This window comes from Pipistrellus kuhlii, unplaced genomic scaffold (genome assembly GCF_014108245.1).
Source record: "Pipistrellus kuhlii isolate mPipKuh1 unplaced genomic scaffold, mPipKuh1.p scaffold_m20_p_11, whole genome shotgun sequence".
Lineage (NCBI taxonomy): Eukaryota > Metazoa > Chordata > Mammalia > Chiroptera > Vespertilionidae > Pipistrellus > Pipistrellus kuhlii.
This window is the reverse complement of record NW_023425416.1, coordinates 18,722,266-18,793,234: the sequence shown is the minus strand read 5'-3', so window position 1 is coordinate 18,793,234 and position 70,969 is coordinate 18,722,266. Positions and strand designations below refer to the sequence as shown.

The window sequence follows — 70,969 nt, the reverse complement described above, 5'->3', positions numbered from 1 at the left end:
ATGGCACACTGGTGTCCCACAAGAACTTTTAAAACATGCGATACGTGACTATTTAGTCAGGGGCATGACCTCTTTCCCCTTAGACTGTCAAATTAAAAAATGACAACAGCCAACACAACAATAGCCATCCGGTGTGAACAAATCAAAATTATACTTTTTTGTTGTTGTTAGAACAGCAAAAAATAATTACTTTTTTTTTGGTGTACCGCAGAATTTTAGTACTTAGTGTATGTGTATGAACATACGCCCTAACCGGTTTGGTTCAGTGGATGGAGTGTTGGCTTGTAGACTGAAAGGTCCCAGGTTTGATTCCGGTCAAGGGCATGTACCTTGGTTGCAGGCACATCCCCAGTAGGGGAAGTGCAAGAGGCAGCTGATCGATGATTCTCTCTCATCAATGTTTCTAACTCTCTATCCCTCTCTCTTCCTCTCTGTAAAAAAAAAAAAATCTATCTATATATCTATATATATATATATATGTATGTATATGTGTGTATATATACATGTATATATATGTATATATATAATCATTATATATATTATATATACAATACATATATAATATATAATTATAATATATATGTGTATATATAATCATTATATATAATCATTACACACACGCACACACACACACACACACATATATATATATATATGTGTGTGTGTGTGTGTGTGCGTGTGTGTATATATATATCAATATATATATAATCAAGAGTCTGAAATGCTTTGTGGACCCTGACGTGCATTCCACAGGCGTTCCTTGTCCTTGTAATGGCACAGAGTTAAGTCAGTCTTCTCAGTCTGCAGCCCAAAAGATGATATTTTATTAAGCAAAAGGACACCCAGGTCACCATCTTGGAAACTTCAAGTATCCTATTTAAATGAAATGCCCTGGTTATTGATGACCCACTGTTCAAACCTAAGACCTGCCTGTAATCTCATTTTTAAAACACTTGTTCAGAAGCTGTTTCCTCTTTCTCATTTTGCTTTTAATAACCTGTCACTTTTCTTAAAATAATGGCCCATGTCACTGTGTTGAAGTACATAATTCAAAGGAAAAAAGAAAACAACAGGGAATTATAATTTCTTGTTTTTCCAGAAACAAAATAGAAACACCTGCTACTACTCCACTGACTTTCAGATGTGAAACAGAAGAAACTTCAGGTAATAATTTATTTTTATAGATTTTTTTAAAGCATTCTTTCAGTTTGACCAGTGTGGTCCCTGGTTGAGTGTTGACCTATGAACCAAGAGGTCCCAATTTGATTCCCAGTCAGGGCACATGCCCAGGTTGCAGGCTCAGTCCTCAGAAGGCAGCTGACCAGTGATTTTCTCTCATCATTGATGTTTCTAGCTCTTTCTTCCTCTCCCTTCCTCTCTGAAATCAATAGAAATATGTTTGTGTGTGTGTGTTTTTTAAAGAATTGATTTAAATGGATAAAGTATAACAAAATTTGCCACATTAACCATTTTAAGTGTTTAATTCAGTGACATGAAGCATCCATGCTGTTGTGCAACCGTCACCACCATCCACCTCCAGACTGGAACTGTTCCCATTGAACACTCCCCCACCCCCACCTCTATTCTACTTTCTGTCTCTGAATTTGACAACTGTAGGTACCTCTAATCAATGGAAACACATGGTATTTGTCTTTTTGTGTCTGGCTTACTTGCTTAGCTTATATTTTCCAAGGTACATCCATGTTGTAGGTGTTTTGAGCTGAATTGTGTACCTCCTAAGGAAACTCCTAAATTCCTATGTTGAAATCCTGACCCCCTAGGACCTCAGAATACAACTGTATTTGGAGGTCAGGGTTGTATGAGATGATTAAGTTAAATTGAGGTCATCAGAGTGGGCACTAATCTAATATGACCACTGTCTTTATAAGAATAGGAAGTTTGATGAACCCGGTTTGGCTCAGTGGTAGAGCATCAGTCTGAGGACTGAAAGGTCCCGAATTCAATTCCTGTCAAGGGCACATATCTTGGTTGCGGGCACATCCCCGGTAGGGGGTGTGCAAGAGGCAGCTGGTCAATGTTCTCTCTCATCGACGTTTCTAGCTTTCTATCTCTCTCCCTTCCTCTCTGTAGAAAATCAATAAAATATATTAAAAAAAAAAAAAAAGAATAGGAAGTTTGGACACACACACGTATAGTGGGGAGACCATGGCAAGACACAGGGAAAAGATGACCATCTACAAGCCAAGGAGAGGGGATTGTTGATCCTCTCCACTCAGTCCTCAGAAAGAACCAGCCCTGCAGACACCTTTCCCGGACATCCAGCCTCCAGAACTGGAGAAAATAACATTTCTGTTGGGTAAGCCACCCAGGCTGTGGTACTTCCTTATAAAAGCATGAGCAAACAGCATGTATCAGAGAGAAGGTTCTTCCTTTTTATGGCTAAGAGAGATTCCATTGTATGCATGTTCACCCATTCATCTACTGTTGGACACTTGGGTTATTTTCACCTTCTGCTGTTGTACATAAGGCTGCTTTGAATATCGGTGTAAAAGTATCTGCTGGAGTCTGAGCATTTGTTTCTCTTGGGAATATGCTCAGAGGATACCCTGATGAATCCTCTGCTCATTCTATGCTTAACATTTTGAGAAATTGCTAAGCTGTTCTCCTCAGTGGCTGCTCCATTTTATATCTCCACCAGCAAAGCACAGAGGTTCCAGTTTCTCCACATCACTGCCAACACCGGTTACTTTACTTTTTATCATGTTGTGTTTGCTTTTCAAAAGGAGTCCCACCTCCGGGATGGCAGAGTCGGCTCCTAACAGGCTGATCCATCCTCACAGAGCAACTGTAAACACTGGATAAATAACAAAAACAAAACAAATAAACAAACAAAAACAACAGTGCCCAAAGGCTCTGGATAGTGCACTAAAGTGAGCAGATTTGGAAAGGGGCCAAAACTTCAAAGTAGGGACCAACATGGAGTATTTCCCAGTTTTTATGGCTTTAGCCTGAGGGCAGGGAGCAGGTACAGTGAAGCGAACAGTTGCTAAAACTCCAGTAGCAATTTCACCATCTTTCTGTTCAGGGAACAGGAGCTTCGTCCTCTGGGGCTTCTGTGACCCCTGGGAAGCAGAGGGTGGAGTCCTGGACAGGAGAAAGCTGCAGAAGGGGAAGTCCCAACTTTTTTGTGTTCTTCCAAATGCCTCCGGCCGAGCACTGAAAACACATGTGCAGGTCAGATGTGAGCAGCTTCCAGCGAAGGCTAAACAAAACCAGTTGTGTTTTTATATATTTGCAGTAAACAATTGAAAAATGGACATTTTTAGAAATTACAGTATCATCTATAATTTAGGGATAAATGTAACCAGAGATATCCAAGATGTAGACATGGAAGACATCTGCAATAAGAGAAATGAAAGCAGACCTAGGTCAGTGGTCGACAAACTCATTAGTCAACAGAACCAAATATCAACAGTACAACGATTGAAATTTCTTTTGAGAGCCAAATTTTTTTGACTTAAACTTCTTCTAACGCCACTTCTTCAAAATAGACTCACCCAGGCCGTGGTATTTTGTGGAAGAGCCACACTCAAGGGGCCAAAGAGCTGCATGTAGCTCTTGAGCTGAAGTTTGACAACCACAGACCTAGGTAAATGGAGTGATACACCATAATCATAGATCAGAAGACTCAAAATTGTTGAGATGAAAATTCGCCTCAAATTGATGTATAAATTCAACACAATCCCAATCAAAGTCCCAGCAGGCACTTTTGTAGAAATTGAGGAGTTGTTTCTAAAGTTTGTATGCAAATGCAAATGACTTCTTTATGTGAAAATGACAAATGCAAATGAATCAACCAAAACAATGTTGGAAAAGAACAAAATTGGAAGACTTACCCTACCTGATCTCAACACTTACTATAAATCGTAGTCATCACAGTGCTGTCGGTTTGCAGAGGATAGACATATAGAATCAGTGGAAAAGAAGAGAGTCCAAAAGAGACTAATGTACATAGGGTCAAATGATTTTCAACCAAGATGCCCCAATGGGGAAAGTATAGTCTTTGCATTCTGTTGGCCAAAGCAGGTCACAAGGCTAGTCCAGATCCAAGGAATAGGGAAATAGACCCAACTTTGATGGGAGGAGCAGCCAAGTCTCGTTGCTAGGGGTGTGGATTGAGACAGGGAGATATGAAGGACTGGATTCATTTTGGAACCTACCACCCCAGGGAACCTGAGTGAGCCTCTGGGACCACTCATCAGACAACTTTGTCCACCGAGGTCTCAGCTCAAAGGCCACCTCCTTTGAGAAGCCATCTCACATGGCTCTAACCCAGCGTAACTCACAATTACTATTTACCACACTGGCCTGTTTGGCTCCTTCATAGCTCTTCCATAATCTTGTTCATTCATTTCTTCGTTGTCTATCTTTCCATTTCAGAGGGCTTTGAAAACAAGCGAAAAGAAACGAGACTGGGGAGGCAGCCAGAAGCCAGGCTGTGAATAGGGGGAATACGCTCGTAAGCTGAGACATTCAGTCGTAGAGGAACAGGATCATAGTTTTGAGCAAGGGGGGAGCCTGACAGAACCTATCCTTTCTAAGGAGATCCCTGGGACCAGGGCCTGGTGTAGAATTCCTTGGGAGGTGGGTGAAGGGAGAACTGGAGGGGGTGAGAGCAGGGACAGTGAGTGGCCTGGTGAAGGGCCAGTGGTGATGGGGAGGCAGGTCCCTCAAGACTGCTGGGCCAGGCCTTCTGATTTCTCAACAGAGTGCGGCCATATAGATGTTCTATGTGGAATGTCAACAATTTTTAACAAACAAGTTTAAACTAATAAAAATGCTTAAGCTATGTTGGGGGTGGGCTGTGGCCTGGGCCCCATTGGACGGCCTCTCTGCCAAACATAACATAGTTATGATTTCACAGGCATAACTCTAGCTTAACTTGAACGCCTGGAATCCAAGTTATTGCTCTGAATGGCTTGTGTGTGCAACCCAAGATACAGCACCCAGGAGACAGGGTCAGAAGGTGTGAGGGGAGGAGCAGGAGGGAACTGTGAGCTCTGGGGTGGGGGACCGGGGCTGAGGGGGTGGGGGAAGGGAAGAGGGTTGGGGGTGATGGAGGCCAGCCCACTTTCTTCACTGGGAGGAACCTGGGTTCCGATATAGGAAGAGGAGGAGGAGGAGGAGGAAAAAGAGAAAGAGGAGGAGGAGAGGAATGAGGAGGAGGAACGCAGCTCTGTACTCATTTCCTCCTCTGCAAAATGGGATCATCAGGGCCTAGTTCTCAGAGCTGGCAGATGGAGAAAGCAGGAGCATGCCATTAGGTGGGTGATGATGACCTTGAACCACACAGTCCTGCAGCCTTTGCCTAAACAAGGTCACTCAGCATCCACAGCCACTCTGAGAGGTGTCATTGTTTCCTTTGCTGATGGGGACACTGAAGTTCAATACCTTGTCCAAGTCTATGAGGTGGGAAAGCGAAGAACAGGATCCAGGCCAGGCTTCGGCATCCCTGGTCCTGCCCGCTGTGCTCTGCTCCCTCTTGTGGAAGTCCTGGCACGTAGTAGGCCACACTTGGGGGAGGGTGTGTGTGTGAAGAGTGGGGGGGGGGGGGGGGGAGCGCACGGAGGCAGAAGGAGTGAGAGCTTTTATTAAGGTTATCCTGGGAAGGAGTGGGTGAGGCAGGGAAGCGACTGGGGGGTTTAGGAGTGAAGAGTTTGAATAATTGGGGGCTGGGGGTTCTGGGCTATAGGATGGCCTGTGGTTGTCCAATACCTGCTGGTCCCTGGGCATACTTACGGCAGGAGGTAAGAGGGAGCTGCAGGAGTCTAATGGGAGGAGCTGGGGTGTGGACTCAGCCTGGTTGTTTGCAGACAGGTCGCTTGCCCTCTCAGAGAGTTGGCCAGCCCTGGGAGAAGGCCAGGTGCTGGAGCATCTGGAGCACAGACAGTAATAACATGGAGTTCACACAGGGACACAGTCCCATGGGGAGCAGATGTGGTTCTGCCCTCGGGAGGTTTACAGGCAGGATGGGGGACCAGCATGCAGGCAGCGAGCAGCCAACAGTTCAGGTCCTTCTCCTCTTCACTCCGTATCACACTCCATCAGTCACATGCACTGAGGCCTGCTGTGTGCCAGGTGCAGCCCAGACGCTGGGGCCAACCATGGACAGGCCTGGCTTGAGGCGCTTACACTCTAGGGGGAGACAATACGTAAACGAGAAATAAGCAGGTGCTCCTACTGGGGTACGTTGTACCAAGGAAATGAGGGTAGGGATTATTAAAGAATAGCAAATATCTACATTGGTCTCTGCTGTTTCCTGCAACAGAGCTCCCCAAACTCTTATGAATGGGACACTGGGAGCATCTTTTGTTCTCCTGAGGTGACAATCATTAATAATTATTACTTGTTTCAATGCTTCCACCATTCTTCTTTCAAAGTTTTTTATTGGGATGTAATTGATGTGTAGGTAAGTTTGGTACCATTACCTACAGCAGTACCATCACCATGGTAGCATTAGCTGGCACTGCCATGTCACGTCGTGACCATTTCCCTTCTGCCTGAGAACAATGATCAGAGCAGCGTCTCCTGCATCTACTGTTCTCAGTGGCCTTTATCGCCAAATAACCCATGTGCCAAAGAGGCTGTTGGTTCTACATTCTTCATTTCTTCAGGCTTAAATTCTTAAGCCACCTTTCATTTTTTTTCCCTGGAATGTAAAGCTCTTTCTAATTAAAGTATCGCTGACATACAACATTATGTGAGTTTTAGGTGCACAACACAGTGATCTCACATTTATGTACCTTACAAAGTGATCACTGCACTAAGTCTAAGAACCATCTGTCACCATACAAAGCTATTACAATACTAGAGGTCTGGTGCATGAATTCGTGCACAAGTGGGGTCCCTTGGCCTGGCTGGTGATTGGGGCCAATCAGGACTGTCTCCTGCCCTGATTGGGTCCCAGGGCTGATTGCAATAGGCCAGCTGTGGGGAGGGGATGCGGGAAGTTGACTGTCTGCTGGAGGTTGGCCAACTGCAGGAGGTTAACCAACCACAGGAGGGTGGCTGTGGGAGTGCACTGACCACCAAGGGGCAGCTCCTGCATTGAGCATCTGCCCCCTGGGGGTCAGTGTGCATCATAGTGAGCGGTTGACTGTTCATTATGTCATTAGGTTGCTTAGGCTTTTATAGATTTCTAGAGGCCCGTTGTGCACAGAGGTGTGTGTCCCATAGCCCAGTCTGTACCCTCTCCAATCTGGGACATCCCTCTCACAATCCAGGAAAGCTGGCTCCCAACTGCTTGCCTGCCTGCCTTCCTGACTGCTCCCTAACCACTCCCCTGCTAGCCAGATTGATGCCTACTTGCTCTCCTGCCAGCCTGTTTGCCCCTAACTGCCCTCTCCTGCAGGCCTGGTCCCCCCAACTGCCCTTCCCTGCAGGCCCAGTCACCCTCAACTTCCCTCCTTTGCAAGCCTGGTTCCTCCCAACTGCCCTCCCCTGCTGGCCATCTTGTGTCCACATGGGGGTGGCCATCTTGTATGTTGGAGTGATTTTTGCATATCAATCTTTTATTAGATCAGATTGACTGTATTCTCTATGCTGTACTTTACATCCTCGTGACTTATTCATGTTATAAGTTTGTATTTCTTAATCTCTATTCTTCCACCGCCCAACCCCACTGGCAATTACCAGTTTGTTCTCTGTATCTATGAGTCTGTTTTGTTTGTTCATTTGTTTAGTTTTTAGATTCCACATTTAAGTGAAATGGTACAGAATTTGCCTTTCTCTGACTTTTTCAGTTAGCCTAATACCTTCTGGGCCCATCCATGTTGTTGCAAATGGCAAGTTTCATTCTATTTTGTGGCTGAGTAATATTCCATTGCACCACATCCATTCCTCCCATAGCATGGCTATTATAAATAATGCTGCAATGAACATAGGGGTGCGTATATTTTTTCCATTAGTGGTTTTGTTTTCCGTGGATAAATGCCCAGAACTGAAATTGCTGCATTGTATGGTGGTCATATTTGTAATCTTTTACTGAGCTTCCATACTGTTTTCCATAGTGGCTGCACCAATTTGCAGTCCCACCAACAGTTCTCAAGGCTGCTCTTTGCTGCGCATCCTCTCTAACACTTGTTACTTCTTTTCTTGGATGATAGCCATCCTGACAGGTGTGAGGCAATACCTCAGGGTGGTTTTCTTGTGCATTTCCCTAGTGATTAACGATGTTCAGCATCTTTTTAAGGGTCTGTTCACTGTCTGTGTCTTCTTTGGAGAAATGTCTGTGTTGGTCTTCTGCTCATTTTTAATTGGATGATTTGATTTTTGATGCCAAGTTTTATATTTTACATATTTGGGATATTAAGCCCTTATCAGATATATCATTTGCAAATGTTTTCATCCATTCAGTAAATTACCTTTTCATTTTGTTGATGGCGTCCTTTACTCTGCAAATGTTTTTTGGTTGAATGTAGTCCCATTTATTTATTTTTATTTTGTTGCCCTTGTCTGATGTCAAAGGGTTTATTGCCTGTGTTTTCTTCTAGGAGTTTTTTGGTTTCAAGTCTTATGTTTGAGTCTTTAATCCATTTTGAGTTTATTTTTTTTTTATATGGTGCAAGAGAGTGGTGCATTTTATATTTTTGCATGTAGCTGTGCAATTTTTCCAACATTATTATTATTATTATAATATTTAATCCACACCCAAGGATATGTTTACTGATTTTAGAGAGAAAAGAAGAGAGGGAAGGAGGGAAAAAGAGTGAGAGAGAGATCAGTCAGTTTCCTCCTGTACACACTTTGAATGGGGATGGAACCTGCAATTGAGGTATGTGTCCAGATCTGAAATTGAACCTGCAAATTTTTGGTGTCCGGGATGATGCTCCACCCAACCGAGCCACCCAGCTGGGGCTTCCCAACATCATTAAAGACTCTTCCCTGTTGTACATTCTTGCCTCCTTTGTCATAAATTTAACTGGTTATAAAGGCGGGGGTTTACTTCTGGGCTCTTTATTCTGCTTTTGTGCCAGTACCATGCCATTTTAGTTATTTGAAATCAGGGAGAGTGAGGTCTCGAACTTCAATTTCATTTACCTCTGCTCTGGTCTTTATTACTTCCTTCTTTGTGATAACTTTGGGCTCTGCTCCCTCTTTTCCCAGTTGCTTTAGGTCTAAGGTTAGATTACATGAGCTTTTCTTGTTTCCTGAGGGCCTCTGTTGACATAAACTCCCACATAGAAGGGCCTCTGATGGTTGAATAGACTTTGTAATGGTGCTTCTAGTTTCACTTGGTCAAGGTGTTTCTTGATGTCCAGCATGTTGTTCAGCCTCTACGTGTTATTCTTTCCAGTTTTCTTCTTATAGCTGATTTCTCGTTTCATGCCATTGTGGCCAGAAAAGATGCTTGATGGATTAATCTTCTTAAATTTACTGACTTGCTTTGTGGCCCAACATGAGGTCTAGCCTGGAGAATGCTCATGTGCACTTGAAAAGAATGTGTGACCTACTGTTCGGGAATGGAATGTTCTGTACACATTCAAGTCCATCTAGTCTGACTGTCATTTGAAGCCAATGTATTCTTGTTGATCTTGTCTGGAGGATCTCTCCATGGGGTGTTCAAGTCCCCTACTGTTATAGGATTGCTGTCCATCTCTGCCTGTATGTCTGTTAATATTTGATTTATGTATGTAAGGGCTCCAATGTTGGATGCACAGGTGGTTACAAGTGTTAGAGCCTCCTGTTGGATTGATCCCTCTATCGTTATGTCATGCTAGAGGCCCAGTGCACAAATTGGTGCACAGGTGGATCCATCAGGCCTGCCCTGATCGCCAGCCCTGCCCCCAATCAGGGTGGGGGGTGATAGGAGGCAGGACCAGCTGTGGGGAGCAGCCATTGGTGGTTGGCCACCTCTCTCCCTACTCAAACTCATGGTTAAAGGGACAATTTTCATATTAGGCTTTTATTATTAGGATCCTTGTGTCTTGTTACAATCTTTATTTTAAAGTCTATTTGGTCTAACTATTGCTGCCCCAGCTTTTCTTTCAGTTCTTGCATGAAATATCTCTTTCCATCCATCGCCTTTCAGTCTGTGTGTGTTTTTAGATATGAAGTGTGTCTCGTCAGCAGCATATGTATGTATCTTGTTTTTTTTTTTTTTTTTATCTATTCAGATACCATATGTCTTTTGAATGGAGCACTTAGGCTATTTACATTGAAAATAATTGTTGATAGGCATATACTATTTCCAGTTTAATTGTTTTCATATTAGCTTTATAAGTGGTTGATCTACTAACCTTCACTATATGTTTGTCTTTTCTAGTGAGAGATTCTTTTCTTTCACATATTTTCTTATTTCTAGTTTTCATCTTTTCTGCTTAAAGAATTCCCTTTAGTCCATAACATCCACTTAAGTAACAACTTTGTAGGGGCTGGAGGAAGAAACTCTAGCACATTAAATGCATTCTAAGATGAATCCTCACTTTAGGAATGCAATGTTTTCCTTTAATGTGTCTTTTGAGGGAACTGCAGAAATGAGATAGTTAACTTCTGTCTCCATATCTACACACTCACAGACAGCATTACTGGAAAGACACACATTTTTAAAATACTGTTTTATAAGTCACAGTTTGTATAAATAGAGACCACCTCCCCCATCCCCTCTAGTTTGTCTAATCAGCTAAGATAGGGGTTAGCAAACTATGGCCCACAGGCCAGATCAGGCCCAGCTCCTGATATTGTAAATAAAGTTTTATTCAAACCCAGCCATGCTTCTCTGTTTACTATTGTCTGTGGCTGCTTTTTGCTACAGCAGCAGAGCTGAGTAGTTGCAACAGAGGCCACATGGCCTGCAAAGCCTAAAATCGCTGTTCTCCGGCTCCTCACAGGGAAAGTTTGCTAGTCCTGGTAGAGGTTATTGGGGGATGCAATCTGGCCACCTGCAGACTGTCATAGCCTACAGGCACGTTTTGCTGATGTTGTAAAAAGAGAAGTAACAGCAGGCATAGGGGCAGCGTGGTCCCTGCAGTTGGCACCTGGCCTGCTTCGTCCCTTTACCTCACTGCCTGAGTCCTGTGGGCAGGGGACCCCATCCCCCGTTAGGGGACCAGGAAGGGTGTTGGCTGTATCTTGAGCTTGCTGTGTGGCCCCGGTAAAACCACTCTATTCTCCGGCCTCCATTTCCCCACTTCTCAGGCAAGGGGTTCAACAACCTGGCCCCTTACAGGCGGTGGTCCTGCTACTCCAAGTGTGGCCCTCAGGGCCCCCAGGCTTGGATGCCAAAGCTCCTCGGAAATTCAGCCTCTCAGGCCCAGCCCACACCTGCTGCACCGGAACCCCCATGTTAACGAGCTCCCCAGGGAACTCCCACACACGCTGCTTCTGAGACGCATTTCTCGGGAATGTCCCTTTCCTGGTGTGAGGTTAGCAGCAGACCACTTTCCAAGTTGGTTTCTGAGTGGCCTTTACACCTGGGGGGACTCAGACAAGATAGAAACTGTATGATCTTATTAGTAGAACGTCTCCCAGCCTTCTCGCAGGTTCTCTCTTAAGACTGGGTGGGACCTGTTGTGTGTGTGACAGTAGGAATACAGGACAGGCAATGCCTGGCTTTGAAATGGCAGTCAGACCAAGAAGAAGTATTGTAGGGTGGAAAGAAATGTTCCTTCCCCACTTTCTAAGTTCTTCTGGCTGGACTAATAATCAGTTCACAAGAGATGGATCATCAGGAGAAAGTGACCAACTCATTACATGTGTGCACACGGGGTTCCCCAGGAATGTGAGACCTGAGGACACGCTGAGCATTGAGGCTTACATGCCATTCTGGACTAAGGAGAGGGAGGCAGAGGTCTGGGACTTCAAAGAGAAAGTCGGTAGTTGACAGGCAGCTGAGGAAAGCAAACACGTGCTTGGCCACAGAGGGGACACTGAGGGAGGGTAAGGTGCATGGCCCTCCCAGTCTGCCACACGAGTTCACATATGCCAGAGAGAATATGCCGAGTTTCCTCCCTGAAATGGATTTTTCTATCTGAGTTCCTTTAGGCAGGTAAAGTAGAAGGTAAAAAGCAACCCCTCGTGAGCTTGTTGGGCTTTCTTTCTGCTTAAAGTAATCTGTATGCCAGGGGTAGCACATTCACCGTGTGTGTGTGTGTGTGTGTGTGCATGTGTGTGTATAAATGTGTGTGTGCACATGTGTGTATTTGTCAAGAGGCTGAAATGTTCTCTGTGGGCAGGTCATATTTGAGCATTTATTAGAAGTTTTGAGTGACTAGGAAAGGTAGTTTGCTGATGGACTTAAAGCCGGGGCTTAGGGAACACTCATGTGCCAGGAGCTGTTCCAAACCTTTAAACATGCACAAATCCTCAGAACAACCCTGTGAGGCAAATGTTACTACTCTCCCCATGTTATAACGAAGAAGCCTGGGAACAAAGCCACGTGTCTTCTCTAAGGCGGCACAGAAGCGTCAGGATGAGAACGGAGACATTTGGCTCCAAGGCCCACGCTGTCCGTGACAGCACTGCCCTGCGAGGCACGTGGGGCCTATTTGGCGAGTGACTGGGAGAGATAAGATGGCTCAAGTTATTTGCAAAGAGGCTGGGACTGTCTCAGGAAGGAGCACAAGCTGGGATTCTGCTTGGGGCATAGTAGGTGCTGAGTAAATGCATGCGGAATGAATGAGTAAAAGGATGAACTAGTTAGTGAGCAAGTTTCCAGTTGTCTGACATAGTATAGTCTGGTCAAGGGCAAACTTGTCACAGAGTCAGTTAAAACTGAGCATTTGGAGGAATCACCCAGGGCTTCCTGGAGGAGGTGGCAGAAGGATGGCCTTTCAGATGGGAACAAACGCCAAAAGCCCATTGTTTGCAAACTCCTGTCCAGGCAATCACAGACGCCTCTCCTGCAGAGGGGGACCACACAGGCGATGCACCGAGCTGACAGACACCTTCCTGTCTGGCCGGGACTTTGGCGGGAGCATGTTCTTCCATCTACTCTGGCACCATGTGGTCCCTGGTGCTGGCCAAGGATGCCCACCTGTCTGCTCCCACTGCCCCTCCCCGTACCAGCGGAAGGTGAACGCCACAGTGCTCCCTTTCAACCGAAGCACAGGCCATTCCCTTGTAGGGCCAAGGCTGGCCACCTTTTGCCGCAATATTTCATAATTTATATATTTGATTAAGTAGCGGAACCCAAGCCAGCAGCCTGCATAATCTTAGCCTATTGGGATCATTTGCTGCTTGTGTCACTCTTCTATTTTAAAACTTTCCATATTTGCACGCGTGGAAGTACATCCCTTCCATTTATTACATTTTTCCCATAAAAACAGTTTAGTAAGTCTCCATCACCATCCATAAAATTAAGCAGAGGAGGCCACCAAAAGACCTTGTAGACATTTCCTTTAGGGAATACCATTTTATTTAGGCCGCCTTTAAAAACATTAGCCTTTCCTTGCCAGTAATTAAAAAAATATATATCAAGACAAATACGATTTTTAGTGGCACGATAATTACCATATTTTTCGGACTATAAGACGCTCCGGACCATAAGACGCACCAGTTTTTAGAGAAGGGAAATGAAGAAAAAAAGATTCTGAAACAAATAGTGTCCTAAAATATTTTATGTGCATTAAAACCCAACATCACAGTCATAAACACATGTAATCAACCCTGTAAAGTAAACAGCAGCATTCAGAACCATTTTAGAGCCGGGCAAGCACACAGAGACCACACAGAGCCGGGCAAGTAAAAAAACTTTTTTTTTAAAAAGTATATGTGTAGGCTATATTTGGACCATAAGACGCAGGGACTTTTTCCCCCCACTTATGGTCCGAAAAATACGGTACTTCAGGAGGAGCTTTGTGACTTGGCTTCCATCCTTGCTCTTTGCTCCGCCCTTCCCGGCCTCCCAGGTGCCTCCATTCCCCAATCCTGGGAGTCTTAGTCCCGTAGGTTCCGTGGGTTCGTTTTCTTCCAGTTTCTCTGACCACCACTTTCCTGTGCATTGTACCAATCATCCCTCTCTTCAGAGACCTGAGCCAGCTCCGCTTTGCCTAGAAGACTTCTCTTTGCTACCTCCAGCTCTCACAAGCCTGCTTTCCACAAGGGGCTTGTTTCATCCAATTCGGGAGTGACTGCCTTTTTCGAATCCTTTCTCCTCCCCATCAAGTCAGCTGGTTGGCACCATGATCAAGGCCAATCTCAGTACCCTGGCCATCTAGGTGCAGTGATTGGTCAAAAGAAAGGCACGTGACCCACATTGGGCCAACCAGGGTCGTTCCCTGAAAGCCCCAGGAGGAGAGACTTCCCGCTAATTGGGGTCACTGGCTCCCGGGGCCAAAGGGATCCTCCCTGCTGTGGAGGCCTCGTCTCCTGCCACCTGGGTGAACTGCCAGAGGGTGGAGCCGCCGTGGAGGAAAACAGAGGGGAGAGCTGGAGAAAGGAATGAACTTCATCATTTGAACCGCTGGATCTAGTTGTTCCTGAAGTTAGCCATTCTCTTGAACTTTCTGACCAGAAAGTAGATTCTAGAATATGGATTCCCTCTAATTGGGGCACAGGGGCGGGGGGGGGGGGGGGGAGGAATGGGAGGGGGTAAGTGTTAAACTGGTTTGAATTGGATTTCCTTCACAAGAGAGGCCTGGATAACAGTTCTTCTGTTTGCAGTCCAAATCCCTTCTGTTGTTTAAGAGCCAACCTTGTCCCAGACTCAGAACAGAAGAACATTTTATGCCGGAGCCTGCATGCTTTATCATCACAGAATAGAGGACTCAAACAAAGAAATCATTCTGCTTCACACGAGGAGAATCTGACTGGATGCAAACAGCAGCTGCGATCAAAGGGCGAGCCTCTTATCTTCCTCCCTCGGCGGCGGCCACGCCAGCACTGGCTTGTCAATGGCTGAGACGTGTCAGCCGCCAGCACAGATGCCCTCGCAGTCCTGTCTTTCATGTAACATTCTCCTGTTCGAAGCCAAACATTTGGAGCCGAAGTCTGATAACGCAGTGAGTCAGTGCTCATGGCACTGTCGTCTGCATCACCATGGGACAGACTTGATTAAAAACCCAAATCAATCACGGAGTAGCATGGCCTCAGAAATGTGTGAGTCACACGAGCTGAAACGTGACACTTCTTGGGGACCAGTCGCATTGTCTTTGGCTACAATGACCAAGACCCCCACTGATGGGGAACCATCTGATACAGAAGTTTGTCAGACAAAGTGGAAGTCGATCACCCTGCATTAAAGAATAAAGAAATAATTCTCGTGTAAGAAGCCTAGAGCCGAGGTTACTGGCTAGAGGACATGACCAGGCACCTACGCTCTGTTTCACTCTCAGCCCCATAATCCTGTGACTGGCTTGGTTCCTGTGTCTCCTCACAGTTCTAAGGCGGCACCAGGAGTTTCAATCCAACAGCCCCGGCTTCAGATGAGGGAACTCCCAGATTCCAACGCGGGGCTAAAGAAAATACAACATGAGCAGGGCATTTCTCTCTCTTCCTTCCTTCCTTCCTTCCTTCCTTCCTTCCTTCCTTCCTTCCTTCCTTCCTTCCTTTCTTTCTTTCTTTCTTTCTTTCTTTCTTTCTTTCTTTCTTTCTTTCTTCCTTTTCTTTCTTTCTTTCTTTCTTTCTTTTTTTTTAAATGAATTTTCCATCTGACTTTATTTTCCAATACACTTCCTTTAAAAAAAACAAAAAAAACAAACAAACCACAATACACTTTCTGTGGGGGTGACAGATATCAGTATTAGGAAATCCAATTATACAAAAAGTACTACATCTAGTTTGGAGTAGATATATTTATTTATTTTTGGTAACACACATTAAGTGGCACTAATTGCACAGTAACTATAAGGTAACGAACACGGAGCCACAGAACTGTGACGTGGCCACAGCTGCATGAACTTGGCCTCTCTGGCTGAGCGCGTTTTAAAAAAAACTGGATGCCCGCTCCAGAGGCCCCACAGCGCATCTGCTCAGGAGGAAAGCTCTGAAGTGGCAGCTCACCGGAGTACCTTGCAGCTGACAGATGACAGGCAAGGCATGTCGGTTAGGAAGCAGTGACAGCCTAACTCACAAGGGTTACCGTTTCTCCTTCTAGAAAGAAGCAAAGAAGTTAAGGAATTCCTTGAATCAGTGCCTGGTGTGTCAGGTGGGCGTGCAGAGGAGGGCTGTTAGAGAGCTGTCAGGGACAGGCGGGCTGGATCCTCACTAATCATGGTTGGCTTCTAAATGCTGGTGGCAAGGTGACTTGTGATTTGCAATCTCCGTTGAGATATAGGTAACGGAAAAGGCCAGGAGTCACACAGAGGACTAAAGAGCAGCACTTCCAAACGAACTGCGGGAAGCTGTGCCTGCAAGCCGCTCACAAAAGAAGGCACCCGAACCTTTTCTTCCCACGCCTGGCTTGCAGAGCGGCCCTCGTGGCCATCTCGAAAACCTCCCGCACGCCGTCCTTGGTCTTGGCCGAGCACTCCACGTAAGCAAAAGCGCCGATCCTGTGCGCCATCTCCCTGCCTTCCTCCGGCCTCACCGGCTCCTGCTTCATCCTGGCCAGCTCCCGCCGCGCGCGCTTGTCGGTGCGGATGTCCTTCTTGTTCCCTACCAGGACGATGGGCACCTTGGGGCAGAAGTGCTTGACCTCCGGGGCCCACTTCTCCTGGATGTTCTCCAGGCTGTCGCGGCTGTCGGCGGAGAAGCACATGAGGATGACGTCCGTGTCCGGGTAGGAGAGGGGCCGCAGGCGGTCGTAGTCCTCCTGGCCGGCCGTGTCCCACAGCGCCAGCGCCACCCGCCGCCCGTCCACCTCCACGTCCGCCACGTAGTTCTCGAACACCATGGGGATGTACACGTCCGGGAACAGGTCCTTGCTGAAGACGAGCAGCAGGCAAGTCTTGCCGCAGGCTCCATCGCCCACGATCACCAGCTTCTTCTGGATGGCGGCCATGGCTTACCAAAGGGCTGCCGGGCCCGCGCGCGGTGGGGGGCACGAGTTCTGCAAAGGGCCGTGACCTTCTCAGAGGAAGGGAGATGCTCTGACTCCGGCCTCTCTGCACCGATGACCCCGGTCCACTTGGGTCTAGGGCGAGCGGCTAAGGGGGCAGCGGGCTAACGGACTGGCGGGAGGTGGGCAGGGAGCGTGAGCGCGTGCACGGGGGTGGGGGGCGCAGGGCAGGCGGGGAGCAACGTGCGCGCCCCCGAGTGTCTGTGTCCCTCGGACTCCTAGCCGGGCGTTTCTTATGGAGACAGAATGTAAATTTGTATTTAAAGAATGGCGGGGCCCTGGCCAGCGTGGCTCAGTGGATAGAGCATTGATCGACCTGTGGGCTGCAAGGTCTTGGGTTTGATTCCGGTCAAGGGCACATGCCTGGGTTGCGGGGCTCGATCCCCAGTAGGAGGTGTGCAGGAGGCAGCCGATCATGGTTCTCTCTCCTCATGGATGTTTCTCTCCCTCTCTTAAGTCAATACATTGAAAAGAAAGAACGAGCTGAGGCCGGTTTGACTCAGTGGATAGAGCATCAGCCTGTGGACTGAAGGGTCCGGGTTCGGTTCGGTTTAGGGCATGTGCCTTGGTTGCGGGCATGTCCCCAGTAGGGGGTGTGCACGAGGCAGCTGATTGATGATTCTCTCTCACACCGATGATCCTCTCTGTCCCTCTCCCTTCCTCTCTGTAAAAAAAAAAATCAATAAAAAATAACAAAAAAGAATAATAGGGCCCTGGCCAGCGTGGCTCAGTAGATAGAGCATCGATCGATCTGCAGACTGCAAGGTTGCGGGTTTGATTCCGGTCAAGGGCACATGCCTGGGTTGTGGGGCTCCATCCCCAGTAGGAGGTGTGCAGGAGGCAGCTGATCATGGTTCTCTCTCATCATGGATGTTTCTATCTCTCTCCCTCTCTTAAATCGATAAAAATGTATTGAAAAGAAAGAACGAGCTATTGTCTGTTATATAAAAAAAAGAAAAAAGAAAAAAGAAGGATGGGGACATGCCAGAGAGACAGAGCCAACTTGAAGGAGTTTTCTTTGGCCAAATTTGGAACAATGTGAGCATCAAAATAAATAATGATAGCGACAGATGGTAAACAGTTGGATGAAAAAGACATCTGTAACTCCAAACTGATATAAATGTGTAAATAAATCAGGAGAATAAGCTTATTCGGGAAGGCAGGAGCATGCTCTGGGTGGGGTCTGTGTGGGCCACCCACCAGCGTGTGGACAGAACCCACTAGGCATCGTGCTGGGCTCCAGCAGAGGAGAGATGGGGCAATGGGTAACCTTCCTGTCTAGCTGTCACCAACCCCTGCTTACAGCTCTCTGAAGGCTCCCCATTGCTTCTCGAACAGAGACCAGCCTTTCCTGTCACCCCCAAAGCTGGAGCCCTCTGAGGCCTCAGTGCCAATCTAGTCCCCTGTCACCCTCTGTGCTCCTGCTACAGCAGTCTTCTCTCAGCCCCAAGCAAGGGCCATGCTCACCACTGTATCTCTAAAACCAGGTGCAGTGCCCGGCCAGTGTGGCTCAGTAGTTGAGCATCGACCCATGAACCAGGAGGTCCCCAGTTCCGATTCTCAGTCAGAGCATATGCCCGGGTTGAAGGCTCCATCCCTTGTAGGGGGTGTGCAGGAGGCAGCCGATCCATGATTCTCTCTCCTCATGGATGTTTCTCTCTCTCTCTCTCTCTCTTTCTCTCTCTCTCTCTCTCCCTTCCTCTCTGAAATCAATAAAAATATAAAAAAAAATAAAAATAAATAAAAGCAGTTAATAGTATTGAATAAACTGGTGCCGCTTTAGCCCCAGGGCCTTTGCACATGCTGTCCTCATATCCATCTGTAACTGTCCCTTTCCTCTTTGCCTACTCAGGTGTACTCACTCTTTACCAGTTCTAAGTGTCACTTTTCTAAGAGCATATCTGACATCCGTGACTAGGTCCAATATCTTTCATATCCTTTATAGCAACATAGCAACATGTACCTCAGCTTTACAGCATCCATAGTAGATGTAGTTTCACATTGACTGTGGGATATTTGCCCAGACTTTCCCCCGTAGACTGTAAAATCCAGTGTTGTTTTTTGTTTGTTTATTTGTTTATTATACCTGTGTACCCACTATAGGAATTGGAATGCTGTATTATTCACTGAAGATTTGTGAAATGAATGAATGAGTGAGTAGATGAATGAATATCCCATTGATGCTTCTGGGAAGTGACTGAGAAGCAGCTTATACTTGAGAAGCACCTCTTAGGACAGGTAGAATTGGACAGAAGGAACTGGTCTTCATGTAACCAGCTCAGAGCTAGCAGAAGCATGGGAGGGGAGGGGAGGAGAGAGGGTGGGAGCTTGATCAAAGGGAGTTTCCGGATGTGTCAAAGAAATAGGCAAAGAGAAATCTAGAGAAATTATGGGTCATAAGACCAGAAAGACAAGCCAAGTTTTGGGATGATTCAAACGTCAGGGTGAGTACTTGGTTCTTAACTTGAGAGGCGGCGGGGAGCCAGGAGAGTGGGCAAGGATGGCACTCACATCTCCTCCCCGAGGAGACATGCGAAAAGGCAGGAAACCGAGTCTGGCTGCAGAGGAGGCGGCAGCAAACGCCAGCTCAGGAGGGTACTGCCGTAGCTTTGACCAAACTTGCAAAGCATATGAAGTGGGGACTGCAGATAGATAGCCAGAGCGAAATCTGGTGATAAAATTCAGGAGACTTGGCAACAGAGGGGAAGTTTAAGAAAGAAGGAAGGTCTGGAGACAGGATTGGGAGTCCTAAGGCTCGTGCCTTTCCATGCCTTGTATCTGCAGCAGAAAAAGATGCCTTTTCTGCCAAAACTGGTTTGGCTCAGTGGATAGAGCGTCGGTCTGCGGACTGAAGGGTCCTGGGTTCGATTCCGGTCAAGGGCATGTACCTTGGTTGCAGGCACATTCCCAGTTAGGGGGTGTGCAAGAGGCAGCTGATCGATGATTCTCTCTCATTGATGTTTTTAACTCTCTATCCCTCTCTCTTCCTCTCTGTAAAAAAATCAATTAAAAAAAATATATATATATGATGCCTTTTCTTAGAAACGGTGGGAGAGAAATTAACTTGGAAGCAGCACATGCTCAGAGAGGTCATAAAAAGAGAAAAACGCACTCCAACACCTAGCGTATCTGCCCATTCAATGTTCAGTTGGCAGGGTCTGTCCACACACGTCACCGTGTGCCATGGCCGTGTTTGGCGGCTCCCCAACTCTCAACCTGGTCGTACACCCAGAGGGACCCCCATTACCTGCTGGGCTCTGAGGCAGGAAGTGGGGTCCCTTCTCTTCAAGCAGCTCATCGTCCCCAGGAGGCTGCTTGTTGCGACACCATGAAACATAACACACGTTTCCATCCGGGATCTGGGGAAACCCGGCCAAGAGGGGCACCCGCACTTCCAGAGCCTGTGCCAGCACCAGCATCCTGGGAACGGGCTAAACGGGTGCCAGGAAACAACGGCCTTCGTGTCAATAACTGGAGAAGGGCATGTGCGGACTGCATACAATGTTTATTGCTGTGTTTATCATGCCGAAACGGTTTTTATTTAAAATTCAGATTCCATTGGGGAGGAGGCAACAAACGATCGATCGATCGTTGGGATCCCAGCCTGCTCCCGGGGTCACGAAAAAGCACGCGCACTCTACAGCTACGCGGTTCCATCACTCAGCACTGCATTCTGGGAAACTCCTCCCGGAGGCCCCGTGCGGGATGCCAGCTGAGTCTCTAGTGGGTAGCTGGGACACAACAGCCACCAAGACAAAGGAAAACTCCGTCCTAAGACTTCTCAGGTCATTTCTGGCTTTGAAAACTATCGACCCTCAAGGACCCACCTCCACCCAACCTGGAATATATGCGCGTATATATTCTCTCAGAAAACAACGTCGCGGGTTTTGTTGCCGGCTGGCTGTCACATCAGGCCGTAGGAGGGCCTCCCCACACCCGGCTTTCCTTCTCCGTGGGCGCCGGCGGGTCCCGGCCGCGGACGGGCAGCCCCTCAGGAGCGCCGGGACTTGCTGCACGTGGGGCACAGGAGCTGGCCCTTGGTGACGATGTACGCCCGGCCGCTCAGCTGCTGCTCGCAGCCCTCGCAGACGAAGTGCTTGCGGTGCCAGGCCAGGTCCTCCACGCGCTGGTAGTCCTCGGAGAATATTATCTGGGAGGAGAACAAAGGAAACGAGCCTGCTAGAGACAGAGTGTTAAGGGCGGGTTGGAGGACAGTGGGTCAGCCTATGCTTGACTTTGTTTTGACCTTGGCCTGCCTCCATGGAGAAGTCGGACACCAGTCTGAGGCACTGAGTACAGTGTTTGGTGCAAGTGACGGTGGCATCGTAGGTTCTCGATGTAAAGAAAAGTCCTCCAGCCGAAACCGGTTTGGCTCAGTGGATAGAGCATCGGCCTGCGGACTGAAAGGACCTAGGTTTGATTCCGGTCAAGGGCATGTACATTGGTTGCAGGCACATCCCCAGTAGGGGGTGTGCAAGAGGCAGCTGATCCATTATTCTCTCTCATTGATGTTTCTAACTCTCTTATCCCTCTCTCTTCCTCTCTAAAAAAATCAATAAAATATATTAAAAAAAAAAAAAAAAGAAAAAGTCCTCCACCATCCATAGGTTTTTCTTGTCTAGTCTCTAGAACGTTCTAAGACAATATTAACTACCCTGGTGCGGACAGCCTAACCATAAAGGTAGTGTTTCCTGTCGCCATCGGCATGCAGACAGTAGTCACAGTTGTCATTATTAACATACCTTAGAGTTCCTCTAGCCTTGACCTATACTGGAGCATCGAACCCCTCTCATAGCACCTCTAGCTACTGTATTATAGTACATTAATGTTGTGTTATTACATCACATTATACTCTTTTACCCTAAGACTAACAGCAGCTCTCACTGATTAGTTCCGTGGCCAGGCCCATGTCAAGCATCTTCGTTCAGTATCTCACGTTCCTTCATAGCAACATGGCCTGGGCACTGTTATCCTGCCCATTGTATAAGTGAGAAAACTGAGGCACAGGAGCTGGGCAACCACACAAGCAATAGATGCGGAGCCAGGTACCTGCCTCCCGTTACACCCTACCAGCTACTAAGGGCCAAGGCCAAGGCTGGACAGACACTCCGCATTTGACCCATCCCAGCAACCCTAGGGGTGCAAAGGGATGCTGGCCCCATTTTCCAGATGCCAAATGGGGAGAGAGCAGGGAGTGCAACCTGAGCCTCAGTTTTCCTCTCTGCGGGTCACATCCTCAGGGAAGCCACACGCTCCTAGGCCTCCGGGTCCTCCCCCGCCATTGCAGCCACGCGGGCTCTCACCTCATCGCAGCCGGAGCAGCGGGGCCGCACGCTCTCGCAGTAGTGGCGGCCGCACCAGGGTGCCCCGTTTTTCCAAAAGTAGATGAGGTCCACCAGCGGCTCGGAGCACTTGGCGCACACGAAGCAGGCGGGATGCCACTGCTTGTCGTAGCCGGCCCTGTCCGAGTAGACCACGGGGCTGTCGGCAGGTGCCACGCCCTTGCAGAGCTCACAGACCTGGAGAGAGGGGGGACCCGGAAAACACAAGGTAGTCAGGAGAGCAAAGTGACACAGGGGACAGCTTCAACTCCAGCCTCCTTCCTTCCTGGGTGACCTCGGGCAAGTTACTGTCGTTCCTCAGTTTTCTCCTCTGCAAAGTGGGTTAACAGTGCCCACTTAGGAGGTTGGTGTGAGGACCAAATAGAATACTTGTTTAGCACAGTAACTCTCAACCTTTCTGTTCTCAGGACGCTTTACACTCTTAAAAAAGAGTATAAAATAACTTTTTGTTCATAGAGTGATAGTTATTGATATTTACCATCAGAGAAATGAAAACTGAGGAAAAAATTAAATAATTACATATTAATCCATTAGACAATAAACCAGTATGTTCACATAAATATTTGTAATTAAAAATCATCCTGCCAAAACCAGTTTGGCTCAGTGGATAGACTGTACATGTGTCAAACACAAGGCCCGCGGGCCAAATCCGTCCCGCCAGGCCTTGCAATGTGGCCCGCACCACGCTCTCATCACTGCACTCCGCTGCGTTTCCATCACAATGACAGTTTATGACTGTTCAGTAAACCATTCGGCCCGCGATTTAGGCTGGATTTTAGATTTTGGCCCCTTCTCTGATTGAGTTCGACACCCCTAGGATAGAGTGTCGGCCTGCAGACTCAAGGGTCCCAGGTTCGATTCCGGTCAGGGGCATGTACCTCGGTTGCGGTACATCCCCAGTGGGGGGTGTGCAAGAGGCAGCTGATCAATGTTTCTCTCATGGATGTTTCTAACTCTCTATCCCTCTCTCTTCCTCTCTGTAAAAAGTCAATAAAATATATATTTTAAAAAATCATCCTATTTTTCAAAACAGAAAAGTTTAGTGAGAAGAGTGGCCTGCTCTACAGTGTTGCAAATTCCTTTGATGCCTGGCCTCTGGGTTCTGAACGCCGGCTGCCTTCCCTTCTCCTGTTTTGCATGATGTTGTTTTCTTTGAACTCCATGAAGAAAGTCTGGCCGCATGCTGATAGGAAGCTGGGAAAGGGAGGGTGTTTTAATCACCTTCCCAGAAAACTGGATACAGTTTTCTTTGATTCTACATTAAAATTCGAGTGGTAGTTTCCCACAAGTCAGTTACTGTGGGGTTTGAAAGCATCTCAGCCAGCCTTTCATCCCGTTACGTGAAAACCCACTGGCCCACCTCGTACATGGAATGGATCTTTGCCCACGTTTGATGATTTCTTAATACGCTTTAAATTTTAGGATGATTTTAGATTTAAAGAAAAGTTGTGACACATATGAATAGCTTACATTAATTTGGTATATTTGTCATGATTAATTAATAATACAAATGTGATTATTAACTGAAGTCCAAACTTTAAGTTTCTATTGTTTAAGCTACCTGGTCTGTGGGAGTCTTAGCTTTTGCCTAATGTCCTGTTCCTGTCCCAGGACCCCCTGTGGGACCCCACATTGTATGTAGTCGTCCCATCTCCTTAGGCCCCTCCTGGCTGTGCCCGTTTCTCATGCTTTCTTTGTTTTCGATGACAGTTTGGAGCAGCGCTGCACAGTAGGGGTTTGTCTGATGTTCTCATTAAATGGGGAGGAAAACCACCGAGGTAAATTGCCAGCCTCATCACATCCTACCCAGAGTATATACTCGATCCCTAAGACCCTTTGAGTCATTTTGGAGTTACCTCCTGCCTCTCAAAACTCTGATAATGATGATGATGATGACGATGGTGGTGGTGGGGCTAGCATTTCCTTAGGGCAGGTCTGGGTTCAGCACGGTGCTCAAGATCTCGCATTATTACTAATACCTCTTACAGAAACCCCAGAGAATTGTTGCTCCTCTTAGAGCACTCTTCCTTTTAGGGAATTCATTATTTCCCCCCAAGATATGGCAAAGCTGAGGTTCAGAGAGATTCAGCGACTGCTCAGCTATGTCCAGCTGATAGGAGACAGGGCTGGGATTTGAACACTTGTCTCAAGCTGAGGTTTGTTCTGCTACATGTTGATCAGGCATTGACAAACTGTGGCTGTGGCCAAACCTGACCATGGCTTACTCTGGTAGGCTAGAGAAGAATGGGTTTATGTTTCAGCTCCAATTCAGTGAAATGTTTCCTCAAAAAAAAAATTTTTTTTTTCTCACTAGCAGATGTGTGTTATGCACTAAATTGTGTCTCTACTACATTTCTATGTTGAATTCACATGCTGAAGCCCTAACCCCAGGGTGATTGTGTTTGGACATAGGACCTTTAAGGAGGTACCTAAGGTTGAATTAGATCGTAAAGGTAGGACCCTAATCAGGACTGGCGTCCTTGTAAGAGGAGAGACCAGAGATGAGCAACTTCTCTCTCTCCTCCTGATTATTACAGGGGAAAGACCATCCAAAATCCAGGAAGAGGTCTCACCAGAAACCAACCCTGCTGGCACCTTGGTCTTGGACTTCCAGCCTCTAGAACAGTAAGAAAATACATGTCTGTTGTTTAAGCCACCTGCTCTGTGCTATTCCCAGTTCCCTGTAATGATACTCTGAACTGACTAATCCAGGGGTCCTCAAACTTTTTAAAGTGGGGGCCAGATCACGGTCCCTCAGAGAGCTGGAAGGCCGGACTATATGAACTACTAATTCCTACTGTAATACCTCGGCTGCGCTCACTGCCCAAAAAACCTGGCGGGCCGGATCAGACTCCTCTGCAGGCCGCATGTGGCCCACGGGCCGTAGTTTGAAGACGCCTGGACTATTATAAAAACATGTGCTTAGTTATAATGTTGTACAGTTGACCCTCATACATGGGGGTTGAGGGCACCAACACTCCATACAGTAGAACATCAGCATATAACTTAAAATGGTCCTCTGTGTATTTGGATCCCCAACCATGGATTGAAAATACAGTCGACCCTTGAGTAACATGGTTTTAAACTGAAAGGGACCCAAACAGTTGAAACCTGTGTCATTGAAGGATCAACTGTATTTTGAATTACAAATATTTAAAGAATGGTAGAGATTGGTTTTTCTCTCTTGTTACATAAAGTGTCCACATGACATCGTTGATTTGGGTCTTGGCTAAGGTGACCAGATGTCCCGCTTTTGATGGGACAGTCCCGATTTTTAACTAAAATTAAAAATTAAAATTAAAGTTAAAAATCGGGACTGTCCCGCCAAAAGTGGGGCATCTGGTCACCTTAATCTTGGCCCCCCCACCCCTGACACATTGGCAGCTGGGCCTTCTCCAGAAAACACTTGCTGACCGGGGCGTTGGGGGAGAGTCCATGCTACTGAGCACCAGTTCCCATGGGAGTGGTTATTGTTTTGCCCCACAGAGATGAGCAAGCATATGTGAAGAGCCTACACACTTAGTACCCTCCATTCAAATACTTGAATCACACACCACTGTCCTCCTGTGCCTGAAGGGGAAATGGAAATGAACTCGGTGGAACTGGGGAAAGAGAACCAAATGACAGGGTGTCCACGCGCCGCCCTGAGCACGGCCGGTGGATGAGCACCCAGGGAAGGAATGCTAACTGCTCCGACTCCCGCCGACGGCGCTGAGGACGTGCTGGGCTTGTGGTTTCGGTTCTGCCCAGAGGAATGAGTGGTGTGGCAGCCCCGTGCCACCGCACGCGACTCAGTCCCAGCTCCCAGCTCGCCAGGAGCCCACCAGGCGTCCGAACCAAAAGCGAGTGATGAGTCAGCATTCCTTTATTCTCACCATCTCTCCAGTGCAGCTGGGAAGGGTCAACTCTTTGGCAAGGGCTACTGAGTACCAAACGAGTTGTCTGTCTGTCTGTCTGGCTCTCTAAATTTCATGGAATGAAGTTTCCAGTCCTTTCCTCCCACAGAGGGACTGACTGTTGACCCAAGACAGGGGTTTGGATGTCACCCTGATGCATCAGCAGGGAGGGAGAGGGACACCGATGCACCTGGCTGGCCTCGGGGCACCCGAGGGGGAAATGGATGATACGTGGTCAGAAGAGCAGTTTGGGGGCGACCATGAGTGGCTCTGAATCCAGGTCATGGGTTGGGATTCACCCTGGAGGTCATGGGGAGCCGTTGCTGGTTCTTGAGGCGAGGAATGCCGTGCTGGTTTGCACTGTAGAGAGAGAATTCTGGTGGCAGCGTGGAGGAGGAGGGATTCGTGCTCACGAGCTTGGTCTCGGCTCCTCCACTGACTGACAGGCCTTTGTCAAGGGCCTCGCTGAGGTGTCTCCGGCGGGAGTCGGAGCAGTTAGCATTCCTTCCCTGGGTGCTCATCCACTGGCCGTGCTCAGGGCGGCGCGTGGACACCCTGTCATCTGGTTCTCTTTCCCCAGTTCCACCGAGTTCATTTCCATTTCCCCTTCAGGCACAGGAGGACAGTGGTGTGTGATTCAAGTATTTGAATGGAGGGTACTAAGTGTGTAGGCTCTTCACATATGCTTGCTCATCTCTGTGGGGCAAAACAATAACCACTCCCATGGGAACTGGTGCTCAGTAGCATGGACTCTCCCCCAATGCCCCAGTCAGCAAGTGTTTTCTGGAGAAGGCCCAGCTGCCAATGTGTCAGGGGTGGGGGGGCCAAGATTAAGGTGACCAGATGCCCCACTTTTGGCGGGACAGTCCCGATTTTTAACTTTAATTTTAATTTTTAATTTTAGTTAAAAATCGGGACTGTCCCGCCAAAAGTGGGACATCTGGTCACCTAGCCAAGACCCAAATCAATGATGTTATGTGGACACTTTATGTAACAAGAGAGAAAAACCAATCTCTACCATTCTTTAAATATTTGTAATTCAAAATACAGTTGATCCTTCAATGACACAGGTTTCAACTGTTTGGGTCCCTTTCAGTTTAAAACCATGTTACTCAAGGGTCGACAGGAGAACCACTGTCATAGAGCGTTTCCCAGCATCCCTGGCTCCTGGCCGCGTGGCTGACAGTAGCCAGCCCTTCTCAGTAGACAGCACCGCTGCCCTTGTATGAAAGTAAGACATCTGGGTAATGAGCCCTGTCAGCATGCTTCAGGAACCAGTTTACTTCTCCTTGATTCCGAGCTGTTTTCTATACCTCTTTCCCTGTCGTCTCCAAGGATGATGGAGCCGACTATCCTGACTGTCACCTGCTGGTCCCCCAGCCACCGGGGGCAGGCTGGCCTCCACGAGTCAGAATGCCTAGCCTGCTGGGGTCTGCAGTCCTGGCCCCACCTTCCTCTGGACAAACTTCTGTAACCTTTGATTCTGTGGTTTACAATCTTTAAAGCACAGGAGGTGGTTGGGAGGTGTGACCTGGGCAAGTTACCCAGCCTCTCTGTGCCTTAGTTTCTTCATCTGTCAAGTGAGGATACTACTCCTAACACTAACAACACCACAGGGCTGTTGCATGATGAAATGAGAACATGGTTAGTGGACTCCATGACAGTTCAGCATAATTAGCTAAGACCTCCTGTGACTCCCTGCCCCAGCCCCCCTGATAGATGAGAAAGCCAAGGCTCAGAGGAGTTAACACTTGCCCAAGGTGACAAAGACAGGCTGACGGCAGAGTCTGCATTGGGTTAGCGGGCTCAGGATTCCTTCTGAGCTATGTGTGTTTCACTGTCTGGCAGGACCTCAGATTCAGCTACAACCAGTGCCCGGCCTGGTGGGCCTGCTCTGATCTCGCTCCAACCCGACCGTCTGTAAGATAGTGACTCTCAGCCTGGAGTCTGTCCAGTCGCCCCCAGAGGGCTTGTTCACACAGCCCGCTGGGCCCCCGCCCAGAGAGTCTGAGTCGGTAGGTCTGGGATGGGACACAGTTCCCTGGGGATGCTGATATGGTCAGCAGACCATGGTTGGAGAACCACTGTCATAGAGCGTTTCAACATGACCTTATAAACAAATCCAGCAGAAATGGTATCACCAATTTTTGATTGGGGTACAGCGAAATCCAACTAGAATTCCCTGCCTGCTTATATTCTGGACTATTTTTAAGAAAGCCCGATGTGGTCATTCTTAAGCTACTTTGCCTATGAAGGAGATAGTGTGGTCAAGTAGGAGTCCTCTGGGACTATGTGGAAAAGCTTAGAGAAAAACATTTATGATTAGCATATCAGTTGGTTCTTACTCATACTCCCTGCTATCTAATATCAGAGTTTGTGCACTGGCCAGTGTGGTTCAGTGGGTTGGACATCATTCCATGCACCAAAAGGTTGCCTGTTGGATTCAAAAAGGTCAGAGCACATGCCCGGGTTTTGGGCTCGATTCTCAGTAGGGGGAGGTGCAGGAGGTAGCCAAACAATGTTCCATTCTCACTTTGATGCCCCCCCCACCCTCTTTTCATTCCTCTCCCTCTCTAAAAAAATAAAATAAAAGTCAGGGTATGCTCATGAGACCCTTGCCAATGTTTGCCATGCAGCTCAGTTAACAGACTAATCCCCCGGGGGGAGGACATGTGGCACAAACCCGTCACAGGTAGAACAAACGTGACGTTCTCCTTGTGCCATTGAAGGTTTGTCCTGTCCCTGTTCCGGTGACCAGCCTCTGAATGAAGAGGGTGTAGCTGAAAGAGTTTGAAAATCCTCTACTTTGGGCCTTTGTAACCTGCTTTGAGAAAGCTAAGGCACATTTTAGATCCACCTCAGCCACAAAGACACACCCCCCCCCGCCCGCCCCTCGCCGCAGGGTTGGGATCCCTCAAGTGTGTGAAAATGATGCTGCAAATTCTCGGGCCCTTTTCCAGCCAGTGGGGTGTCTTAAGTCCCTTCCTGTGAGTGTGGTCCCGCCTTCATGGCTTGCTTCTGTCCAATGGAAGAGGATCTCCTAGATGCCAGAGGAAGGTCAGAAAAGCCAACACAGCTTCCATGGGCTCCCACTGCCACTGCACACCCTCCGGCCCCGGGCAGGTGGGAGAGGTCCTGAGGGGGGACCCCGAGGAGACACACAGTAGCAATGGCTGGCCCGGCCCAGCTGCTCGTGTCTTCCCAGCACCAAGGCCAGACTGTGAGTCAGAGAAGCCCGGCCCTGGCCTGCGAGCTGCCCCCGCTGATGCCGCGGGGACAGCGATTAGCTCTCCCCACGGAGCCCTGCCCTCATTGCCAGCAGAGTTTATTGTTTTAAGCCTCTGCATCAGGGTGAGGAACGTCATGTGGTCTGGGCCTGCCAAGGCCTTTGGGATGAGTTCATTAAGTGTCTGATCAAATAGAGCGGGCTACTTCTTAAGTTGATCCATTTGTATGGCCCAAGAATGATGCTATAAATGCCCAAAGGCCCTTGGCAGGAAAGGGGTTCCCCTCCCCTGCTCTGCATCCTGGGAAGGTCTGATGGGTAGCTTTAGGTAATGGGACCATCAAATGTGGACACAAGGGATTTTTTAAGACTTCTCTCATGGATATAATCAAGACACAGAGTTTTAGGCAACAGCAGATTAAGGCCAGTGGCCAAGGGTTACCGGCCAAAGAACTGTCTCTAAGGACCGAGGCTCACTGGCCTTCAGAGAGGGGTCAGCAGATACGGAGAACCCTCCACAGCAGCGGTAATCTCCCTGTCAGGGTTGCCAGAGTCCTGTCCAATCCCGCGCTCTCCTCTGGACAGCTCTTATCCAAAGGCCTGCCCAGCCTGGACCCTGAGTGCCCTGTGAGGGCGCCATTACAATACCGTAAATATTAGCACAAGGCCTGGGCTCGCCTGGGAGCTTTCCAATACAAATGCTCCCCAGTTTATGTATAAACAGCATCTCCTCATTTCCTCTTATGGTGATTGCTCACCATCTTTGCTCTGCAGCCGAGTCAGTATTTATTTATTTTTCTCTCCTCTCCTCTCCTCTCCTCTCCTCTCCTCTCCTCTCCTCTCCTCTCCTCTCCTCTCCTCTCCTCTCCTCCTCTCCTCCCTCCCCTCCCTCCCCTCCCCTCCCTCCCCTCTCCTCTCTTCTTTTTTCCTTCCCTTCCCTTCCCTTTCCTTCTTTTCCCTTCCCTTCCCTTCCCTTCCCTTCCCTTCCCTTCCCTTCCCTTCCCTTCCCTTCCCTTCCCTTCCCTTCCCTTCCCTTCCCTTTCCTTCCCTTCCTTTTCCTTCCCTTTCATCCCCTTCCCTTCCCTTCCCTTCCCTTTCCCGGCTTCTGGTCATTTCTGGCATCCTTACGCTGCTGCATTCTGTTTCCCCATAACTGTCACCCTCCTGAGGCTTCTGCCCGGGCAGGACGGGCCGGCTGGGTGCCATGCTTAGGACCATGGCTTCTGGACTGAGATCTCTACCTCAGCTTCATCACTGCTCAGCCTTAGACAAGTCACTCCCTCATGGAGCCTCGCTTTCCCCTCTGAAGCAGTGGCAGGCCCTGCCCACGGGAAATGCCTTACATGTGAGGTCTCTGTGGTTGGCCACCCCTTGGCCTCACACATCCTTGGGACAGGGGGTTGAATATGGCGCACATTCCACACGTGCACTCTGGTCTCCGGGAAAAGTAGTTTCTATCCCTGAAGCTGTCCTGTGTGTTGATGGAGGCACTTCTAGCTGAGTGTCCCTGGCTGGTGGCTGGCAGAGGGGAAGAGGGGACCAGGAAGGCTCCGTAATGCTTCTCTTGTAAAGGAGGCCACGGGCTGGGCGTTCTCCAGCTTTGCTCACTAGTGTGTGGGCAACCACGGCCCTCCTGCCACAGGGGCTGCGGGCAGGAGAAGCCGTCCACAAGGTCATTGCTGGGCAGCCTCAGCATGGGGGTCCGGCACCCGAGTGCCTGGACTTTGGAGACTGTGCTGGGCATGGGACGAGAGTTCCAGTCTGACTTAACCACTCCCCAGCGAGGTCACTAGACAATTTTTTACCTACGTTTTCTCATGTTTCTTTTCGTACGTGATCCAGAGCAGGAAATGCATTGGATGGCGCGATGTAGTACACACATGTGCATATCACACCCTGAGACAAAAGGTTCCCAGAAAAATAGTTACCATCCCTGAAGCACTTCTGTGTTTTATTTTTTTTCAAAATAATTTAAAAAAATTTTTTGGTTATATTTACTAAATTGATTTACTATCCTCTGACAGATTGTGACCTGGAGTTTGAAAACACTAACTTGGCTAAGAACTTCTCTTAATATCTTAGTCTTCATAAAGGAGGGGGTCATATACTTTGTAGGATAATTCTTAGGATTAAATAAAATAACGATGTGACATCCTGGCTCTGGGCCTAGCACAACCTAGGTGGTTGATGACATCAACATCATCATCCTCATTTTCCATTAACCTATAATTGCAAAATAAAATCAGATAAAGCCAAAGTAATTAATAAAAAAAACCTTTTTTTGTTTTTTTGTTTTTTTGTTTTTTTTTGTTTCTTCGAGTTCTGGGATAACAAACTACCTCCATGGGCCAAACCTAGCCCACTGCTCATGTCTACAAATAAAGTTTTATTGGAACACAACAGTGTCATCAGTTTTGACACTGTCTGTGGCTGCATTAGTGCTACAAAGACAGGCAAGTAGATGTGCCTGAGACCGTGTGCCTGCAGAGTCTGAAATATTGCCTCTCTTTCTTTAACAGAAAGGGCTTGCCAAGCCCTCTTTCAGTCAATGGAATCTTATGCGGTCAGCCTCAGAAAAGAAATGCTTGTGAAGCCTGTGTGGCAACATGGAAAAGTATTTACAAGTATAAAAAGTGGCATCCAGGGAATTTTCTGTGAAAAAAATAACTCCTTTACTGTTATTAAAATATTTCCGTCACAAGGAAGGAGAGAGGCAGATGTTGAGGAGCCTGGTAATCATGGTGATTTTTCGGGGCTGCTTCTCTGGGCCTGGGGTCCTCCTGTCCTCCAGCTCAGATGGGCACAAGGTGGGCGGTTGGGGTGGGGCGGTGGTTTCATATTCCCAGAGAGGGGTTGGTGGGCAAGCCAAGCGGGCCAAGCCCAGGAGCCAAACATCTGCTCGGACAGAGACTTGGAAGTCCCTTGCCCACAAATATGTCCCTCACTGGGGCCGGAGTCCGGCTGAGCTGCCAGCTGCTGAGTCTCCATCTGAGAGGCAGACTCCACGGAGGGCGGGGTCCAAGCTAGCCCCTCCTCTGCATTCTTGTGGGAAGAGGAGGGTGGGGGCCAGGCTGCACTTTGGGCCCAGCTAACAAACCCTTACAACTTCCAGGAAGGTCTTCCCTCCCCTCAACCCACTCCCCTCCTCTCAGTCACTCCTTGTGGCATGGCTTGGCCTGATAAGGGGAGATGTGGGCAAGGGCTGGGGGCAGACTAACACACACTAAAGGGTGGAGGCTGCATTAAATATTATGTTCTGGCTTCATTTCCCCCCGTCTTCAGTTACAAGGTTGGGGTGCAAGGAAGGGCGGAAATGCCTGGGCAAAAGGACCATGCCCGGGAAATCTGTAGATCCCATTTCTGAGAGGACATCCAGCCAGCTCCCTAGATGCAGGGAAATGGTTTGGTGGAGATGGTCACAGTCAGAGCAGGAAGGTGACTGTCCTCAGGGCGTGCAGACTCCCACAGCCTCCTTCCGGGTGGGAGAGGTGGGGACAGTGGGGTGGGGGGCTGGAAAGGGGGTCTGGAGCGTCCCTGTTCTGGGGGGGCAGGCGCCCGGTCCTGGCCACGGAACCCTTTCAAGCCCCAAGACCCACGGTGGGTGAGACTGGGGTGGGGCAGGCAAGTCCTTCCCTTGTTCTTGGCACCCAGACAAGAGGTCCCCAAATTATCCACTGGGCTGGGCTCTGAGTTACTCCAAACACTGCTGTTTACCCAGGAAACCTAAATACACACCCCTTGCCTTGGTGTACCCACATGCTGGGTCCCACTCAGGAGTTCTCACTCACCCCTAGGAGTTTTAGAATCCACTGGTCCGATGCAATCCCAGCCACACCTCTCATCCGTAAATCAGTTAAGCCAGTGGTCGGCAAACTCATTAGTCAACAGAGCCAAATATCAACAGCACAATGATTGGAATTTCTTTTGAGAGCCAGAAACCAACTTCTGTGCATGGGCCTCGCAGTTCCAATCGCACTGTATGTGCTTGCCCGTACGTGGTATTTTGTGGAAGAGCCGCACTCAAGGGGCCAAAGAGCGCATGCGGCTTGCGAGCCATGGTTTGCCGACCACGGGGTTAAGCTCTTTGTGACCCAGGCTCCACACCTGTGAAATGGCTGTAACATCACTTGCTGGTTGTTATAGGGCGATTCAAAGAGATGAATGGGCCTGCTGTGCAATAAAGAGTTTCCATCCATCCACAAGCACATAGTGGGCAAAGGAGGACAAGAGAGGGAGGCTAAATAATTTGGGGTTTTAATTGGCCTCGCTGATCAAAAGGGCATGACTTAGGGGGGGACAAGGGGGTGAGTTAGTGTCCGGGATATTTCTGCCATGGTGTGTCTCCAGGAAGAGGGATTCTCAAGGCCTCACCTGTGGCTTCTGCCTTTCCTAACCTCCGTATCGCAGTAGCACGTTTAGAGCACGGCTCTGTGGTCCGCATGGGCAGCCGCCGCCCTTGGGTCACCTCAGATGCACCACGGCTGACTTGAGGTTGCCCGAAGTCCTCGGGGTTGAAAGCTGGGGGTGCAGATTTGCGAACTCTGCTCAGATCCGAACGACTGGGCAGCTCTGGCCAATAGGATGGGTCAGGCTCAGATGGCACTGTCCCCACAGCCTGGAGGGCCCTTTAGGCTGGCCCCCCGTTACCTGGCTTCACTCGGAACCCAGCCCAATGGGGGGATTCCACAGGGCGAGCTGGGAAAGTCTTTGGCAGCGAGGCTCCCCTGGTCTGGCTGACCCTTTCCTCTGAGGACACTGCGGAGGGGCTGTGGAGGAGGCTGGGCAGCTGACATTGCTCAGAGCCTGAGCCCCACCCAAGGTGCCCGAGGAAGGTCATGACTGTGACAGGCTGAGCTGCACCAGGATGGAGCCAGGTGAGCTCCCAGGAGAACCGGCCTCCAGTACCACGGGGCGCAGCACAGGAAAAGTGGGGGCTGGTTGGTGGCCCCTGATTGCTGCGTGCAGGGTTGGGTGTAAAGCATTGTGTTAAATGCTGTGCCCGTGTTTCCAGAACTCCCCACGGATAGCTCAGAAAACATGAGACTGACGTGTAGCCTTCTCTAAGCCAGGAGGCCATGTAAACCTGGGGAATGCCTGGGTTATCATCTCCTGGACCCTCACCCAGACCCACTGCTGATCCCACTTCTGCTCAGCTGATACGTGAGGTCATTTATCACACTCGTTAGCAGTGGTTTTCCAAGTGCGGCTCCCAGACCAGCATCAGCATCGCCCCGAGGGCTCATTACACATGCAGTTTCAGGTCCCACCTGTACCTACTAAGCAGGAAGTGCTGGCGGCACCCAGCCCTCCGAATGTGAACAAGCCTTCTAGCGACTTTAGTTTGAGAACCACTGCTTTAGCCTTGAAAAGTCCTTCATTTTTATTCACTCTTAGGTCTCCCAACCTTGCCCGGCTACTGATCCTTATATTAGCTTTCTGAGGAATTGGCGTTTGGAAGCAGGAAGGATGGACTGGAGTCTGTCAGTTGGTTTCAACCCGCAGGTGTGGGAGTTTCAGACACAGCAGAGCTCAGCACGCCCTCCCTTGCCTCACAGCAATGCCCACTAAACCGTAGCTATTAGCAGCGATAATAATGGCCACGATTAGGATGGTAAGCGACGATGTTACCAATACAGCTCTAGTATAATAGTTTCACATGCCCCTCTTTGGGCCTCCGTTTTCTCCATAAAATTCTGGATTTGGAGTATCAGACCAAGTCCTACAATCTCCTCCTCACTCCCAGGTGAAGTTGAATGCCTTGACCACTTTAAGTCAAGTTCATTGCCCTCATCAGGGGAGCAGAAATCAGACCTTGCACCTGATTCTTGCCTTGGGCACCTGCCCACAGTGTCCTGTTATGAGAAACAAGGGCACAGCACCTAGGATGGCCCCCGGGGTAAAGTGGAACCGCTCAGGGAGTGCAGCCTATGTCCATACCAAACCGGTCTATGGCCTGGCAGGCTGCCTGGCTGCCTGGATAGGACTTGCTCAGTGGCTTCAAGGAGATACAGAGGGAGTTAGAGAAGAGCAGCAGCCTCCTTTCTTCCCGGAACAGATAACAAGCAGGTTTCATATCTCCAGAAAGACTTTCAGATCCATGTTTTTCTACCTAGAAGCCAGAGGACCTTGGAAAAATTACCAATCCTCTCTGAATCTCTGACTTCTCACCTGTAAGTGGGGTTGGTGCAATGCACCCCGCCAGGCCACTGTTCGGATTAAACAAAGACCCCGAAAGAGTGAGCATCGCATTTGGATCGAACCAGGTGCTTATAACTGTGACCTTGAAATATCCTCCTCCCCCTAAGCAACATGGCCATTCAGACTGTCCCATCTTTCCAGGCTCAACTTAATTTGAACATTCATTCATTCATGCATTTGTTCACTCATCCATGGATCACCTATTTACTGAGCACCTACTGCCTCTGTCGAAGGCACTGCTGCAGGCACAGAGATGAACAAGATAAGACCTCAGCCTCTAGCGCTGGTGACAGACCTGAAGCCACTGATCACATAATTGGCTATTGCATTAAGACTGGGGGCAGGGGAGGGAAGGACAACGCCCAGGCCAGTCACAAGTGGCTTCCTTTGGAGTCCCTGCTTTATTTTCCGACTGGAATCTGCCACTTACTGTCTGGTCTTGTTTACATGCTTCCTAAGTGTCAGAAGTGTTTCCTACAGTTGACTGTGGGCAGGGATCAGGGATCCCAAGCCACCTTTGTCCTACTTCCACCCTGAACAAAATGTGGGGCTGAGTCAAAGAGAAAATACGTTCTTAGATCAACATCTGTCTCTCGGGAATGGCAACTGGGAAATGTCCCAACGAAGTCGCCATCCAACTTGGAATTACACAGAATTAATCCTTAAGGATAAATAGCTAGTTGAGGGTGGAAAGAAGGCAGAGTCAGGGAGGAGATTTGTTTATAAAACAGGATCTAATTTTAAAGTTCCTGAGACATGTTGTCTTCCTGAGAAATGGGTCTTTTCAACATCACCCCCAAAACTGTGGTAGAGAAAGTTTTGTTCGTTGTCTTAATTCTCAGATAAACACAGTTTCTTAGATGGTAATCCTAGAGGGATGCGCCAACAGCACGCGGGTGGGAGATGCAGGCCTCAGTTTGAGATAACAAGTCTGCGTCAATGCAGCAGAGTCAATGCAGCAGCGAGGACAGAGCCATTTGGGCTGGCATTGCCCCGGGTGTCTGGCTCACACAGTGACCACAGCCTCTTCCCAGAAAGCCAGGTAGTTTCTTTGAGTACCATGTACTTCTGTCTCCAATTGTCAAATAGAAGCCTGAGGCCACCTGACTGCTGAGGGGTGTGGGGGATGGGGATGGTGCAAAAGGTGGAAGGGGGCTGGCAGCCTCGGAACTCAGCAATGACAGTCTCAAGCTGGTCCCTTCACTTCCTGGGGCACAGAATGAGGCAAACCCATCCCTGAGGCTTCCACCACCCAGACCCGGCTCCTCTGTGTGTTCCCACACAACCTCCAGGGGATTACCCCCAGCGCATCACCCTCACTCTGGCTCCGATCCCACCATACCTCCTGGGGAGCCTGCCACAGCTCCCATGGCCCTTGGAGTGAAGCCTCAGGGGTGGCTTTCTCCCACGTTGGGAGAGTATCTGGCTTATTTGAATTCCTACGCTTAGCAAACAGCACAGGCTGATCAGTACTTAGGCATGGATGGATGGATGGATGGATGGATGAATGGGTGGGTGGGTGGATGGATGGATGGGTGGGTGGGTGGATGGATGGATGGGTGGGTGGGTGGATGGATGGATGGATGGATGGATGGATGGATGGATGAATGGGTGGGTGGGTGGATGGATGGATGGGTGGGTGGGTGGATGGATGGATGGGTGGGTGGGTGGATGGATGGATGGATGGATGTGTGGATGAATGGATGGACAGATGGATGGATGGATGGATGGATGGATGGATGGATGGATGGATAACTGAGAGGATGAATGGGTGGGTGGGTGGGTGGATGGATAAATGGATGGATGGATGAATGGGTGAGTGGGTGGATGGATGGGTGAATGGATGGATAGATAGGTGGATGGATGGATGGATGGATGGATGGATGGATGGATGGATGGGTGGATGAATGTCATGACTCTTCAGGAAGTGATCCCCGCTGACCTGGTCTGCCTCCCCCAGATCACCCTGCCTTTAATCACATGGGACTTCTTTTCATCTTCTGCTTTCACTCTGCTCTCTGGGCTTTTCACAGCACATGCTCACCTCTTTAGGGACTGAGTGGCTCCTAGCTCTAGCCCAGAGTGGGCCTTGGCTCCGACCCACACCCTCCTTCACCCATGCAAGCGTAGATGCCCTTTCCCAAAGCTGCCACAGTTTGGTTGCCTGTGACTGCCACTGGACAGAGACTCTGGAGGCAGTGTCCTTGTGTTACTGTCCACGGGACAGTGCCAGGCACAGAGAAAACGAGCACCAATAGCCGCCAGAGGCCTGCCTGCATGGACGAGTGCCTGGATGAGAGAGGAGGCCTGCCCGGCGGCTGCAGCAGCCCCGAGGCCTGGGAGAGACTTACGTATTCTTTGGTCGGGTCACTGATGCTGCCGTTGGTGGTTGGGGCGGAGGGCTCTGTGCCCTCCGGCTTCTCCTGCTGCTTGCCCTCCTCCTTGGGCAAGCCGCCCTGCCCGGGGAGTGCCACCTCTCCCACGCCGAGGGCCTCGCTCTTATACTGCTTGACAAATTCCTCCATGACTTTCAGCTCGTTCTCCGAAAGTCCGCGGCAGCGAGAGGGGTCCTGGTCGTAGATGGGGAGCTGGTGCATGAGCTGGCGGCGGCGGTAGTAGGCGCCCTCCGTGCCCGTCACCGGCTGCTTCTCCTTCGGGATGAGCTCCATGTACTGCAGGCCCTGGGAGAACGGGGGGAGAAACCCACGGTGACTCTGCGGCCCCAGCACAGACCCGAGAACCGGGGAACCTTCCCCAGCTTCTCCAGGGCTTGGCCGAACCCGAGGATCCCCAGGGAAGGGGTGGTGACACCCAGTGGCCACTTTCGTGATGAGAACGGTGTGACATAAGCAGGTGCTCATTTTAGATTTGCTGGCTTTGGGACATGGGTTTTGTTTCCTTCAGAAGGGAATATTTTTACTTTACTAACCTCACGTTGATGGCTGATTTTAAAAAAGTCAATCCAGTTTAAAATTGCTTTCCTTGGAAAAAATATATGAAATCTTTATGGATGTAAGGGTTTTCATGGTTTATTAATTTAAAAACCTGCAAAGACACCTTCCAATAGTAGAATCAATAAGGTCTGAAGTCAGTAACATTTCCACATGGGTACGAATGGTAACCATCTGAATATTGATATGTTCAGAGATAACCACCAATTTGGCCTTTTTAGGAAAATAAATAAATAAATGAACAGAAATCTTCTAGTTGGCTGGGTCCTGGGGATGGGAGAGAGGGGGAAGGAAAGGCCAGGGCCACGCAGCACAAAAAACTATGAAATGAAACCACAACCACTTCTACTACTCCTGTAACCTTGCCCTCTTGAAAGGTGGGAATCTGTGGCTTGGGTAACATTTATTTACGAGGGCAAGAAGATAACCACTTAGTTGGAGGAAACTGTCTTACCAGTTTCTGGGTGACTCCGGGGGGAGCCCACTCGTAGGTGATGGTGTCAAAGGTGGGATCTTTTCCGGTGGCAATGGGGTTGGTCATGATCATCCGGTTCCTCTTGTAAATCCGGATGCCGTCCCCGCCTTTGATGCGGGCCGTGAGGGTGGAGTACTTGGAGTCCATCAGCAAGCGGCCGATCTTCCGGTCGTCTTCCAGGTCGGAGCTCAGGCAGTGGTCCTCTTGGCTGCATTTGCAGGACTTGCATATTTTCCTGGGGGCGGGGAGAGATGGGGACAGGTGAGCTCAACCTGCAGAAAAGAGAGGCGGTCTCCTGCTGGCAGCAGCTGCCCTGTGGGAAGCAAGTGCCAAGTTTAACTTGAGTTAACTTGTGGGAAGGTCAGCGGCAGACACATGGTTACCTGAGGCCCATGGGCCTTTGGGATGGGACTGCATTGGGGCACCTGGCAATGTCTGGAGACATGTTTGATTGTCACAGTGGGGTGCTGTGGCTTCTATAGGGCAGCGGCTAGAGATGCTGTGAAATACCCCACAGTTCACAGCTTCCCCTTTGCAGCGAAGAGTCCTCCAGTTCAAATGCCAGCAGCACTGAGGGGGAGAGGCCCCATGTACCAGGAAGGGAAGAGGCCCATTCTCAGCCTTCAGGGAACTTCCAGGTGAGGTGGGAGGGGAGAGCATCGGATGGAAACTAAAGTGAAGTGAGGTTAGTGGGGCCGCATGAAAGGTGCATGTGCCGTGTGGGAGCTCGCAGGATGGACCACAAGGTGTTAGTGTGTGGTGTGTGGATAAGGGTTTTGTGGAGATGGGCTTGGAAAACAGTGGGTTACAGAAGGTAGGGCCTACTGTTTAGTGTGAGCTGCTTCCTGTCTTCAGTGAACTATGTGCCATGTGACATCAAGTGGGGGAAGATGTTATTTGAGGAGAAGCTTGTGCCCAAGTTCCCATTCATAGGCTGCAGTTTGAGAAAAGTCAGAATGGACAAACTCAAGGATAATTCTGGCACCTCAAGAGAGGAGGACCCTAAAGGCGACACAGGGCAAAGATGAGGCCTCTTTGTTCTCATGAGAAGAGGTTGCTTGGTTTGTGGACCTGGGGCATTTCATTCCTGATCAATGCCATCCTCTCGCCTCTCCCTTTTACAAGGCACAGGGAGACCCTTCTCCAAGCAGATGGGCCACCATGGCACCATTGGTTTGACATGGGCAGCGACAGACAGCACAAAGTGGGAGGAGGTGAGAGGAGGGGGAAATCCTGGTCTCCCACGGGTCCTCTGCCCTCCCCCAGTACCTGCAGTATATAAAAACACCCACTGTGCATAAACCTGGCAGAAGCGGCCATCTGTTTTCCTGGTTAGCGTCAACTTTCAGGTGCCAGGAGCGATGTTAGGAACGCAAACTTTGAAATGAAAAGTGCTAACGAATGAGATGTTCTTTGAGGTGGTTCCCACACTATTTCTCCTTTATTCGTGCTTTTCATGTTGCTAGGTCTATGGCTGGGGCTTTGTAGAAGTCCGCCCACTCTCTCCAGGAAGCCGGATTGTGGAGGACACAGATACAGAGGCCCTCCGTGGTGTTCAAGTGGCCATTTCTGCATCCATCATAGAGAACCTTTGACTGCGGAAAGGCACAAGCTTGGAAGCTAATCTGGCTCTTGGGGTCCTCCATCCTGGGTGTGAATCCCAGGTTTTGGTTTTAGGAGTGTGGACACCCTGACTTCTGTCCAAGGGGCACTGAGATCACCAACGGGGATGATGGTGTGGTCCCAGGCACCAAACCCCAGGCCAGAGCTCTACCCAGGGTGGACCAAGCACCAGCTAACAACTGCCCACACTTTCCGGGGGCAGTGCTTGCTTGGCTGGGCCTCCACCATGACAGAGTTAAGGGAGAACTAGACTCCTGCTTCACCCTGGATCCCTCAGGGCTCTCTGGCATTTCTGAGTTAGGCCCAGAGGGAACGCAGTGGTCCCGGGGCCACTCCGCCCCACAGCGTGCATCTCAAGCAGCCCCTGCAGAGCATCACCAGCGCCCCTGAGAGGAGGGCCAGAGCCTCCGGATGAACTCCCTTACCTCCACGGATGTGGCTCGAAGCCTGAACACGCCCCCTTGCATCGCAAACAAGACACGCCTCGCGCTGACTGCTGCTGGCCCAGGGACATCTGGAAAAGAAGCAGAAAAGAGGGTGTTTTCCTTCCACACGTCTGGGACCCGGGATGCCTGACCTCTGAAACCCTTGGCATGCCGGCAAAGGGATGGTGTTGGGCGCTCAGGGCTGCAGATGCACCAGCCATTGCTGACTGTTTACCGGGAGACCCGCTGGGAACGTGGCCTCAGGGTGGGCGGTGTGCAAGGGTGGGCACTTCCCATCACTGCAGTGGGGCTGCCTCCCAGCCTGCAGTTGTCACTAGTTGCCAAGGCCGCTGGGAGGGACCATCTGCCACTTTCTCCTCCTCCAGTTCCCCATCCACTGTCACTGGAATGGAATCTTCCAGCACACGTCCCCTCTTGTAATTTATTGATAGGGGGTGACTAAACCAAAGTGCAAACCAATGTTCATGCTGCCAAATGTTTGCAGCCCAGAGCACAACTTAAACATTTGGCTAAAACATGGAAAGCCAGGAGCATTCGCAGCCCTGTCCTGCTTTGGAAGGAGCACGGCCCACGAGTGAGGTTGTATTTTTTGTTACCAGCCAAAAGTAACGGACGTTCAATGGCTGCTGCTGCTACTGCCTTTAGACCCAAATGGCTCTCAAATGAGGTCTTGAAATCAGCAGTGTCACGGGAAGTTTGCCAGAAATGCAGGCCCTCAAGCCCCACCTAGCCCTTTTATATCAGAACCTTCCATTTAACAGAATTCAGGCCAGGGTAGCTCAACGGTTGAGCGCTGAGCCAGGAACCAATAGGCCAAGCATGTCAAACTTGCGGCCCACAGGCCACATGCTGCCCACATCGTATACTGATTAACGATTACTTATTAATTTCAGCCCTTTGTATTCAGCATGTCTCCATCAAAATATACCTACGTTTCTATGAAAGTGGGAGTTTTTGTTTTTTTGGGGGGCCTGCATAAACTTAACCCTTGTTTATTTGGCCCGTGTTAGCCTTTGAGTTTGACATGCTTGCAATAGGCCAGTGGTTGGCAAACTCATTAGTCAACAGAGCCAAATATCAACAGGACAATGATTGAAATTTCTTTTGAGAGCCTAATTTTTGAACTTCTTCTAACACCACTTCTTCAAAATAGACTCACCCATACTCAAGGGGCCAAAGAGCCGCATGTGGCTTGTGAGCCACAGTTTGCTGACTATAGCATTGGGCCATTGGTTTGATTCCCAGTCAGGGCATGTACTTGGTTGTGGGCTCATTCCCCTGTGGGGGTGTGCAGGAGGCAGCCTATTGAGATGTTTCTCTCTCAGTCATATTTCTGTCTCTCTGTCCCTCTCCCTTCCTCTCTCTCTAAAAAGACAATAACAATATATATATATTTTTTAAATTAGGAGACTTGTATTACATTAGAACTGGAGAAGCAGTGGGTTAGTATATGGATCTGCTGGCTGAGAAACTTACCTGATTCTACATTGGGAGTGGTGTGCGGAGTATGATTTGGTGCATTGCTATGATTTTATCAAAAACAAGGTTCCATAAGCTAATTAGATAAAGAGATAAGGTCACCATTCAACAAGCTATTGATCCACTTAGCCATTTATTTTTTATTTTTATTTTAAAAAATATATTTTTATTGATTTCAGAGAGGAAGAGAGCGGGAGAGATAGAAACATCAAGGATGAGAAAAAATCATTGATTGACTGCCTCCTACACACCTCCTACTGGGGATCAAGCCCACAACCCGGGCATGAGCCCTGACCAGAATTGAACTCGGGACCCTTCAGTCCCCAGGTCGACGCTCTATACACTGAGCCAAACCAGCTAGGGCTCCACTAACCATTTATTTAGCATCTCCTTGTGCCAGGCACAGGGATACATTGTAAGACTCAGGCATGCCCAGTTAGTCTATAGGCAAATGGAGTAGGAAACACATATTTATCACCTGCTCTGGGAAGGGGTAAATTTGAGGCAAGAAAGCTGCCAGTTGTGTAGGAGAAAGGCATGGATACTGGAGCCTGAGAGATCTGAATTCCAAACCCAGCTTCATGACCTAACAGCCACATTGACCTCGAACCAGTTGAGCCTGCCAAACGGGTACAGAGATAATGTACATGAAGAGTCTGACTGTATTAGGCACTAAAAATGGTAGCGACTGTTATTTTCACAAATACTTTAGGAGCACAGAATAAGGTTTCCATATACCTGTATGGGAAATCCTGGGAGGCTTCTTAGAGGCAGTGACATTGGAGGAGGGAAGTGCAAGGTGAGCTGGCAGGAAAGGGGAAAGGGATTTCTGCCAGAAGGAAGAAAATGTGCCAGGGCAAAGAGGTACCCATGAGCTCGTCGGGCAGGGGGCCGCCGTCTGAGCATGCTCTTCGGGTTGAGTCCATGCTCTTGGCTCTAAAAAACATTCACAGCTCTGGCGAGCTAGAGCTAGAGCCATGTTGCAGTGTGTGAGGGAAGCATGTTCATAGTTGTGCTAAGATTCGTGTTAAAACGGAAAAACAAGACAATGTGCACCGCTCCCCGCTCGTCTTGAGCTGGGAGCTTTCATTCACAGGCAGCTCTCTGCTCCCTAAAGCCACTGACGTGGGAAACCGTGCAGACATCCGTCTCTTGTCCTGGACACCTTGGGTCCCGCTGGCTGGAGCACAGCAACCTTTTTACGCTCCGCAGTAGTTCCCCAGTGACTCTGGGAGGCGCACACTTTATGAACAGGGCTTCGTTATTGGGTTTTAAATGCACCAGAGGCAGCAAGGCCCGGAGCAGGAGGGCTGTGTGGAAGGACTTCCTGAGAGGCTGTGCACCCTGCCTGCCTGAGCTCTGAGGCTCTCCTAATGAGTGGCTGGTTTAATAGGCAGCCTGCAAGGGGATTAGCCCTGGTGCTTGGCCAGGGAGTTGAGCTGCTGGCTCAGGGTTTGGATTAGAAACAGTGATGTGAGGCAACACAGCAAGGGGAGGACTGGGGAGGGTGGGGGTGGGGTTGAGGGGAGGAGGGGGACTGGCCCTGAGGTGCCAACTCTGACATTTATTAGCTGTGCAGCTGGAGGCAACACATTTCCTCGCCCCTCCTAAACTGCTTCTCTGTAAAAGGAGAAACCTGGCCGGAATCGGGGTTGCCCACATCTTGCTCTGCAGAGCCCTTGTTCTGTGGGGTGCGATATAGGGGTCCGGGGCCAGGCTCAGGGAGGATCACATGCTCAAACGAAAATGGGAGACAGTGGATGGCACTGGTGCTGGAGCCTTTGGAGCCTGGCCCGATGGGAAGTGAGAGGAGAGGCGGGAGGGGGGTAGCAGGGGCCTGTGTGTTAGAGGTCCAGGCTTTGGGGTTGGACCGTCAGGGTGTTCCTCCCCATTTTGGGCCTTTCTTCCGCTGAATGTGGGCAGGTGATGGGTCTTGGGGACTCTGTTTCTTCATTTGTATCATGAGGACGATAAGAACCACCTGCCCCACACAGTTACTGTGAGGGAGAATGGGTGCTGCAGGGAGGGGCGCAGCCTGCACTTCCTCTGTACCCACTGTTTGTCCTTGTCATTATATCCTGGGTAAACAGTCTGAGAGACCCAGATGTTCTCAAAAAAGCTTTCCCTCCTAGCTGCAGAACTCTAGGGGACTTCAGAGGACCTGCTTGCCTAACTGCACACCCACACACAGTCTTTCTTACTCTTGACCTTGTTTCACATATATGTGTTGCCTCTCTAACTATGTGTAGGGAGCCGAAAGTTGGACCCTGTCTCCATCCTGCTGGTGGGACAGTTTCCATGGCGACAGCAGTTCCTGGGAGAGGAAAATAAATGGTGCTCACTGTGAGGAAGACATAGATTTGGGGCATCAGGCCACACTGGCAGCTGGTTTCCTGGCAGACTGCTTAGCACATTGAATAGCCACTTGTGCACTGTGTGCTATCAGCCTGGAGCCAGCCAGCCCAGCTATCTCCACACAAATGCGATCCTGCTTATGGCAGAGGGGGTGGCGGAGGGTGTAATTCGGACCTGAAATCGTGTTCAAGTGAGATATTCCAGTTTATAAACTGTGGGCTCGTCTGATGGGGACTGCATCTCTGATGACAGATGGCACAGTGGCCCACAGTAGCGAAGAGGAGAAGAGCTTAAAAGGACTTGTCACTTAAAAAAAAAGGGGGGGGGGGAGCGGTTCTTGGAATGTAGCATCGATTCTGTCCTTTTTTTTTTTTTTTTTTTTTTAGGATAGGATAACATGTTTTGACAATTTTCTTTGGCTCCGGATCCTAGGATCTGGTTCATCTGATGTTGTGGAGCCTAATTGTGTGAGGGGCTGAACAGGACCCCTCGGAATGAAGAGGCAGGCAACAGGGACTCCTCCTGCCTTCGAGCTTTGGCCTCAGACTAACCCCAAGGGAAATCTCAGATGGGAAAATGCCACCAAGAACAACATAGGGCCGCAGATGAAGAGGAGCCCAAAAGGGGAAATGCCATGTGGACTTTAGGGGTGAGCACGGACCTGGACTTGGCCGTGGAGGTTCTCCTCCCAGCTCAGCTTCTCTCCCTGTCACTCAGTTTTCACCTGGGATGAATGGGTTTCCTTCTTGCCCTTTTTGGCTCGGCAATGCTTTTGTAAGCGTCATTAAGGTTGAAAGGTTGTTTATAAGGTGAAATAATTACTTACCATTGTTAAAAATTATCCAGCCCTAGCCGGTTTGGCTCAGTGGCTAGAGCATCGGCCTGCAGACCAAAGGGTCAATCAAGGGCAGACACCTCAGTCGCAAGCTCCTCCCCAGCCCTGGCCCTGGGCAGGGTTTGTGCAGGAGGCAACCAGTCAACGTGTTTCTCTCACATCGATGCTTCTATCTTTCCCTCTCTCTTCTATTCTCCCTAAAAATATCAATGGATTAAAGAGATCCAAAACTTGGAAACAAGGCAGAGAGATGGGTGGCTCATCCTTTCCACATTGTATGCTGGCAGCATGGCATTGCTCCTGCCCCCCAACCGTGAAGATTATCCAGAGAAATGCACTTTGCTCTGCCCCAGGACTTGGTGCTACATGTTAACATGGAGCTTTTTCTCCAGTGGCGATGCAGATGCAAATTTTTTTTGTCCTTTTGAAGAAGATAACCCCAAAGGCTATGGGTTATTGTCCTAGAGGACATGAAAAAGTTTTGTACTTAACCCATCAATCTGGTCCTAATATTAAATAGATTATGAATACCTAGCTCCTTAAATTTTTTTAAAAAAATAATCCTTATTGTTGAAAATATTAGAGATTCCCCCCCCCCCCCCAAGTGACTCCCCTCCAGCCCTTACTCACACCCCTCCTGCCCCTCAGACCTTCACCGCATTGCTGTCAGTGCTCAGGGGCAATGTGTGTATGCATGTTAGTCTTTTCCCTCCACCACCCTTCCCTCTGAGATTCTCAGTCTGTCCCATGCTTCTCTGAGTAAGTGGTTTTTGAAGTGATCGGAATCTCATACTGATTCTTTCATTGGCAAACGAGTGGACTAAAATCTTTGCTAAGTTCTAGTTCATATTTGCACAAGAGTCATGGTTTTACCTTTTAGAAAATTACACATTAACACCATCCCATGCCCTCCTGACTCTGCATGGGCTTGCCTTCTGAGCTGGGTGTTCTGAATTGACACTAAATTCCGTTCCAAGTCAACTCCTCTGACATGTCTTTTGCAAGTAAGCACCACGCACTCATGTGTTATTAAAGGTTGTTGGTCAACACGCTCTGCTACTTAAAAACAAACCCTCCCGTCGAGGTTCCCGGGAGAGAGGGTGGAGAGGGCTGGGTGGGGTGAAGCTATGAGAAGGTCCAGAGAAGAACTGAGATCATAGCCAGAAAAAGGATCCCAGAAACCACCCCACTCCCATCAGCAACCCCAAAGTTATAGCAGCCTGACCGCCCACGGGGTGCTTTTCCTTAAGCATTCTCTCCCTTCACAGTTGTAACAGCCCCGTGAGGTGTCATCCTTACTCCCCCCGGGCAATCGGCGATGCAGGACAGCGCGTCTGGACAGGAGAAGCCACGTGTGCCTTCAGAACGGTCTGGCCTGGAGCTCGTCTGGGGTGGCACCTTCTAAATGCCCACTGATCTGTATCGGCCGTCACGCAAACACTTGCTCTTTCCTGATGTTTATGACAAAACTAACATTTATTGATAATGCCTTACGTGCTGGGGAAATGCCAGGCATTTTCATGATATTTAACTAAAGCTGCTTGATGACCTTAAGAGAGAGAGGCTTTTACCAACCTCATTTTCAGATGAGGAATCAGGTCCAGAGAGGTGAGGAGCCAGTAGCTCACCAGTGCCAGAGGCAGGAAGGGAAACCTAGGGCCTGACTTCAGAGCGAGCTCTCGGCCTTGTGCTGTGGCTCTTTGCTCTAAGCTCCCTCCGGTTTAGGAAGCATGCTCCTACCAGCCCTGGGCTGTGGGTGGATTGCATTTGGCTCATGAGAAAAGCAAGCTCCGAGGACTGATGGGATTGCTGCACAGAGCATGATTCACACTCATGTCTGTGGAATCCAGATCCTGTGACTTCCTACCATACAGGAGTCTCCAGGCCCTGACAGCCGCCACTGAGTCTGGCCTGGGCTCTGGGCACCAGGCCTGGGGGATCCAAAGGGGTGAGAGGGGGGTCTGCAGGGGTGGGAGGGAGTGTTTGCAGGGGTGGGAAGGAGGGTTTGCAGGGGTGGGAGGGAGTGTTTGCAGGGGTGGGAAGGAGGGTTTGCAGGGGTGGGAGGGAGTGTTTGCAGGGGTGGGAGGGAGTGTATGTTTGCAGAGGGGGAAAGGAAGGTTTGCAGGGGTGGGAGGGAGTGTTTGCAGAGGTGAGAGGGAGGGGAACACCTGAGCCCCCAGCTGATCACAAGCTGCATCACGCAGAGCTGTTGGTTTGCTTTTCCTTTCAGAAGTTTGGTCCTTTGGGGAGTGGCCTGGCTGGGAGGTCTAAGGGTAAGGTGACCAGACATCCTGATTTTTAACAATTTGTCCCGAGAACCACGGCGTTTTTTTAAAAAGTCAAAAATCGGGACTTTTTTTTAAAAACGTCGTGGGACTTGGGACAAATGGTTAAAAATTGGGACATCTGGTTACCTTATCTAAGGACACTTCACTGTCCCGCCCAGGAAACCCACGATCCTGACAGGGATCTGCTCCCCAACAACCAAAAACATGAGTTGCTGAAAAAGGGTTACAAATCTTTTTTTTTTAAGTTGTGTGTTTACTACCTCAAGTCAAGTCTCCTTCCATCACCATTTATCCCCTCTCCCACCTCCCCCAGCCCCTTTCCCTCTGGGAATCATCATACTGTTGTCTATGAGGTGTTGGTTTATTTGCTTAATCCCTTCACTTTTTTCACCCAGGCCCTACAAAATCTTACCAGAGCAATGACATCAGTAGCCCACCAGCACAACCCCTGCCTCTGCCTTTGCCACCTTCCTGATGCTAAACCCGCCGTGTGACGACCCTGTCACCGGGGGTGCAGGGGGCAGAACCCCCGGATGCTGGGGAAGGCCAACGACAAGGCTCTTTCCTGTTGGCTTTTAACGAGGATGACTTCTGGCATGCATTTCCATAACATGTATTTTCCTGTTTGGGTGTAAAATGGACATTCCCCGTCTTACCCACGCCAGTCTCAGGCAGACCCGGTGCCCTGTGTTTGCCTGTCCTCTGGCTCGCTGATCCCTCTGTGGATGCTCCTCTGCTGGCTGGGGGGTCCTCAGGCTGGGCTGCCAGCATGGCCAAGAGAACACTGTCCCCCCAAACAGGAGAGGGGAGAGCGGGACCTGGAGCCTAGATCCTGGGGGAAGGGGGTCTGGCGTTAGCTCATCTGGCCTCCAGACAGCAGGCTGAGCCCCTTAGCACCAAGCAGAGGAGTGTGCGGAACCGGCTCCCTGTTTGAATTTTCATTCTGCACCATCGGACCTGTGGGCTCCGTGATGATGTACGTGCAAATCAGCCAGGAAACCACTTCAGATAAAGCGCTTCCTCAGAGCACGGCCACTCTCATACCTGCAGCTGCAAGCCCCGTCAGCATCAGCGGTGACTTCTGTGTGCGTGTGTGCAGGGACCCTGTGGCTGCGGCCTTTTGGCCTTTCTCCCCCACCCCCTGCCCTTGGCCATTTCTACTAATCTGTCTGGGCAAGCACAGATGTGAAGAAATCGCCTCAATTTAGATACCATTCTCCTGAATTGTGTAATGAGGACAGAAATGCACAGACTAAACAAAGTGAGATTAGCTCAAGTGATCTAGTATTTAGACTTCTATGGATGGAAAACTGTGTGTGTGTGTGTGTGTGTGTGTGTGTGTGTGTGTATGTGTTTGCTTTTAAAGACAGATCCTATTTAAAGCAACAGAATAGGAAAATGGTCAGTGGGTGACGTTCTGATTGCACAAGTGCCTGGGCTGTTGGTTTTTCGCGGTACGGATTCAATTCTTCTCCTGCTGAATGATTTGTGTATGTTCAATGTATCACGCGGATGGTTGTGGTAGGAAGAGCTGGTTTGATGGCTTTGGCTCAGGATGTCAGCAGTGTCTGACGTGTCAAATAAAGTTCTGTAAAAATGCCTGACAAAAGGGCACTTGCTACCCTCCATAAGAAATGACGTTTCGTTTTGTTTAGCTCTTGTCTGCCAAGGTAGCTTGTCCAGGTTCAGCTGTAGGAGAATTTGGGTTGGGGACAGACTCTGCCCATCGTGTTTAGCAGGTAGGACTGAGGGAAGGTAAGAGGAGAGGCAGGAGCAGGGAGCCACAGAAGCCTGCCGCGCTGGGGCCAGCAGGGTGAGTGGGGGTCACAGTCCCTCGGGGGGTCCTAATCACCTGCCAGGCCCCTGGATGAACATGCCTCTGGGAAAGTTCTGGAAACCACTGCCCTGTTCCTCCTGTCCCTTCCTCAGGGAGATCCTTGGCTTTCCCAGGCTCAGTACCTCTCCCTTCCCCCGGAGCTGGCTCCTGACCACCATGCCTGAGCCTTTAGGAGCATCTTCTGCTGTTACTACTCCTTTGAGTCTTTCTTCCCCTCCCAGGGAGGAAGTGATCAGAGATCCCCAAGGTGTGAACACAAAGGGTTAATCTGGCTCTGAAAACCCTGGTGGCAAAGCCAGTCCAGATGCAGAGAGGGAACTATAAAAGGAAAGGTCTCTCTGTTTGAGACCCTGCCTTTGCCTCCCCGCCCGCTCCGGCCAGCACCGCTTCACCCGTCCCCGCTGGTTCCAGACCCAGAGGCATGCCCAGGCCTGGCCGAGGCTGCAGGGAGCAGCTGAGCCTGCCTCGGGGTGACTGCCTCTGAACCGCACCCACCCCAACGGGGACCCCACTCTTCACTGAGTCCTGGAGATCTCCCGATGCGAAATGAATTACGGCCGGTCCCCTCCTCTCCCCTCCCTGGCGGTTAGTCATGTCTCCCTCCCGCCCCGTATCACTTGGCACCACGCAGCCGATGCTCTGCCAGCAAGATAGGGATGGCCTACCCTTCCTTTTCCTTTCCCCCGTCTGTCTGCCGCTCCAACAACGGTCCCTGTTTGTATTGTTAACACGTTCGTAAAAAATAGGCAAAGGTGATAAGACTCAAATCGGGACATTTTTTTCAAGAGTTTGCGGCTCTTGGAAAGGCCCGGCACAGGGACCACGCTTGCACAAAGAGCTGTGGCAGCGGCAGGAATATCTTTCTATCCTGAAGGTGACCACGCTCATCCCTAGGTCTGCACGAGGGCCACGGAGAAGAGAGGACGCGGACCCTCCGGTTGACGCTCTTTGGCCTGGTCAGGGCCTCTTCCCCACTTGTTTCTCGCTGAGAGCTGGTGTTTCCACGTGGTTGTATCCAAATCAGGCCCATGAGTGCATGTGTGAGGGGCCCTGCTGCACTGAACGGATAGCACTTTTAAAAAAAAATCCTCACCTTAGGATATTTCCCCATTGATTTGTTTAGGGAAAGTGGAAGAGAGAGGGAAAGACAGAGGGAAACACCGATGTGAGAGAAACACATCATCTGCTTGCCTCCTGCATGAGCCCCAACCAGGACCAGAGCCCAGGCCAGGGAGGAGCTTGGAACCGAGGTACATGCGCTTTCTGGAATTGAACCTGGGACCCTTTGATCCGCAGGCCAACACTCTATCCACTGAGCTAAACAGGCTGGGACAGGGATAGGACTTTTAAGGCTGAACCAGTGTGGTCTTTGACTCCCTCTGAAGGAGATGCAGCCACTGAGCAGCTAACAGCACAGGAAGTGCATGCAGCGGAGGGGCAAAACCTTCCTCCTCTGTTTAGAGAACTTCCTGTTCCTAGAAAAGTCGGCCCATTATTTGAGGGGTTCCCTACTTCACGGAAATTGTCGGTGGGGAGGGGGGTGTGTCCTCCTGCCTCCGCACTTCCAGACTTCCTCTCGACCTCTCCAGACACACGGATTCCCAGAGGGCCTGTTTTCGTCCACTGAAAATGGGACCCCACAAGTCAAGCGCTGTCCTGGCATTTCTTGCCAAGCTAAGTGCTTCCAGAGGCTCCATTGTAATTTTACTTTTTTCTTGAAATGGTCTTTATTTCTTCTTCTTTTCTTGGACAGGCCCTGCCAGCCTTTTGGAAGACATAAGTAAAACCACCAGTCTCACTGTGGCCAGAAGCTACCCAGATCCTCTGGGAATCTTACCTAGAGATTTACCAAGGAGCTCTGGGGATGTCCCAATGAAAGGAAAGGAAGTCCAAGCAGGGACTCTCTATGCCCCCGCCCCCATTTCCTAGATGAGAACACGCAGTTGGTGTCCCGAGGCCTGGTATCTTCTGCTTGTGCTGGGAGATGAAAATCGAATCGGCCTCATGGTTCTTAGGTTTCAGCTCTTACTAGACTGGCTCCTCAAGTAGAAAACTGTAAGCTTGAGGCCAGCAATGCCTCCTTATTGTACCTACCATGGTTTGTAAGACTCCTGATTTCAGCCGCCTGAGATCTTCCTAGAAGGATGTAATTTGGTGTGTGTGTGTGTGTGTGTGTGTGTGTGTGTGTATGTGTGTATAAGTGCTCACATGTCTGATTTCTTAACCTGCAGCATTTCTGATATTTCCAATGATAACACACTTTTATTGGAATAATTTTGGAAATGGGAGAGACTTAGCAAACCAAGTTGGAGAATTTGCAATCTTGCCTATTTGAATCTTAATGTCTTAAAAGGAAATCTACTGTGTCCATGTACAGCTCTGTATTGGAAAGTCTGCAGGCCTTGCTTTTGCAAATGGCTCCTGCTGGGAATCTCAGGCCCAAGTTCTTAGGTTAACTCATACAATGAAAGCATTCACACACACACACACTCACACACACACTGACTCACACACACACACACACACACACACACTCATACTGACTCACATACACACTGACTCACACACACTAACTCACCCACACCCACACTCACTCACTCACTCAACTCCCCCCACACAAACACTCACACACTCATTCACAGACACACCCTCACATGCTCACACACACTCACGCACACACACATACACGTTCATACACACATACACACCCCTTTCATCTAATATTGGTTCCTTGATGCTAAAAAACACTTATGTTTTAGTGTACTGACATTTAGCAAGAATTTTTTCATTTAAAACAAGTATTCTTCTTATAAATGGGTTCCCTCTTCTCTCTTTTTTTGCTGTTATATGTTTTTAAAACTAACATTCAATATACGTTCAAGTATTTCCTCCTTTCCTTGGTTTTACCACATATAATGCAGTAGTTGTACAAAGTTTATACAGTTGAAATCTGTGTTTAAGAAAATCTGACATAAAGAAAGTCACAGATTCTTAGAAATGAAAACACCTTAAAAAGTATTTAGGCCAGGTTTCTCTAAGCCCAGTTTATGAAACAAGCATTAGTACATGGTAATTCACTTTACAAATTATTCACTTTTAAGGTCTCACCTTTGAAACTCATTTAACACAATTAAAATGTAAAACCAGAACTACAGAAGCCAAGTTTCTTTCCAGAAAATTATCCCTTGAGCAACTTTAGAATTATTCATTTAACCATATGCCCCAGGAATAATGCCAAATTCCTGTATACCTCTGAGCCTGCCCACATTCAGTTCCCTCTGCTTGGACTATTTCCCACTCCCTTCACCTAACAAACTTCTAATCTTTCCTCAGACACCCCTAACATATGGTCTTAGAAAACGCTGTGTCTTGTACTTCTTACTTGTACCCATCACAATTCTAATTAGTTTGCTGTGGATATAACTCCTTAATTTCATTCTTTTCTGCTAGACTGTAACTCTATGGGGGCAGGGTCCCTGCATGTCTAGTTCATTGCTCTGTCACCAGTGCCTAAAATAATGTCTTGCACATAGTAGGTCCTCAATAAACATCTGCTTGAATAGCTTATTTTCTAACACTTTCATTTTTTCCTTTCATCAATGCTCCTTGGTGCATTAAAAGCTAAGACATCTGAGGCTGATGCCTGCAGAGGGTGTGGAAGAAAAAAGCACCACCCTGGTTTCTAGGATTATAGGCTAACCCTTCTCTTCCCCCCTCAATGGCTCCCTTTCCCTTCCAAGGTTCTAGCACTGGCTCTTGTCTTCTCTTCATTTTCAATATGCTCTTCTCTCATGTATGAATCTACTCAAATGGCTTAAACTATTCCCTCCAGCTCTCAGCTTTATCTCCAGGGGGTTTTCAGCTCCTAAAATGTCTTCATGTACACCGAGTGGCCAGATTATTATGAACTCTGAACACATAATAGTCTGGCCACTCAGTATGTGTGTATACACACACACACACACACACACACACACACACATATATATTAGAGGCCCGGTGCATGAATTCGTGCATGGGTGGGATCCAGCCAGCCTGCCCAGGGGTAGGGTACATGACGATGGCTGGCCTGCCTGCCGGTTGAACTCCTGGTTAAGGGGACAATTTGCATATTAGCCTTTTATTATATAAGATATACACTGAGTGGCCAGATTATTGTGCATTCAGAGATCATAATAATCTGGCCACTCAGTGTATAGACCAATGGAACTGCCAACTCATCTTCTTTGCCCCTCAAACCTACTGGTCCTCCCACGTTTATGGTATCCCTGCCCGTGTGGTCACCTGGACCTGCGGTCTGAATGCCAGTCAGCTGCTCACGGCAAGTAGCTTGGAAAAAAAGCTCCCCTGTTTGGGCAGAACTGGGCTTTTCCTCATTGAGGGGCCCATTTCTTCTTTGTGTCTTCCCTTCCACGATGTACCCCAGAAGGTAGATGTTCCCCTATGGGAGTGCCAGTTTCTGAACTTTCTGGAGAAAGTGGTGCCTCACTAGAGAAAATCAGACTTCTTTAGAGAAACTCAGAATGTGGCAACCGCAGGCTTTCCATGAAACAGAATCTATACAGAGCACCAGGAAATTGTGAGAGCTGGGCCAATCCATGAGAGCCATTAAGTTCTGCAGACTTTCCGTGGCATTTCTGGGCTTGGCGCATTGCTCTGGAATATCCCTTGATCCACACCCGCCCTTCAAATGATTTGCTGGCGGAGGGTGAGGGAGAACTGTGGGCCTTGGAGCTGAGGCGCTGAGCCTGAGCCCTGGCTACTTTTTTCACTGCCTGGGAGACCCTGACGAGCAGTTTCTGCATCTGAGACTCTATGTTCTCATCTCTAAAATGGATCACAATCCCAAGGGCTTCATGGGGTTGTTCTGAGAATCAACTGTGATGATATACATGAGATGCTCTGAAAACTGTAAAGTGCTGTAGAGAGTAGAGAGTATCAGCAGGAGATATTTAAGGGACTTAAGTTCCTCCTTCGTTAGTTTTGTCCTCAATATACTGTCTGTATGTATCTTAACTTATATTTGTTCTTTAAACAAATCGTTTAAGAACTTATTTCTTGAAATCTTTATCCCTAAAATGTATAAAAATGGAAGGTAACCATAAAAATACAGTAAATATGAAATAGCGTTATTAAATTCTTGCTAATACTATTGCTTTCAAAATGCTCTGAGCCTGAGGCCCACTCTCCATCTGTTGAACGTGGAGTTGGGCTTCAGAGACACTTTCGCCCCAGGTGGAGGCTGTTTCCTTGACATAAGCTGAAGAAGGAGGAACTGGAGAGGAGGAAGATGCTCATTGGGTTCAATTGGTGGATGCATATCTTTGTACCAACTGAATTCATTGTATGACCAGCATGCTCACGGCCCATCCTTCTGGAACCCTACTGTGTGAACATGCTGGGTGGAGATGGGAAAGGTACAGAGGGAAGAGTGTGCAGATGTGGGTTGGATCCCCTACATTTAATGCACATCCATCACACCAGTTATATCTTTATGGCAATTGACTCAGTCCCTAAATCTTATTTCTGAATCTTTGTTTACTCATCTGTAAAATGGGGTTGGTGGAAACATTAGAAAGGAAATATGTAGATCTATGTAGAACAATGCCTGTACGTGGCCCATGTTTTTCATAAGTGCAGCTAATAGGCCTAATGCAAGAGCAAGCCTTCTATTTTGGCCACTCGTATCAAGGGCGGAAGGTGGTTGATGTTTCTGATGCTTTGGTTCTGACGAGTATGGAATAATTAGCAAAACTAAGGAGAAAAATGTGGGGCTATTTCTCTACTAGCAAAGTAAAGAGCAGAAGTGAAGTGATTAATGGAACCATTAATGATTTTTAAAACATGGGAAAAACGTCAACCAAGAAAACAATTTCCCCCCAGCAAAACTCACCTCGGGCCATCACCCACTCTTTCCAAAGAGCATTTGCAGTCAGATCGGTGTCAAGGGCTTGGCTTCAATTACAAAGCCCAGAGGTGTTGATATTAAGCGTTTTTAAAAAGAGAGTGCCAATTCTCAGTCTTCAGGATAAGAAGAAATATGATGGGCCCAGCGCCTTCTCAGAATTTCTTACACTTCAAAGAGCATGTACTTGGCAAAGATTTCACCACTTTCCTGAGTTTGGTCAACGGAGCTGAGTAAAGGCAAAACTCTTAAAATCCGCACAGATGGAACTTTTCCACTGGCCCTATTTGGGTATAAATATTCATCAAGGACTAGAAACTTAGAGGAGATATGGGTCTGAGCAATGAGTGGTTTGGACCCGGTTTCAGCCAGTGTTCAGTCGCCTCCCTGGCTCTTGCCTCTCAGGAGGGCTGACTCTCCTGAGACAGGGCTGCTGTTGTCTCGAGATCCGAGCCAACAGCCTCCCAGACCAGGCAAACCATTGGAGTTTGTTCTCGTGAGACTCCCAGCCAGAAACAGGGGGCCTCGGGTTCAGATGAAGGAAGGTTCAAGTGAGTTGTCTGAAGGAAGGAAACACGTCAAAGGCTTGGCTCATCCTCCATCCTAAAGCCAGTCCTTTTGTAGACAAACTGGAGGAGGATCATAAACTTGGAACCAGACATTAGAAGTTCAGGATCTGGTTTGGCATTGTGCCTTCCCCAGCCCTCTCAGGTTCATTTCCTTTTCACCTCAAGATCCTTCTGAAACCTAAACAACAGCACCAAGCAAAGTCCTTCCCTCTCCCCGCTCCTCTCACCCCACTCCTGATCTTGGTACACGAGTCAGGTTTTAGATTAAGCGCCATGTGTGGGGCAACTGGAAGTGGCCAATGGTCTCACCTACTCTACCCCACATCTGTCTCTTATCCTCCGGCCTCAAGTTCTCTCTCCCCCATTCTATCCCTGCAGGATGCCTCCCCTCTGTCAGGGTGGAGAACCAAGCTGCTCTTACTTCCTTTGATACCTTTCCTTCTCTCTCCTGTATCCTTCATTCTATTTCCTTTTCTATCCAGTGCCATTGCTGAGCCCTTACTGTATGCCAGGCGTTCCAGGGGTACACCAAGGGGAATAGGTATGGTCCCGGAGTCAAGGACTTATAGATGGAGAATTTAGGCAGCAACAGGATATTAAGGTACAGGAGTTAAGCAGGCAAGACTGAGTGTACATGTTCCAGGGCCATTCAGACAGTCCATTCAGTAAGGGAGTAAATCCACAACGGGAGTTCGGGGGACTGACGGTTTCATGGAAGAGGGGACGGGGGGATGGCCAGGGTTTAGTCCCATAGAGAAGAAGGCCTTTCAGCATGTATGTGAGGAAGAAAACATACAGTCAGGGAACGAGTGGCCAATCAGTGTGGGGGAGGCCAAATGTTGTAGCGAGGGGTGAAGCTGAAAAGGGACCCATCACACAGAAACTTCAGTTCCAAACGAAGGTCAGTGGAAACATTGGAAGAATCCCTAGGAGCAGGTCCCTGAGACAAAGCTGTCCATTCACAAGCTTGCTCCACGGGCTGCAGCAAGAACCCAGCCCTCAGCGCCTTGTTCCCACACCCTTCTGCGGTTCGGATACATAACTTATTTTTATTTTTAAATTACATTGTCTTGCCCTGGCCAGGTGGCTCAGTTGGTTGGAGCATTCATGCCATAAGTCAAAAAGGTTGTGCATTCAATCCCTGATTGGGGCGTGTATGGAGGGAAACCAATCGATATTTCTCTCTCACATTAATATTTCCCTCTCTCTTTCCCACCCTTCCCTAAAAATAAATTAAAAAACATATCTTCAGATGAGGATTTAAAAACTGGGTTGACTTTTAAAAATTATTGATTTATAGGAGTTATTTGCACATTCTGGATACAATCCTTGGTCAGATATATATGTACTGTGAACATTTTCTCTTGTGGATTATCTTTCACTTTCTTAGAGGTATTTTCAAATAACAGTTAATTTTAATGCCCATCTTTCATATTTATTTATTGAGCACTCCCTTCAGATGAAAAAGTCACAAGGATATAAAACTTAAGATTGCTCTCTTACTGTTTTAGCATTCCATATAGTAAGTAATAAGCTATGGCAACTTTGCAAATCATTTAGAGAACTTTTAAAAGGTATTTTCTTTATTTACCAAGATTTTCATCTTTTCCTCCATAGCCTTCTCTGATTTCATATTACTCTTTCCTCCTTTTTATGAATTAGGCACCTTGCATGTGGAATGGGGCTAGTTTTTTATGAGTATTTACAACTTGGGTTTGGAGTGCTTTTCTTAGTGCTTTAAAATTCCCTATTCCCTTGTCGTGGCACATTTTTCCACTGTAAAGACTCTCCTAAGAAACAGGATAGTTGGTGGTGTGGGATTGGCCTTGCCCTCTGGGTGAAGAAGAAAGGAGAGGGAAGACTCTGCCCAGATGGGGGAGGTACACAGAAGTGATGCTGAACAGAAACTGCCCATTCAGCTTGAACTATGGAAATAGAGAACTAACGGTGAGAAATTGGAGGGAGAGAGGGAGATAGAGGGAAGGAGAGAAGAAGGTAGAGGAGGAGGGGGGAGAGAGAGAAAAAGATATATATATATATATTAGCTCAATTAAAAAAAAGAGCTATCTAATAATTAGAGGGATTAAGGAAAAACAGATCTCTTTAGGAGGAATAAATGCTCACCAGTGGTATTCTTACAGCATTTAGCTTCCCAGTTCATCTCACGTTTAAGGTATTGGATGGATACTTGGATAAAAATAGAGTTTTTCAGTCTTTCTGGACTTGAAGTACTATGACACCCGAAATTCTAACCCTCGCTCTTCTACTAACAAGCTCTCTGACCTAACCTGCCAGATCTGTTTCCTTTTCTGTTAAACAAGGAAGTTGACCTCAGGAATCGCCCAAGCCCATCCACCTGTTGAACATTAATTCTAATTGCTGAAAAATACAGAATAAGAATTCTTCCACTAGGAATGATTATTTCCCTGTGATGGCCCCAGTCTGGGCTGGGTCCCAGGAAAGGCACAGAGTGGGGAACAGGAGATTCTCTAATTAGTGTGAATCTTCTTACAGCGCATTCTCCCCGCGGGCTGCTTGGGCTGTTGGCTGCGTAAGGCAGACATGGGGAGACACAGCTTTCCCATCAAAACCTGCCTCTTCTTCAGCTCCCATAATGTCCTTTTCTAGTTAATTAGCAGGGAATCATCTGGGATCTCTCTTTCTCTGTTTAATATACCACATGCAACTGACAGAAATCAAGAATAATCTCCCCCCTACCCCCACCCCAGTGGCATTTTAACATCCAAACCATGTGTGGTTCATTCTGATGCATCATCTGCTCTACAACAGGACAAGCAGGAACCCAGTCACAGACCCGCCGGAAATCGGAAATCAGAGCAGTGCAAAGGGGATTCCAGGTCTTGTCTATCATGTTCCCCTATTTCAAAGGATGATTTTCTTCCTCTCAGTTCACCAAAGAACCCTACTTGGGATTTCTGTTCCTCTGATAATCATTTAAATGGCCTCAGAGTTTACAGGTGAAGACACTTGGAAGTGTTTTCATGTTTTTACACATGCAGTGTGCTGAATCTCCTAGGGGTGTGTGTGTGTGTGTGTGTGTGTTGTTCCTTGCTCTATCTATCTATCTATCTATCTATCTATCTATCTATCTATCTATCTATCTATCGTCTATCCTCAGTTATCTTCTGATATAATATGAATCTACATCTTCCTGCAAGAAATTCAGGGGCTGCGCTTGCTGGCACCCCACTGCTGGGCCTAGTGGAGCCGCCAGCCGCTGCCATAAGGGGTGTCCTGCAGGCCAGCTTGGCAGGCCCTGCCATCCTGCCACCCCCCAGGCTTTTGGTTGAGAGGTAAGAGGAGCAATTTCTCAGATGGAAAAACCATGGATGAGCATCACGGATGGATACAGGGGAATGCGTTTCTCCACAGGGTAAGATGGATGGCATCCCTCAAATTAGAAGTTAAATAGGATGGAAAACATTGGTGTCAGACTTGGAAGGCATGAAACTGGACTGTGACCCGATCCTAATAGCTCATCTATCCTTGTCTTTCAACACTTGGCTCACAGGTCGCCTTCTGGGTAAGCTTTCCCTGGCAGCACCAGGTAAAGTGAGTCCCCCCTCTTCTGATCTCAGAGCCCCATGCTTGTCTCTGATCAAGGGCTTTGGATATCGGTATAATCTTGGATGGCTGAACTGGCTGTTCCTTTCCTTTTACTTCTCCACTTCCCAGCTCAGTCCCTGGCATATAACAGCTTATGTGTTTGCAGAAAGTAAATTTTTAAAGTTTGTAATATCAGAGGAGGGTAGTAAATTGCATCAGAATGTTTTGACTCTGGCCAGGTAGCTCAGTTGGTTATGGCATTGTCCCAGTACTCCAAGGTTTCAGGTTTGATCTGCAGTCAGGGCACATACTCATACAAGAATCAAGTAAGGAATGCATAAATAAGTGGAACAATAAATTAATGTCTTCTCTCTCTCTTTTCCCACCCCTCCCTCTCTTCCCCTCTCTCCCTAAAATCAATAAAAAAAAACATCAAAACAATGTTTTTATTCTCTTTACCGCTTCACTCATTAGTTCTTTTAATAGTGCTAACTCATGTTTAACACACATTCATTATTTGTTAAGTTTTGTGTTAAGGACTAAATAGATTAATTGGTGTGAGGAAAACTTTTAGGCCCATTTTACTGATGAAGAAACTGAGGCTCAGAACTAATGTGAGTTGTCCAAGGTAACAGGAAACATGTGGCAGAGCTGGGATTGAAGCCCAGTTTTTCTACTCCAAGTACTTTTGATCTCAATCCACTATAGTTGTGCATGTGTGTGTTTATATATGTGCACGTAAAGCTTTATTTCAATGGAGGTCCTAATGTAGTTGGGTTCTTTTGACTGACATGAAAGCATTCCTTCCCAGAACAATGTGTTAAATGCATATAATATAACATGTAGGATGACAAAATTTATAAAAACAAATTTAGTAACATGTATGCCTTTACCAAATTAATTAGCAGCTGATGTAATTACTATTGTACTATTTCAGAATGGGACCAGTAGAAGTGGTATTTGGGCATCTCTCACTGCTGGAATAGGTTACGAAAATACTAGATTTCCATTGGTGTTAAGGACACAGGGCCTGCATCTAGCTATTTTTTTCTAATGTAAATGTCATGTACAATGGCTTTATTTGATTTTTTTTTTTTTTTTTTTTAAAGAAGGTGCCAGGGCTTTGTCTTCATTCATAATTGAAAAAAAATGCTAAATTTCAGTTTGACGTTGGGGATATAAAGATGCAATATTCTTCATTCTGGGTACCCTCAATTCTATCCACAGATTCCTTCTTTTTAAAATGTTCTTATTTATTTTAGAGAGGAATGGAGAGGGAGAGAGAAATAGAAACATCAACGATGAGAGAGAATCATTGCTTGGCTGCCTCCCGCATGCTCCCCACTGGGGATAGAGCTTGCAACCTGGGCATGTGCCCTCAACTGGAATCGAACCTGGGACCCCTCAGTTTGCAGACCAACACTCCATCCATTGAACCAAACTAGCCAGGGTCCACAGATTCCTTTTTTAACCTCACCTTTACCCATTAACAAGATTTAAAAAATCTCTCTTCCTGACTTCATCTAAAAATAAGAAGCCCCAAGTGCTGACCCCTCCCCATATAAGGGCCAGACCATCTTAACAAGGACACTGAAGACCACAGGGCCAGGGCTGGGGTGGGGGGTACAGGTGGTGACAGGCAGGTGGGTGGCTCTGCTCTAGGACGAGGGCAGGGCTGGGTTCCCCTTTCCCTCCACCCCTTCCAGCCGGCAGATGAACCAGGTCAGTCACCTCAGGGCTCAGCCTCAGCCTCAGACCTGGAAATGCCACTTAGTCATGCAGCCCAAATAGAAGCTGTCTCCTTAAGGCAGGTTTATTACAGGGTATTAGTCACCCAAGACTTTTCCTATGCTCCTGCCCTTTGGTGCCCCTGACATCAACACCACGAAGGACAGAGCCTCTGAAGACATAGCCTGAGCACAGACAGCTTGTCTACCTCCACAGATCAGGAAGGAGGTGGAAGTGGCCACTGGCTACCAGTGGTACCTAAAAGCTGCCAGTGGTGGTCAGTCCCCCCTGCCTCAGACTTCTCTCCACTCAATGCTCTGTTTCAGGTCAATAACTGGGAGAATGATCATGCTCATTCCACTGTTACAGTGTTGAGATGAGTAGGGTTTGGATGTGGCTCAGATGTGTGCTGTGCTGGGAAGTCTGAGGGTGGTGGGTATTAAAGGAAAAGAAAAAAGGTGTGTGTGTGTGTGTGTGTGTGTGTGTGTGTGTGTGGTGGTGGTGGTGGTGGTGGAGGTTGAGGGACATAAAGAATCATAGAATAGCCCTAACCAGTTTGGCTCGGTGGATGGAGTGTCGGCCTGCAGCCTCAAGGGTCCCAGATTCAATTCTGGTCAAGGGCAAGTACCTTGGTTGTGGGCACACCCCCGGCTGGGGGTGTGCAGGAGGCAGCTCATCAATGTTTCTCTCTCATCGACGTTTCTAGCTCTTTATCCTTCTCCCTTCCTCTCTAAAGAAAATCAATAAAACATACATATATATATATATATATATATATATATATATATATATTTTTTTTAAAGAATCCTAGAACAACGGCATTATTTGGCCTTTCTCCCATCTTTGTGAAATGAATTTCATCAGACTCAAGTCTGCATGGCCGAGAACAAAGCTTTCTTAGCCATTGCCGTGTATTCAGCACTCAGCACAGCACTTGACACATAATAAGCACTGAATAAATATTTTCTAAGTGAAAAAATGAGTGGCTGTTACCCTGACTTATACGTAAGCCATCCAAGGCTTGGTGAGGGTACGAAGTGCCTGTTTGAGATCACCAGTCCGAGGCCAATGACTGACTGCCTCTCTGGGGACGGCTGCTGTTTTGGAAGGGTAGCAACCAGGCCCGCAGGGCAAATTGTTGTCATTGTCATGGTTTTGCATATGATGAGGCCTGAGTATATTTATGGCGAGGTCTAAGTTTAGCTACAAAGAGAAGGCCCTGCAATCTGATATCTCAGAAGCCACATGTTACGTAGGCAAGCTGGACTTGCTCTTCCACGTTCCAGCACTTAACGACCCCTGGGATTTCTGCGTGTTGCTCACGATGGGGATACCGACAATAGCAGGAGGGGTAGAGTTTGAGCACTTACTGTGCATCTAGGCACTGTACCTGCTTTATCTCATTAACTGTTGTTTAAAGGTAGAACTGCTACTAACTCTTCTTTCTCCAGTGAGGAACCAGAGGTCCAGAAAAGAAAAGCGACTTGGCAAAGGTTGCAGACCTGGCAAATGGCAGAACATGTATCACATCTAGATGCCATGCTTGCAAAGGTCGTGTGATGGACCACTCCTCTAAATGGCCTCTAAACCTTGTGGCCAAAGCTAAGTTCACCGCCAAAATGTTCGCTTGACCTTCTGAGGATGTAGAGTTGAAATCACAGTATTCTGAGCATGGAAGTGAAGGAACACAGAAGACACCCTTTTCTCCTTTATTCATCAGAGATGCTGTGAGTCAGTGCACCTCCCGGTTATGTCACATGCAAATTCTGGATACACCATGTCTCTCCCCCATGTCCCATCTGCAACATTCAGGGACTGACCAAGCAGATCATTAGATTTGGCTCAGCTCTTTCATATAGCAACTCATTTGCATTTTCCCCAAGGACTGATTCCACAGAGAAGCCCGTATTTTAAAACAGGAGGAAGGAAGGAAAAACAATCCATAAAGAAATCACGTGGATTTGAAACAGCAACCGTGGGCTGGACCCCGGTGTTGCTTTGTCCTTCAAGAGCGAGCTGCCAAATGGAGCCTCTGGTACTGCCCCCTCAGCAATCGTATTTCCTTTTAAAGCATGTCCCCGTGGGGGCCTGCACCATGTTTTGCTTGGTTCTGGTTCATGTGCTAGGGGTAGAACATGAGTCAGCCTGGCCAGGCATGGATACACAGGCTTATCCCTAGGCTGGAGTTTCCTGGAAGCTCTGGGCCTGGGATCTCTGGGAGATTTTTTTCTTCTTTTTGTCAAGTGTTACCGCTTCTTTAGTGATTCCAGGATTACATCATATGATGCCTTAGATCGTCTCCCTACCAGCCTACAACTCCTCCCTAGAGAATTCCACAAGGCTTCTAGGAAACTAGGAAGCACGAGAAATCTAGAATTTCCCTTGCTCTACACCTGGGAAATGGCTTTGACTTGGTGTGGGTGGTAGTATACACCTGGTGGTGACCTGGTGGTATCAGAGAGGTACAGATGCCTAGTGACATTTGGTAAATTCGAGGTGGTTCCTGAATCTGACTGTCACTGTGTAGGAAGGCCTTCATCTCCGTGAAGCTCATGGCAATGATCATAATCCCTCTCTACAGACCTCTGCTTCTGATGAAAGCCTTCTCATTTCTTCTGGGAGTGGAAAGAGCTTAAGTTTCAGAATCAGAGAAGAATGGGTTTGTGTTCTGAACCTGCCATCTTCTGATCTTAGGCAAATGATTTAAACCTTAGTCTTAATTTACTCACATTTAAAAAGGTCATTGTTCCTTTCACATGGAGGTCCTGAAGGCTAAGTGGAATGAGATGTGAGAAAATGTCAACTGCCCTGTGTGCATTCAAGAAATGGCTTTCCTTCCTCCCTTTTGCCTCCCCTCAAATTTGTCTGCCCTAACAGAGAACAGACGGATCAGTCTCCCTGCAGAGTCCTGAAGGGACAAGAGCCAAATCAATGGTAAAAGTGAGACTACAAATGTAAAAGTGTTTGCTTCTCATATGAAAGAGCAGGCAATGAGCCAGAGTTCATCTGGGAGTTTTATAAGGCTTTGCAGTTGCATTATTGTCTCTCTTTTTGTGAAAACAGTTGAATTTCCACATCAGATATCTGGGCTTAGATACCCAATGTAAGTTTCAGGCACTAAAAGAGTCTCACATGGGCATATATGAGCCCCAACTTCTTGCTTAACTCTTTCTATAAAAGCTTTATAGAAAGCATGTCTTGAGCTTCTGTAGATCTGTGCCATTGATATACGAGAAGCTCTGAGATGGGTTCGGGGTGCCCCATGGTTCCACCTGAAGGGAAGGAAATGGCATGAACTTGAGGGGCTCCTGTAGAAGTGCCTGGTGGCCCTGCATCTGGTGAGATCATGGCAGCTTCCAGCCAAATAAAGGCAGGAGATTGGGGGGGTGGGGGATTTTGGGGGACACATTTCCAGACAAAGGCACTTAAAAAGAAACTATCTCTTCTTCTGGGTGTCCTGAAAAGCTGCCCCACAATTCTGCTTTCAGGGAAACAGTTTTAGGCCTACTTTTCTGTAATCATTTGTTATTTGGGAGACAGCCTGATAGACAGGAAAGGTCAACGTACTAGAAGGTTCTCATCCAAGGTCTGCCGCTTCATGGAAAAGAGGCCTGCCCACCGCCACCCAGTGCATCCATGCCTATAGTTATTATAATGACTCATCCCCTTGCCCCAAAACTTTCCTTATAATAAATATTTAAACCATGTTGGACGAATACTCGAGATATGAGAACTCCCAAGGTCAGTTTTTAACATGACAGATTTTCACTTTATCTCACACACACAATTTTGAGGAAGCAACTTGGAAAGAAAGAATGAGTCCCTTTTTAAAGTCAAATCAAATGCCTCTTCTGAGGTTGACGCTAGTCCTCACCTGCTCCTCACCTTATCCTCAGCACAAGTGGTAGAGTAGGGGTGAAAAAGAAAGACACATGAGCCTGTCCCTCCTTCCTGGTCCCCAGCCTTTGCTGAATCCAACCTATTCTTTTTCTCCCTTGTCACCTTTCGTCAGTTAATATGGAGAGATTTATTTATTTATTTATTTATTTATTTTTAAAACATATTTTATTGATTTATTTTACAGAGAGGAAGGGAGAGGGACAGAGAGCCAAAAACATCGATAAGAGAAAAACATCATCAGCTGCCTCCTGCACCCCCCCACCCCCACTGGAGATGTGCCCGCAACCAATGCACATGCCCTTGACCAGAATCGAACCGGAGACCCTCCCCGCCGCCCCCCCCCCCTCCCACCAGTCCGCAGACTGATGCTCTATCCACTGAGCCAAACCAGTTTCGGCAGAGAGATTTAAACTATAGGACCTTCCAAGGGGAACAGAAAAGTCACCTTTCCACTGTCCTACTGGTAGAAGGCCTTGGAGCTGAGATGCTGTGTGACTAAGCCTTTTCCTGCCTCCCTTCACCATAGGTGGCAGATGCATAGGAGAAAGGCAATCATCAGCCCCCAACCCTACATATTCAGACACATCTGCACAATATGACAAGCACCTGCAATTGACAAAGTAAAAGGTTCAGCAGCTGTTTTGGAGCATTATTTAAGAAGGTCTTTTAGATAATTTATCTTGTTTTCCTTTTCTTTCTTTTTTTTTTTTTTTTTTAAACTAAGGCTCTCTTTGGGGCCAAGTTGCTCGTACACCTATGGGCATGTCTCCAATGCTATGGCTATTAAGGTCTTTAAGTGACAGCTTAATATATTTTTAAGATGGAGGGAGCCAAGGACAATTCTCAAAGAGCCGTGTTTACCTTGGATCTGCTCACCCAGGCGACGTGCCAGCAGTTTTGCACGTCGCAGGAACTAGAGGTGAAAGCAGGAAGGGCTGAGTACAGAGGGGAGGAGAAAGCTGAAGGAGAGGAAAGCCAGGAGGGATAGGATGTGGACAGGGTGGAGGGAGACGCCCAGCTGGCAATGCGCTCAGAAGAACCATCGCTGAATGCTCCCCTGACATTGGGCTGAGGGGTGAAAAATAGGACCTTTTGGAGCCAGTCCATTGGCACACTCTCAGTCAACAGGGAGCATGCTCTTAGATCTCTTTGTCCTAGTCCTTTCGGAATTCCTGCAAGTTCCTTGGCAGCTGAGGGGCCTGTATACTTGCAAAGCCCAGTGGGCTTCAGCACAGGTTCTCAGCGACCTCAGATAAGGAGCAAGACCCCTTTGGACCTCAGAGTGTCCTTATCTAAAAAGTGAAAGGAGTTCTGTTCCATGTATCTGCTGGACTCGAATGAAGGTCAGATCATTGGTCCTTGTCCTGCCTCATTGAGGCAGAGCACTGGGCTTTGGTTCAGCCGAATGAAAATAGTTGTTCTGGACACATAAAAAAAAAAAAAAAAAGTGTCCTTCATTCACCCAAAGACTCCATTTAGCATTCACACATCCATGGAAATATACCACCACCAGTGACAATAATAATAGTTACCTCTATTTAACAGCTCATGTGCTAAGCCCCTTTATATACATCATCTCATTTAATAACCACAATCCTCTTGGGAAGTAGATGCTGCTACTGTCTCCCCAATTTTCAGCTGAGAGCACAGACCCAGAAGCTCATTAGCTTGTCCAAGAGCACACAGCTGTTAAGTGGCAGAGCAGGGATTTGAACCCAGGTCTCGTTACAAGAATACCAGTACCCCAAATTCTTAAATACACTTAATCAACAACAGAAGAACAAATCCACAGTAAGGGTTGATTCCACCAAGAGAAATGGCATGTGGCCTTCAGGGCCCTTCGTTACCAAGCAGTGCTGGCTATTTCGTCATTCTCAGGGAATGCTGTGTTACGAGACCTCTCTTCCCCCAGCAGGAAAACAACTCAAGAGCATCCATCCAGTGGGAACGCTGGCCTTGGCAAGAGGAGAGGAGGTGGGGAGCTGTTTCTAAGCTCTGTCACTGTTTGGACCCAAGGCGGTCCCTCGGTGTGTCTAGGGTTGGTCAGATCACCTCTAAGACTGTCCCAGTTGTTGTGTGTTTTATGTTCTCTCTTGAAGACCTTTTTATGACTTTGCAGCTTCTGGGGTGGGACTGGGGTTTTGGGGGGTGTAGGGCAGTAGAGACAGCTTATATGCCATTTAAGACCATTTCTCATTTTGTAAATAGGTCCCTTGAAGCTCTAAGAGTCTATGAAATCATTCTGAAATGCCTCCATGTGATTATGCACTCCAATGCCAAATGTTATAACATGCTCTGCTTGTTGCAGTTTTAAAAAGTAAATAGGCAGTGGAAGCTTTTCAGCACACCCTGGATATGACACGGTATTCGCTCAGCGAGGAGAGCTTCTCCCCCACCCCCTTCCCTTGACTCTTTGAGTTGAAGATGTTGGTTAAGCTACCAAGTGGCGATCTTCCTACCCATTGTCACAGGCCCAAGAGGTAAAACATAGCTGCCCTTTCATCTCTACCCACCACATTCTTTCTCTAAGCCTGTAATCGGATCTCAATGAAAAATAAACCCTTTGCAGGCCGAGGACGTTGACACCAGAGGGGACAAGAAGGAGACCATGTCCCACCTCTAGCCTACATAATCACACTCTGCGATGCAAAGAAAAAGAAGAGCAAGGCAGGGGATGCAGTCCAGAATATCATAAGAACTGGTACAGTGACTAGACTTACAGCAGGGATCACATCATGGGGTGCACACAGGGTGGGGCAAAAGGAGGTTTACAGTTGTTCATATGGAAAATAACACAATAACTAATAATACAAGAATAAACGGTTTCACAGACCCACAACTGTAAAGTGAGTCTTGAAAGTGTGGCGAGAATTCCATGGGAGGAGAGAAGGTTTGGTTCTGCAAATAGTCCGGCAAAGGCACGGTGCCTTCCAGAGAAAGGCCCGGATGAGGGCCCGCTGGACTCTGTGGGAGTCGCCCCAGGACCGCTGGGCGGTGGCACAGCTGTGAATCCAATGCGTGAATGCTGCGCCTCTACTTGGCTGGGCTTGCGTTTTTATTTTGATTCTGACATAATTTCCTTTTTCTCTCCCCCCCCCCCCTTCTCATTCTACCCTGCAGGTAATGGCAGTAGATGTCTAAGGAGGACTTTGCCCTGCAAGACCAAGTCCCCTGAAATCCGAGTTTTAAAAAATGATTGATTTGAAACTTCTTGGAGCACCTCTCTTGGAGTACAGAGGACACTGCCCCATTCATGCATCCCTCAGGAAAGCCAGTTCGGTCTTTTTAAAAAGGGGGTGGTGGAGGGAGAGACAGCCTTAGGAGATGAACCTGATATGTACTGTCAGTTACCGTGGTGGGGAGTGGGGTGGGGACCATCCCCCGGGCATTGGAAGCGGGAAGAGGGGCTCCTGAAAGTTCCCGTCCATATGGTGCAGCTAAGAAGAGGCAGGGCCAGGGTTCCAATGTGGTCTTTCCTATTCCCTGCTGCCTGCTGGGACCAACCCTGTCTGGACCAACCCAGGGCCTCTGTTTCTCCCTTGGCCAAGGATGCCCGCTCCCTTCCAGCTCCTGTCCTGGAAGCCTATGCCCTCTCCCCACTGCAGGCAGGTAAGTAACTGGTGGGTACTGGAGCTGCGGGCCCAGCCGCTGGCCCCTCCTGTAGTAATTCACCCATGACCTCCTGGGCTCCGGGCCAGCCCTTCTTGAAAGAGAAACGTGCAGACCGTGGGGACAAATCAGTTCCCGTGTGCTGGAGCCGCTGCCACTGCCAACATCACCCACTGAAAAACCGTGCGTGCTAAACACAGAGAGAGCACCAGAGTGGCAGCGAAAGGGGGAATTCCTTGTGAGTAAACAGTCCAAGCCAGTCCCTCGCCCCCCAACCTTTACCCCAATCGCTAGAGGGGGAAAGGAAAGGGGAAGGTAGGGTTCCCCCTCCCTTACAGACCATGGGATTACCATGTAAAAAAAGGTTCTCACCTTCTTTATATTTTAATTAGCATCACCAAAGAACTAAGATTCCTTGCAAACACTTTACACCAGGGCTTTTGGTTGTTGCTGATTGTTTTTATTCCTGAAGGGGTACCTATTAGTTTAAACAAGTATTCCCAGCTATTTTGTTTTCTGTGAAGTCTTGGGATTTAATAGGTTTCCTTCTTGCTTCCAGCTAAGTCTCCAGGAACGCCTGCGAGAGGGAAATGGGAGGAGAAAGTGTCTGGGTAAGCAAAGACACGTCGCAGCTCACCTTGTGGACTCCCGGGTTGAGGTCCTTGGCCACCTTCGCCATCCTCTCCGGGCTGGGGAAGCAGCAGCGCCTGGCTTCTCAGGCGGAGGCGCGAGGGCGCTCAGCCGGCACCGCGTTGGCTGAATGGCCAAGTTCGCGGGTCCAGGCGGAGCTCTGCGCGCAGTGGGGCGCGGCGGGCCCTTTAATTGGAGAGCGGGACTCCCTCTAAAACCTCGCCAGCCAATCCGCGCGGGCGCTCGCACGGGGCCAGCCAATCGCAGCGCGCGGCTTCCCCCTCCCTCTGGGCGGCCGGGCTGGGCTGGAGGCTGCAGCAGAGCTAGGGCTGCCCTGATGTCAGTGCAGCGGCCCCTGCCAGCGGGTCCATCCCTGGAGCGGCGGCAGGAACCCGTCCCCACGCCCTTCTCCTTTAAAGGACACCGAGCAGAGGGAGGGGCGGGCCCCACCGGACGCGATTCATTCAGGTCAAAAGGGAGAGTGATCAAACAGGAAGGCGGAGATATTTTTAGTGAGTTGGGTCCAAAAATAAACGCTGAGCTATGTTCCCCTCCCACCTCTTCTGCCTGGTCGTCCTCGGAGGGGGACAGCCCAGGGGAGGGAGGGCAGGTGGCTTGCAGCGGCACTGCCTTGGCGGGCTCCCTTTCCTCAAACCTGGGCACACTCTCCAATCCCCAGAGAAGGGCGAGCCTACCAGCGAGTCGTGCGTGTTTTAACGTGATGTTTGCAAAATATGAATCTGCCTCTCCTAACTTGTAAATCCTCCTGCTTCCGCAGGAAGAGAAGGCCGTCCTGATTTTATGAATGCCCAGATGTACATCTTCTCTCCCATGGGCGCGTTTTCTTACTGTGTCCTGCGGTCTTCTCATTACTATGAAGACGATCACTCCCATTTGACAGATGGAGACGTATGAGCTGAGAGGGTACCTGGTCTGAAATGGAACTCCCCAGCAAGGCTTTCGCCCGGGATGGAGAGGGAGAACCCAAGTGGGGAGAAGGGGCACAGGATTACAGACCATAATTCAGGACATTTGTGCTGCAGCATCCAACAACGACGCCTGTAAGACAGCGCTGGCCAGGCTCCACTCTATGCCCTGTTGTCTGCCTGTAAGTCCACAGGCCTCTATCAAGCCGGTTCCAGGGACCTGGGCT

The 70,969-nt window shown here is 48.6% G+C and overlaps 2 protein-coding genes across 2 annotated transcripts; both read right to left on the bottom strand.

Moving 5' to 3' along the window:
• Positions 1-15,596: 15,596 nt before the first annotated feature.
• Positions 15,597-17,527, bottom strand: LOC118715172 (transforming protein RhoA-like). The gene has a single exon (XM_045579113.1). It carries the CDS (start codon positions 16,898-16,900, stop codon positions 16,319-16,321), a length of 582 nt encoding a protein of 193 aa, XP_045435069.1. The 5' UTR covers positions 16,901-17,527; the 3' UTR covers positions 15,597-16,318.
• A 2,919-nt stretch (positions 17,528-20,446) lies between these two features.
• Positions 20,447-69,996, bottom strand: LMCD1 (LIM and cysteine rich domains 1). Its single transcript, XM_036430966.2, has 6 exons — positions 69,824-69,996; positions 41,094-41,182; positions 39,025-39,280; positions 37,971-38,300; positions 22,261-22,476; positions 20,447-21,107 (listed from the first exon to the last, which is right to left on the bottom strand). Exons 1-6 carry the CDS (start codon positions 69,863-69,865, stop codon positions 20,949-20,951), a joined length of 1,092 nt encoding a protein of 363 aa, XP_036286859.1. The 5' UTR covers positions 69,866-69,996; the 3' UTR covers positions 20,447-20,948.
• Positions 69,997-70,969: the final 973 nt, after the last annotated feature.

Coding starts and splice junctions, on each gene's coding strand:
- LMCD1 (XM_036430966.2), bottom strand. CDS start 69,865: ATGGCGAAGGTGGCCAAGGACCTCAACCCGGGAGTCCACAAG. Junction 41,183..69,823: donor TCAACCCGGGAGTCCACAAG/GTGAGCTGCGAC, acceptor CTTCTTTTCCAG/ATGTCCCTGGGCCAGCAGCA. Junction 38,301..39,024: donor CCGGAGTCACCCAGAAACTG/GTAAGACAGTTT, acceptor CCGTTCTCCCAG/GGCCTGCAGTACATGGAGCT.
- LOC118715172 (XM_045579113.1), bottom strand. CDS start 16,900: ATGGCCGCCATCCAGAAGAAGCTGGTGATCGTGGGCGATGGAGCCTGC.